The sequence below is a fragment of the Felis catus genome, chromosome E2, assembly GCF_018350175.1.
Source record: "Felis catus isolate Fca126 chromosome E2, F.catus_Fca126_mat1.0, whole genome shotgun sequence".
NCBI classification, from domain to species: Eukaryota; Metazoa; Chordata; class Mammalia; order Carnivora; family Felidae; genus Felis; species Felis catus.
The window spans coordinates 5,596,700-5,659,359 of record NC_058382.1 but is presented as its reverse complement, the minus strand read 5'-3'; the positions used below and the strand labels follow the sequence as shown (position 1 = coordinate 5,659,359).

Genomic DNA, 62,660 nt, shown 5'->3' with positions numbered 1-62,660 from the left:
TCTGGGCAAAGTGAACTGAAAACTTTCTGGAATGAATTCACCATTCTAGATGCCATTAAGAACATTTTTGACTCAGGTGCACCTGGGTGGCTCAGTAGGTTAAGCATCCAACTCTTGATTTTGGAAAAGATCATGATCTCACAGTTCACAAGATCGAGCCCCACATTGAGCTTGGGATTCTCTCTCTGTCCCTTCCTGACTCTCTCTCTCTCTCTCTCTGTCAAAATAAATAAAATATTTTTTTAAAAAGAACATTTCTGATTCATGAGAAGAGCTCAAAATATCAATATGAGCAGGAGTTTGGAAGAAGTTGATTCCAACCCTCATGGATGAAGTTGAAGGGTTCAAGACTTCAGGGAGGAACCTACTGCAGATGTGGTGGAAACAGCAAGAGAACCTGAATTAGAAGTTTGGGGGCACCTGGGTGGCTCAGTCGGTTAAGCGTCTGACTTCAGCTCAGGTCATGATCTTGTGGTTCATGAGTTTCAGCCCTGCGTCAGGGTCTGTTCTGACAGCTTGGAGCCTGTAGCCTGCTTTGGATTCTGTGTCTTCCTCTCTTTCTGCCCCTCCCCCGCTTGTGTGTGTGCGTGCATGCTCTCTCTCTGTCTCTCTCTTAAAAATAAATAAACGTTAAAAAAAAAGTGGAACTTGAAGACGGAACTGAATTGCTGCAATCACATGATAAAATTTTAATGGATGAAAAAGTTGCTTTTTATGGATGAGCAATAAAAGTAGTTTCTTGAGTTGGGATCTACTCCTGGTGATGATGCTGTGGAAGATTGTTGAAATGACCATAAAATCTTTAGAATATTACGTAGACTTAGGTGATAAAGCAGCAGCAGGGCTTGGGTGGATGGACTCCAATTTTGAAAGTAGTTCTGCTGGGTGAAATGCTATGGAACAGCACCACGTGCTACAGAGAAATTGTTAGTGAAAAGAAGGGTCAATCCATGTGGCAAACTTCACTGTTCTCTTATTTTAAGAAATTGTCACAGCCACCCCGTCTTCAGCAATCACCACTCTGACAAGTCAGCAGCCAAATCAACATGGAGGCAAGACCCTGTCCACCAGCAAAAAAATCACAACTCAATGAAAGCTCAGATGATGGTTAGCACGTTGTAGCAATAAAGTATTTTAAAATTAAGGTATATACACTTTTTTTAAGACACAATGCTATTGCATACTCAATAGACTACAGTGTCATGTAAACATTTATATGCACTAGGAAACCAAAACATTTACTTGACTTGCTTTATTGTGATACTCACTTTGTCAGGGTTGTCTAGAACCAAACCCACAATATTTCTGGTATGCCTGTACATGTGGAAATAAATGTAATTATAAAAGAGTTATAGAACGAAGTAAAAGAAATCCCACGTTAATTATCCCGCATCCAGTTTTAGCTGTTTGTCTTGTATCCTCCTTCCTTTTATTTTTTAAATATATGAAATTTATTGTCAAATTGGTTTTCATGCAACACCCAGTGCTCATTCCAAAATATGCCCTCTTCAATACCCATCACCCACCCTCCCCTCCCTCTCACCCCCCATCAGCCCTCAGTTTGTTCTCAGTTTTTAAGAGTCTCTTATGCTTTGGCTCTCTCCCACTCTAACCTCTCTCTTTTTTTTTCCTTCCCCTCCCCCATGGGTCCCTGTTAAGTTTCTCAGGATCCACATAAGAGTGAAAACCTATGGTATCTGTCTTTCTCTGTATGGCTTATTTCACTTAGCATCACACTCTCCAGTTCCATCCATGTTGCTACAAAGGGCCATATTTCATTCTTTCTCATTGCCACGTAGTACTCCATTGTATATATAAACCACAATTTCTTTATCCATTCATCAGTTGAGGGACATTTAGGCTCTTTCTAGAATTTGGCTATTGTTGAGAGTGCTGCTATAAACATTGGGGTACAAGTGCCCCTATGCATCAGTACTCCTGTATCCCTTGGGTAAATTCCTAGCAGTGCTATTGCTGGGTCATAGGGTAGGTCTATTTTTGATTTTTTGAGGAACCTCCACACTGTTTTCCAGAGTGGCTGCACCAGTTTGCATTCCCACCAACAGTGCAAGAGGGTTCCTGTTTCTCCACATCCTCTCCAGCATCTATAGTCTCCTGATTTGTTCATTTTGGCCACTCTGACTGGCATGAGATGATATCTCGGTGTGGTTTTGATTTGTGTTTCCCTGATGAGGAGTGACGTTGAGCATCTTTTCATGTGCCTGTTGGCCATCCAGATGTCTTCTTTAGAGAAGTGTCTATTCATGTTTTCTGCCCATTTCTTCACTGGGTTATTTGTTTTTCGGGTGTGGAGTTTGGTGAGCTCTTTATAGATTTTGGATACTAGGCCTTTGTCCGATGTGTCATTTGCAAATATATTTTCCATTCTATTGGTTGCCTTTTAGTTTTGTTGATTATTTCCTTTGTGCAGAAGCTTTTTATCTTCATGAAGTCCCAATAGTTCATTTTTGCTTTTAATTCCCTTGCCTTTGGGGATGTGTCAAGGAAGAAATTGCTGTGGCTGAGGTCAGAGAGGTCTTTTCCTGTTTTCTCCTCTAGGGTTTTGATGGTTTCCTGTCTCTCAGGTCCTTTATCCATTTTGAGTTTATTTTTGTGAATGGTGTGAGAAAGTAATCTAGTTTCAACCTTCTGCATGTTGCTGTCCAGTTCTCCCAGCACCATTTGTTAAAGAGACTGTCTTTTTTTCCATTGGATATTCTTTCCTGCTTTGTCAAAGATTAGTTGGTCATACTTTTGTGGGTCTAGTTCTGGGGTTTCTATTCTATTCCATTGGTCTATGTGTCTGTTTTTGTGCCAATTGTATCCTCCTTCTTATGGAATTTTAGACTATGTCCCAAATTGTATGAAAAATATACACACACAGCATTAACATTCTTTTTTTCTTGGTTCAATATTTCCATAAATATTATCATATTACACTTATTCAATAATTTTTCCTTCCTCAATCAGTGACCTAGGAAGGAGATATTCTTATACCAAATCCTCTGAAATGCTACATCATATTCCATGTTGATTACCAATGAACCATCTTTTTGAAACACCTCCTATTTATACATGTCCAGGGCTAAATATGTCTGTCACCTGCTGTCAGACACATTATGACAAATAGATCATTAATCATATTGATCTGTGCACATGTGGGTTATCCATATGGTTCTGAGACATGGGATTCCTTCACCATCATGAGCACACTTTCACTATTGATGGGGAATTGCTAATAGGTTCTTGCACTTGGATATAAAACATAATGTCCCACCAACTGTGACTTTACATGCCACACCATATATTTTTTTATTTCCTTTTCTGTTCTGGGGCTTCCTGTACCTCTTCCCCAGTGTGGCAGGGCCTCAGAAAGAGTGGAGGCTTCCCAGGAAAAAGGGACTGGAGAGAGGAATTCTTACATTGAAATGTGGGGATCTTCTACCCTGCAGACCCAGGTGTATATCCAGAGCAATGCTGTGACTCTGGCCCCTGGGTTCCCACTGAGTCCCAGGGACTTACTCCTCACATGCTAGTGCTCCAAGTAGTTCCCACCCAAATGCCACACATTAGATTATGTGTCCAAAAGACTCCCAGCACATCCCTGCTCCATACTTGCCACGAAGGCCAGTAGAGGAAGCTGGTCTCTCCAAAGACCTCAGCCTATGAACCACTTACCTAGAATGCATTTGGCCTCAAGAGCACAGGTCTGAGTCAGAGCCCAGGCACTCCTAAGACCAGAATCTGTAGCACAAAACTGTTCTTTCCACCAACTCGATACCATCCCCTCCATGTGTGCTTCATTGTTCCTCCCCTATTTTAATTCTCTTCCTTCCCATGGATGTATGGGGAGATAGGTAAGATAAATCCATTATTGGTGGGTGCCCAAGGACAGAGGTGCATACCTGAATCCAGTGCTTCCTGTAAATCACCTGCCTGAAATCTAACATCAAGGTCCTGGAACTGGACACCCAGAACCATCTTGCATGGTATAAATGAATAGGGCTCCCCGTAGACCCTATTCTAAATTGGCCCTTCACAGATGCCTCCAGATTACCTGGTACTTCTAGCATAACTGTTGGGTCACAAACTCATGAGCTTCTGGGTGAAATCTGAAACTGGCAGTCCACAGAGGGTAGACAGACACTGAAGAAAGAGGCAGGCCACTCAGTTTGGTAGGTGGCAGCTTTAATGAGCAAAAGAACTTAAGAGGCTTGTCTTGGGTGGCCACAAGATGAGTAGATCTTCATACCCATCTGCCAGAATCTTAGAAGTTTATGGAGTGGTTTTAGCAGGATTTAGTCACGTGCACTGCACAGATGGTCTCAACAACCTCTTACTCTCAAAGCTATGTCGTTGGAACAGCTCCCACTAGGCACAGTGGGCAGAGTGTACGTTCCAAGGGAAGGAAAGGGAATGAGGAGCCTGTTGCCTAGGGCAAGCTCTTAAGTCAAGCGGTGGTCACATCTTCTTGATGACCTCTTCCACCAATAACACAAAGTTCAGCCCTAAACTCAAATTCCCTCAAATCTTTACCCAAGAATGAATGCTTCTGGCTGTCTAGGATCTGCAGGACATAACAGAAGAAGCATTTTAACAACTTAAAAAAATTTTTTTTAATGTTTTTATTTATTTTTGAGACAGAGGGAGACAGACCGTGAGCGGGGGAGGGGCAGAGAGAGAGGGAGTCACAGAATCTGAAGCAGGCTCCAGGCTCTGAGCTGTCAGCACAGAGTGAGACGTAGGGCTTGAACTCACAGACTATGAGATCATGACCTGAGCTGAAGTCCAATGCTTAACTGACTGAGCCACCCAGAAGCACCTAGTTATTTTAAATGTTTGTTTATTTTTGAGAGAGAAAAAAGAGAGAGAGAGAGAGAGAGAGAGAGAGAGAGCAGGGGAGGGGCAGAGAGCCAGGGACAGAGGATCTGAAGCAGGCTCTGTGCTGACAGCAGATAGCCTGATGTGGGGCTTGAACTCACTAACTGTGAGATCATGACCTGAGCTGAAGTCAGATGCTCAACCAACTGAGCCACTCAGGTGTCCCAAGTTAGTTATTTTAAATACTTGATATGAAAAAATTAATTTAGAAAGAATAAGAAAATATAACAGGTATAATGAAGATTGGACACGAACTTGTTGAATCCATTCTTAAATATATGCACTTTTGTATTAGCCGTAAGGCTACTTCTAAATAAGTAAAAAAAAAAAAAAAAAAAAAAAATAGCATATTCATTTGGGTATTTTTCCAAGAGAGATACCTCAAATTTAAGGATTCATATAAAAAAAATGAAAAATGTGTTTCATGTAAATTTAAACAACTAATGTCTGGATACACATATCAAATAAAATAGAATTTAATGTTAAAGCAGTTTGCTATTATTTTTCATTAATTTACAATTTTCCAATGTTTTGGATGCAAAGCAAACATAATTTGATCTTAAATGTATACTTGTGCATTTATAAACACAACAATCATGAATACACATATGTATATACATTCAAATACAAATACACAGATGGAAATACACACAAGCATATCATTTAGTGTGTAATATGTTGTACATATCTTTAAGTGTACCGTGAGTTTAAGATATGTTTCTCATTTCTTTGATAGAATATCTATATCTATATCTATATCTATATCTATATCTATATCTATATATATATATCAGGCAAAACAAATTCTTTGTTTCTGATATTTAAAACTTCAGTCCCTCCTATTAGCTTTATGATATAAATATAGCGGAAACCAGTATTAAAATAATTTGTAAAATTGTAGAAATGTCCATTTTCTTCCTTTCAATAGCCACAGGACAAAAATTACACGTCAATAAAGTGGATTCATGGTTTATCCCTCCAAATGGCCATTCCCCCATCACTTCTTGAGTAATGGAAGACACTGCCCTAACCTTATTCTTTACCTCTGGGTCATAGGATTGCACCTTGGGAACATATTTCTGCCAACATGCCCAACTGGCATCTTCACATCATAGAAAGAAACTACCTTATGCAGATTCCCAAATCCATAAAATTTTATCCCAAGTGGAATGCATTTTTAATAAGCAACACTTTGCACAATATTTTTAAAAAATCTGCAAAATTATATCTCATTTGTCTGACTTCAGTTTAAATGGCTACTTCCCCATGAAAATGTTTTAAATATACTCCTCTCCTTTCATAACATCTTATTTCAAATGACTAGGGTCTCTGTGAAGATGTAATGTAAAATTCATTACTTATCCCTCAATGGCTGTACTATCTGAAATTGAATTTACCCACCAATTTCACTTACTGCTCTTCATTTTTCAGTTTCTTGAATGACAATCTATATGGGTGCTCCTGTTTTAGGGAACTTTTCCCACAATCTTATTAGCACTCAATGTCTGGAAAATTTATGTCAGGTTGAAAGCTGTATCCTTTTTGTTTTTTTAAAAGTCTTACTTATTTTGAGAGAGCACATGAGTGAGGGACAGGCAGAGAGAAAGAATCCCAAGTAGGCTCCCCATTGTCAGCACACAGCACAACACAGGGCTCGATCTCACAAACCATGAGATCATGATCTGAGCTGAAACCAAGAGTTGGATGCTTAACCAACTGAGTCATCCAGATGCCCTGAAAGTTGTATTCTTAATGACTTCTTTATAATCTCCAAATTGTTTCTGGAATAATCACTTTATAGAAGCTGAACTCCTCCACAGCAAACATTAATCAATTTCAATTACATAGGACCACCTGGGTTGCTCAGTCGTTTAAGTGTCCGACTTCGGCTTAGGTCATGAACTCACAGTTCATGAGTTCAAGCCCCACATCGGGCTCTGTGCTGACAGCTCAGAGCCTGGAGCCTGCTTCGGATTCTGTGTCTCCCTCTCTCTCTCTGTTCTGCCCCCACTGGAGCTCTGCCTGTCTCTCTCTCTCTCTCAAAAATAAATAAAGATTAACATTTCAAAAATAAATAAGTAAATAAATAAATAAATAAATTTCAATTACATAAATATTAACATGATTATATTTCATTTACAGTTGCCATCCACATTACTTACTTAGGAGCAGAAGGCTGGTCATTCTTGTTTGCTACTCTTGTGACTACTTCATAGCTGTGTTTCTACACTGAAGGGGATTATGAATAAACAAATAACCATTTGAATAAACATACAGTTTACATATTTGTGACAAATTTAAGTGATTTGTGTTCCTTTATAAGGAAAGCAGAGGGTAGACACTCTGGGGTCATAACTCATGAGCATGCAGGGGCTGACCGTAGGGAAACATGCAGCGATTAGTGTAGAAGTGTTCCTCAGCCACAGGCTGGGGTTGTTAAACACTACCACACAAATGTGCAAGAATGACAGTGCCCACAAGGACACAGAGGTGCTCACCAGGACAAGGATGCTTTGGGTGGCTCTCGTCTCAGGGGAGGATCTGGTGGAGAGATTGTTCCTAAGAATGTATTGGACCTGCTGCTTGTGCCTGCTTGCGCAGGATGAAGGCCATGGAGCCACTGGCCCAGATTGTGAGCCCCAAACAGAAACCATCATGGGATAATCCTGATGCTACATACAGTGACTGTACTATATAGCTACTACTTATGCAATAACAGTAGCCATAATCTCTTTTCCTTGTTATGTTTGTGTTGCTCCTTTTTCTGGTCATAAAGAAAAGAACCATAATATTTAGCATCGTGTTCAGGACCCAGCAGAGGATGTTGGAGGTGCCCAGGTGCTGCAGAGCTTTCACCTTAAGCCCTGCCCACCTGGAGTCCACAGGACTGATCATCATCACCTGGAAAACAGTCAAGAGGCAGATGGTTCCAATGGCCACATTCCTGCCCACTTTGTGAACATAGAAAACAAGTTTGCATTCAAGATCGCTAAGGGAATGTTCCACGTCCAAACCTACCATGTTTGGGGGATTCCTTTGGAAAAAAATAACTAAGAGACTGGCCACAATCAGGTGCTTGAGAATCAGATCTGTGGACATTGCCCTGCATTCTCTCAGGTGAAGGAAGAGATAATGGCAAAGAAGAGAGAAATTCCCCAGAACCCCAACTATCGTTTGTAATAGAAAGATCAATCTCACTGCCAAATCCCTGTTGGCCTTTCTCCCAGTTCCCAGGGAGCAATAGTCATCTTCTGAGCCAGAGATTCCTGTGTGGGGACGTGAGGCATGATTACATGTGTCATGTCAGCTTGAATTCAATATTTTCTTCTTACTTTAGCTCCCACTTAGAAATAATTGTTTACAATTAACACATTTTAACAGGTTTTCATGTATTGACTGTTAATGTTAGGTACTTTCTACAGAGTATGATTAATACTAGAAAAGGTGTGTACGTACATCCTGGATTCTTCACAACTTCATGAGAGTGTCAGTATGAGCATTTTCATGGACAAAATAAGGAGTGCTGAGATGGAGAAAGGTTAGTGATTTGTCAAATTCAAAGTTTTTACGGGAACGGGGACATTTGAACCTGACTGGGCTGGTATAATGGCAGTGCCTTTAAGCACAATGCTGTTCTAACAAAGCTATTTAGATGTATTCTTCAAAATACAGGTGTATATTTACATGTTTTTGTACATGTAATTTTATACTTGGCATTTTTATATTTTTGTAACACGTTTCCATTTATGTGTAAATTTTTGTTATATAGGCTAAGACCTATTATGAATAAGGTTATATCTTCATAAAATCTAGGTGCACTGATTGTAGTATAATTGTATACAGACCTGCTCCATGACAAGTTATATTGAAAGAATGCACTACTGGCTGTGTGGATTGGCCACAGAAACACTAATTTGCTTTTATATCAGCAATGAAATGACACCTATCACAAAAATCACTTAATGCTCTATTATGCTCTGAGATATGGAACTTGAAACACCAATATGTGATAAAGTACTATAGAGTAGAAACTCAGTATCACTAATTTCAAGTTCCAAACCAATGTGTTTAGTAACATAGCTTAAGAAAACACATTGACGGGGCATTTGGGTGGCTCAGTTGGTTAAGCATCCGACTCTTGATTTTGGCTCAGGTCATTTTCCCAGAGTTGTGAGATTGAGCCCCACATCAGGCTCTGTGCTGACAATGTGGATCCTGCTTGAGATTCTCTCTCTGCCTCCCTTCCTCTGCCCCTCCTCTACTTATACACTCTCTCTCTCTCAAATAAATTAATTTAAAAAAAAGAAAACATATTGGAAATAAGGCAAGCTTTGTTAAACATGTTTACCTATGACACATATATAAAATGAAATCTCTAAGATGTGAAAACTTGTACATTTTATAAATTGAAATTTCAGAGCTTGTGATTGATATGATAATATTTTTAAAAAATTTTTAAATGTTTTTATTTTATTTTTGAGACAGAGAGAGACAGAGCATGAGCAGGGGAGGGGCAGAGAGAGAGAGAGGGAGACACAGAATCCGAAGCAGACTTCAGGCTCTGAGCTGTCAGCACAGAACTCAACACGGGACTCGAACTCACAGTCCGTGAGATCATGACCTGAGATGACGTCGGACGCTTAACCGACTGAGCCACCCAGGTGCCCCGATATGATAAAATTTTAAAATGGAGAATTGCTCACAAGATAGTTTTGTGTCTAATGGCCATCTGAAATCCATTTTGTAATATTGTCATTTCTTTAAGTGCTCGTCCCCTAATTCAAAGATGAAAAAATGGTCTTACTAACATCAACAGATCATGGATGCTTTCGATAGGAAAAAATTAATGTCTCTACTAATCACGTCACACACCCTGAGTTAGAGAAACATTTCTCCTCCAGCCATTGTCATTCATATGCACCGCTTCTGCAAAGGATTTGATAATTCTGTAGATTTTTTCTAGCGTTTATTAACCATGGGGGTGTTATAGGCACCTGTAGTAATCCTGACCCACACTAGTAAGGTAGCCTGACTGCAGATCTATTTTAGAACTACAGCCATGATTCACATTAAAAGTCACATTTCATTATCACTTGGATTAAACACCAACTGTCACTGTCAGGGTTATACTAAATCACATCAGGAACCATCAGGGATTGGTGAAAGTCTAGGACCCTGTCTCTCTTTACCAATTCAACTCAAGCATCAGAATTATTCCTCCTTCCTGTGTGGCTTTGGCACTGGACCAGGCTGAAACCCAGAAGCGTCATTTTGTTTCCCCAATATGATCACTTACCTAGACTCCTGATAACCCTCTTTGCTTGCAGACTCTGCCCCCTTAGACTGAAATAGAAATATTCACTGGAGTCTCTCTGGCTGCCAGGACAGGGGGGTTAACACGATGGTCACCACAGCTAGTATCATGTGAGAGAGAGGTTAAGCTGCCAGACCACTAGATATGGGCTTGCGGTTCTGTGATGTCGCTTCCCTATGGAACTACAATTTTCTTTTCACCTGTATTCACAGTGAGAGTACAGGTTTGGGGGTGACAAACTTTTTCCCCCAATTATTAATTGCTGAAAACAACAGCAGGTTTCTAGTTATCATCTCCAAAGAGACCTTTGCAAGTATTTGGAGGGCTCTTGCTTCTCCTTGATCCCTGGAGGCAGACAGGGTCTCATAGGGAGGAAGGAGGAAATACTGAAGTCTGACACGTGTGGGACTAGCCATGAAACACGTGTGTCTTGTCGCGACCGGCGCGACAAACACCGAGATCAGGGTCCTAAGGGTAGGGGAATGTAAGAAAGAAAAGAGAAGCCAGTTTGGGAACAGGAGGGTCCCCTGGGCTGATGGCCCAAGTGACGACTTTATTGTTGCGGTACACAATCTTTTATATCAAGACTCTTATGGGTCAGGCCATTCTAAGAATAAACAGGTTTCACATGATTGCTGCCAACCAAAACATTTAGTTCCGTGTACATTGTGAACTTTCTAAACGGGTCACCGCAAGACCCTGTTGATAGATTGCTAGCGAAGCACAGTTCCCATGTTTGTTCCTATTTGACCCAGGGTAGAAAGGGGTAACGTTACTGCCAATACCCACAGACCACAGGCTTCAGGAATTAGATTTCTCAGCCTTGGCAAGGCTTTTGTATGCCTTTGTAAGTGGTGGAACGGGAAGGGGAACGACCAGGTTGGCTGAGTCAACAGGGAGCCGTTGCTCAACCTGGTCTTAGCCTGGCACCGGGGTCCGGCCTCCCACATTTCCCCCTATTGTTTGTAATTGCAACATGTGTATCCTGGCTTGGTATGTGGTAAAGGCAGTGAGACCCCATCTCCAGAAACAACACAGCAAGACAAGTATAACAGATATTACGGAAACAATTCCAATAAAGATCCAAAAGGAATGCTGAAGAATATTAAATGGATTAAACCCATTAAGTTGGTGCAGTATGGTTCCAGCGAGACTTCCAGGGTCAGGGAAACTGAGTGAACTACTTGCAATAGCATTTATCTCTTCTTGTAGCTGTAAGAGGTCTAAGCTAGTGTTAGCGTCATGCCAAATCCCTTGCAAATGACGACGTACGTGTCCCCATGTCATATTGGTATATTCTAAAGGGGTAACACAGATATGCTTATATGCATCATGACAAATTAAAGAAAGTCTGGTATGCAAAACAGCAAACTGATCACCAAGAGATATCAATGCTTCTTGTAGTGCCTCCAATTGGGCTTCCAATTTACGGTCTATTCGTTCTTGAGTGGCAAACACCTTGGATACATTATGAGCCAATTCATTTACATGGGATGCTGTTTGGGCACTTTCATGTAAGGATATTACAGATACAGTTGCAGAGGCAATTACAGTCACTGCTGCTATAAGTTCAGCAATCAAGAGTCCAAGAAACCGTCTGGTCCTGCGCAGCCGTTTACTGATTTCTAAGGCCAATTGCATCCCATAATTAGAATACCAAGGTCCTGTAACATTTACTGGCAACATCCAATAGGGAGGTTGTAAGACCAAATAAACCTCCATTTCACTTCTAGAGGGCCCATCTACTGGTAGACAATTGGTCAAAACACAAGCAGGACACGTCAGCCGGTATAACTGATGACCATCTTCTTTCACTGGAGTAATGGTCCCATCTCCAACAATCAAATAGTAGGGAGGAGGAACACAGGCACGCAATTGTAGAGCTGGAGAAAGATAATATTCTGGAAAACTAAAGCTGTCATTAGTATATATTTTATCAAAGGCAGCATATAACTTCCAAAGATCAGAATGAATTCTTCCTTCAGGGGATTGCAAAATGGTTTGTGGGATAACCTTGTGGTGTTCCTGTACCTCGTTAGGAGGTGGGCCCATATCTCTTAAAGGAGCCACTAAAGGTCTCCTTGTTTCCCTTTGTACTTCCAAAATAGCCATAGGTGTTTCTTGAAAGAATGAATGCCAGGCCTTTCAGGAATAATCTGTAATGGTATAGTTTATGCCTTTAGGAGTCATCCTTAATGAAGAGGATTGGGCACATTTACCCCAAGGTGAGTCCCCAGTAAGGCCTTGACCAACTGAGGGACATATAGGAAGATTCTGAGGGGGATCACGTGGTCCAAAAAACATCCATTCTCCTAACAATTCTCTCTTTTGCCAATAAGCGGCAACGGAGCGGGCCACCCATTCAGAATTATGCTCGCCATTTTGCCACATAGTATAAGTAATAGATCGCCCTACTGGTTTCGTACCCAAACACCCATAAGCAAGTTTGTACGGCGTAGACTCCCTTTGCAGGCAGATGGGTACTCCTGCAGAGAGTGCCGTCCAATTTATAGAGGCCGACACAGTGGGCAAAAACCCTGCATCTTCCCCTCCCATAAAGGTGAGATTGGTGTATACTTTGGGTGTGGGGTCTCTCCATGTTACAGGTTGTACTGTAGGAGGACCTACCATGTATGCCCAATAGAGGGCAGACTCCCCGGCTGTAGTGAGGATGCACAGGCATGCCAAGAAGACATGTGTGGCTGTTACCTCTCTACCTGAGGCCATCACTACATCAGTGGCCTGGGTCACCAGGTTCTTTATCTGTCTCCAGGTGGGTGTACCCGCCTTATGACTCCGCCGTCGTCGCTTTTGGGGGGGTTCCGTCACTGTCAATTTGGCCATTTTTCGGCGCAACTGTAATATCTCTGAGGAGCCGAAGTGGGACCCAGCGCGGCGCTTCCTCATCCTGTGGAAAAACACAAGCATACCCTCACCCTTTCCGAAGGACTGGGTCTGGGCCTCGCCAAATGCCTTCCAGCATATCTTTCCAACTTGCCATCAAGAGAGGTTCTTGATTCCTTCCCCAGCGACGCTCTGCGGCGGTCATTCCTGCCTCATTGACATTTAAAAAATTTTAAACATACAACACAAGAGTGAGGTGTACATGTGGGGAATACTTTATCTTTCCCTTTAATATTTCCCCCTCTTTAAGTTTTTGCAAATATTGTTTTAAGGTCAGGTGAGCTCGCTCAACAATGGCTTGTCCTGTGGAATTATAAGCAATGCCAGTTGTATGCTCAATTCGGAGTCGGTGGCAAAATTCTGTAAAAGATTTAGAAGTATAAGCACTACCATTGTCAGTTTTTATTTTATGAGGTTTGCCCATTGTTGCAAAGGCAGAAAATAGGTGATTTTGTACATCAACAAATGCTTCTCCCGAGTGGGCTGAAGCATGTATATAGCCTGAGCAAGTATCTACAGACACATGTATATATTGCAATTTCCCAAAAGGTAAATATTGGGTGACGTCCATTTGCCACAAATCATTGGGCCGAAGACCCCGAGGATTAATGGCATAGACCGGCTGTGGGAAGAATTGCGGACAGATGCCGCATTGTTTAACAATTTGGCCGCTTCACGAGATATTTTGAATTCTCGTCGAAGGGCTGCCGCATTCTGATGAAAATTATCATGACTCCTTTTGGCTGTTTCCAAAGGAGTGGTAATGGGCAGAACTTGCAATAAATGGGTTGCTACATCGGCTATCCGATTCCCAGCAACTAGGGGACCAGGCAGATCGGTGTGAGCTCGAATGTGGGAAATATAAATTGGATTGTGCCGTAGATTAAGAAGTTTTTGTATAGCATGAAATAGATAAAGTTCCTCATCCGCTGTCAATATAAAGGCAGTGGGAAGTTGCAACACGGCTTTGACAACGTATTGACTGTCAGAATAGACATTTATAGATTCCGGGTAAGTTTTTAGGGCTACCTGTACAGCATAAAGCTCGGCCCTTTGGACAGATTTAGTCGTATAATTTAAAGTGATCAAATTTTTATGTTGGGAAGTGACATAGTACACTGCAACTTTACCCTCTTTACTAGCATCCACAAAAATGTAGGCAGCATCTTCAATCGGCTGACAAACAATAGGATTATAGGGCAAAATATCTATAAGACTGAAACCTTGTATTAAAGAATCAGAAGGTAGATGAAATTTAATTTGGCCTGTAAAATTAGCCAAGGCAAGTTGCCATTCGATGGACTGGGCAAAAGCAGCGTCCACCAGCTTCTGTGTCAGAAAGGCACATGTAATAAATTCTGGATCTTGCCCAAAGAGCTGAACAGCTCGGGATCTTCCTCTAATGATAAGGAGACAAACCATAGATAGCAAAGGATTAATGACATGCAGGGAGTGTAAGGCTAAATGTAGCCATTCAAGTGGGCCATGAGATTGCTACAGAATTGCAAAGGGGATGACCTGAGGTTTTAATATTATTAGATATAAAGGCTGAGAAGGGTCAATTCTAGTGACTTGGGCCTGCTGAATGGCCTGTTCTATATGTCTTATAGCTTCTTTAGTTTCTTGAGTGAGACTTCGAGGGGACGCTGGAGAACTATCTCCTTTTAGAATATTAAACAAAGGCATAATTGTTCTGTGGTGACCCCTAATGTATTTCATTGACTACATTAGAGTAGTCAAATGTTCGGTTCTAATTGATACTTTCTGAGGTCGAACAGTTGATTTGGAGATGAGATACCCTAGGTATTCAAAAGGGGCTTCCCTTTGAATTTTCTCAGGGGCAACAGTCAAATTATATGCTTTAAGGCATCTTTGAAGAGAAATAAAAGCCTCCTGTAATAATTCCTCAGTTTCAGCAGCCAAAAGTAAGTCGTCCATATAATGGATGCAATATACATGGGGGAAGCTCTGTCTAAAAGGAGCAATTGCTCTGGCCACAAATTCTTGACATAAAGTTGGACTGTTAGCCATGCCTTGTGGTAAGACCTTCCATTGATACCACTTAGCAGGTTCCTGTAAGTTAGTGGAAGGCAGGGAGAATGCAAAATGTTCTCCGTCGCCAGGGGCCAACGGAATGGTAAAAAAACAATCTTTTAAGTCCAAAACTAGTAATTGATATTGTAAAGGAATGGCCGATGGGGAAGGGAGGCCGGGTTGCAAAGCCCCCATGGGCTTCATGACAGCATGAATTGCTCTCAAATCCTGCAGCAACCTCCATTTATTTGACTTTTTTCTAATCACAAAGATTGGGGTGTTCCAGGGACTGGTGGAGGGAACGAAATGACTTAATTGCAGTTGTTCCTCTATGAGGTGAGCAGCAGCCTCCCTCTTAATGGTAGGTAAGGGCCATTGGTCAACCCACACTGGAGTGGAAGTCATCCACTGGAGAGGCATAGCGTGGGGAGTTTCCAATGGCCCTAAGAAAAACCCAGGCCGAAATGGTCTCTCTTAGGTTTGGGGATATATGGCTCAGGGTTCCCTTGCAACTCTTTCCCCAAGCCTTTCCCTTCAACATAGCCCATTTCCTTCATAAGGTGCATAACGAGATTAGTCTGTTTTTGAATCGGGACTGCCTTAGTCTCCAGAGTCAAATCCATTGCAGTTAATATGTCCCTGCCCCAAAGATTAAGATCTATATTCAAAACAAAAGGCTGAAAAGTTCCAGTCATACCATCAGGCAGTCTCCAATGTAAGTAATCAGAGCTTTGCAACGGAGCGGAGGCATAACCAACACCTTTAATTGGAATATTAGTCACTTGAGTAGGCCATGTGACAGGCCAATTTTTTTGAGCGATAACTGAGACATCTGCACCTGTATCCACTAGTCCCTCAAAAGGGACTCCTTGGATATGCAATGTAAGCACGGGCTTTTCTACAGAGATCACTTTAGCCCAATAAAGATCTGTGGAGCCGAACCCCTGATTTCCCAATAAGGTTTAACAGCCTTATTATTGGAGGATATCCGGGGTATCAAGATCAATTGTGCTATGGGAGTCTTGGGCTCAAGCACCAAAGTTCCCATAGTTAAGCTGGCCAAAATTTTTATTTCTCCAGTGTAATCTTTATCAATAACTCCAGGATAGATCATCAATCCCTTAAGAGTCCAGCTGGATCTTCCCAATAATAACCCCCAAGTGTTCCTGGGCAGAGGTCCCCATATCCCTGTGGGGATGGCTTTAGGGGGCTGCTGTCCTTCGAGGTAAATGGACTGAGCTGGAGAAAGATCTAGTCCTGCACTGGCAGGGGTACCGCGGTGTAGCTGGCTGATACCTGGGAGGTCTCCAGTGTTGGACACAATGGGTGAGAAGGTGCCTGTGGGAACATTGCCGCAATTGTTTGAGGGGCCTGCGGCTGGCCCCGCTTCCAGTTTCCCTGAAGAGGATTGCCATTACAATCAGTTTTAGAGCGGCATTCATTGACCCAGTGATACCCCCGTCTACATCTGGGACAAATAGTTGCCGGCTTATTATTAATGTTAGGGCCACTGGGCAAACCGGGGGTAGTTGGAATTATTTTTTTACTATGACATTGGGCCTTCATATGGCCCTTTTGGCCACATTTGAAACACACTATTCCACCCAACTTCCCTGGATTAGTTTTTACGTTTTTACCCTGAAGCTGGGCATGCACCTGTAAGGGGTCCATTCCCTTTAAGGCGGCTGCCAAGGTAATGCCCTGAATATAAGATGGTCCAATCTCAGCACATAGTCTGATATAATCCTCCAAGGTACCCTGATTTTTCCAAGGACGAATGGCTGCCTGACATGCAGAATTAGCATTTTCATAAGCCAATTGTTTTACAATAATGGTACCTGCCTCCCCATCAGTAATGATACGACTGACTGCAGTCAAAAGACGCCCAACGAAATCCTGGTACTTCTCATCTGGCCCCTGCCTAATTTTAGATAATTCCTCAGTTCGGCCCCCTGTGGAGGGAAGTTTTTTCCAAGCTGTAATGGCACAGGTATTAATTTGATTATACGCGATTTCAGGGTAATCCAGTTGGAGGCCCACATCATAATATTGTCCTGTACCCGTGAGCATGTTGAAATCCACAGGTATATTAGTTCTTTTATTATACATGGCTTGTTTTTCAGCATTCTCTGCAAATTCCACTTTCCACAAAAGGTTATCACCCACACTCAAACAAGCCTGAACAATGACCTTCCAATCTCCTGGGCATAACGCCTCCCTGCTCAAATTATCAAGCATAGACAGGGTAAAGGTTGCTGTTGGACCATACTGAGCTGCAGAGGATTTCAAATCCTTCAGCAACTTAAAACTTAGGGTGGAGTACACTCTCTGTCCCCCCTGCTGAATAACAGGGTAAGCGTGAAAGGCAGAGGTGTCTTCCCCATGCTGTTGCGCTTGGTACAGAGCCCGCTGCAAAGGGGTAGCTCCCATAATGGGGTAAGGTTCAGTGGACTGTTGATTCTGAGTAATAGGGAAAGCCAGCCGAGGTAAACATCTATCTCGTGCCTGAAAGGAAGGTCGTTTTAAAGGTACCTTCTGGACCAGAGGGGCCAGGAAGGTAGGCCTCTTCTGGTCTTCCAAATAAGGCCCATCATCCCCCTGATCCCCAAAAGGGGAGTTGTCATCATTTTCTGGATCCTGTACAGATAACTGTTCTAGGAGGGGGAGAGGAGGTAAAGGTGAAGGAACCCTTGACTGTCCCGAAAGAGCACTGAAAGTAGTTTCTGGAGGGACAGGAGCATCTGAAGTCATTAGGGGTTGGGCTACTTCCGAGCTAAGAGAAGTTATTTCAATAGAATCCTGAGGATCAAGGACCTCTTTAATACAGGTCCAAGTAGACCACAAAGTCCCTGGAACAGCAGCCCCACAAATCTTCATTTGATTCTTAAGTTCCTGACCAACTCGCTGCCAATCCTTTAAATCAACTGTACCCCCGTCTGGAAACCATGGGCAATAATCGTGCACCATGTCAAAAAATTCCCTAAGGGCGGACTGAGAAACCTTAATTCCCTTCTCCTTCATAAGAGCCTGCAAGGCAGTTACAAAATATCCATGTTCCGCAGACTGTTTCTGTCCCATAGTTTTACTCCCGTCGTCTGTGCTGCTGGCACAGTTCCCCTACCTGAATTAGACGCCGGCGCGGTCCGCTTTCGCTTTCCTCCTTGTTGTCTCAGGTCCCTGTTCGGGCGCCACTTGTTGCCACCGGTGCAACAAACACCAAGATCAGGGTCCTGAGGGTAGGGGAATGTAAGAAAAAAAGAGAAGCCAGTGTGGGAACAGAAGGGTCCCCTGGGCTGATGGCCCAAGTGACGACTTTATTGTTGCGGTACACAATCTTTTATATCAAGACTCTTATGGGTCAGACCATTCTAAGAATAAACAGGTTTCGCATCATCGCTGCCAACCAAAACATTTAGTTCCGTGTACATTGTGAACTTTCTAAACGGGTCACCGCAAGACCCTGTTGATAGATTGCTAGCGAAGCACAGTTCCCATGTTTGTTCCTATTTGACCCAGGGTAGAAAGGGGTAACATTACTGCCAATACCCACAGACCACAGGCTTCAGGAATTAGATTTCTCAGCCTTGGCAAGGCTTTTGTATGCCTTTGTAAGTGGTGGAACGGGAAGGGAAACGACCGGGTTGGCTGAGTCAACAGGGAGCCGTTGCTCAACCCAGTCTTAGCATGGCACCGGGGTCCGGCCTCCCACAGTGTCTCACTGAATTCTCTGTTGCCTTGAAAAGTTTTTCTTCCCCAAATAAATTATTTCTAGTCTTCGGGCCAGATATATTGAAAAATATAGTGTACCAATATTCACCATTTCTCCCACCCATGTAATATAGGAAATCTAAACAGAGTAATAACTGTAGAGGGGCACCTGGGAGGCTCAGTTGGTTAAGCGTCCCACCCTTGATCTCAGGGTCCTGAGTTCAAGCCCTGCATTGAGCTCCATGATGGGTGTGAAGCCTACTTATTTTAATAATAATAATAATAATAATAACAATAATAATAATAATAATAACAACCATAGAAACACAAGTTCATGAGCCTTTCACCAATGAAAGCGTGCTTTTTTTTCAGACAGGATTAGATAATTAAAATTTGTTTAACATTTATTTATTTTTGAAAGACAGAGAGAGATAGAGCACTACTGGGGGAGGGGCAGAGAGAGAGACACACACAGAATCCGAAGCAGGCTCCAGGCTCCAAGGTGTCAGCACAGAGCCCGACGCAGGGCTCGAACTCATGAACCGTGAGATCATGACCTGAGATGAAGCTGGATGCTTAACCAACTGAACCACCCAGGCGCCCCTGGGATCAGATAATTTAAAGAGATAGTTTTACAATCCTTTAATTAGCATATAAGCAAATATTATTTCCTTAATCCAAGAGCATTGAATGGTTACGTTGGTCCTCAAGCTTTATTATCTTTTTAATTTTTTTAATATTTATTTATTTTTGAGAGACAGAAAGACAGAGCACGAGTGGGACTAGGACAGTGAGAATAAGACACAGAATCTGACGCAGGCTCCAGGCTCTCAGCTGTCAGCACAGAGCCAGACGCAGCGCTCAAATTCATGAACCGTGAGATCATGACCTGGGCTGAAGTCAGATGCAAAACTGAGCCACCCAGGCGCCCCTCAAGCCTTATTTATTTATTTTATTTACTTATTTTTTTAATGTTTAATTAATTCATTCATTTATTTATTTATTGAGAGACAGAGCATGAACGGGGGAGGGGAGAGAGATAGGGAGACGCAGAATCTGAAGCAGGCTCCAGGCTTTGAGCTGTCAGCACAGAGCCCAAGGTGGGGCTCAGACCCACAAACCGCGAGATCATGACCTGAGCTGAACCGACTGAGCCACCCAGGCGCCCCTATTTTTTTTTAATGTTTTTTGCTGAATGTTTAGTAATGAGCCTGATTGCTTTCATAATTGATTTTAAAAATATGAGTCCAAATTAATCCTTTTGTTTTTCCTTCAAACAAATCCACAATATGATCTAGCTCCTCTATCTAAAGCCCCTACTTTCCAAGTGTGGGATTAGAATCCTGATGGTGCTCAGTTTCTCGTCTACATGTGCTTTCCAGCCTTCCACACAGATGGAAACGCACACATGTGTTCACACACAGACAAATGCAGTCGCACGCGCTCACTTACTTGAACACATATACACTCACACTTTCTATAACAAACTCTCACTCGTCCCAAACTCACTATATATAAACACACACACTGTATATACACATATGCACAGTGTGTCATACACACTATGACACACACAAGCTCACACAGCTCACTCATATTCATAAAGTAACAGTAACACCATCAACACAGATATTCGTATCTCAGCAAGGTATTCACATGTGAAAGAATCATGATATGTTCCGACCTTCTGGAGGTACAGGAAGGGAGGCCGTGTTTTACTCTTTCCATCTCTGAACAACCTATAAAGATATTCAGAATGTGCAACATTAGAAATTGCTGTGAGCATTACTACTTCATGTCAAGGTGCATAGCAGGTAAGGTGAAATGTTGGGGGAGTGGCTGTGTGTGTGTGTGTGTGTGTGTGTGTGTGTGTGAGAGAGAGCACACACAGGTATTTTAATTTTTTTTAATGTTTATTCATTTTTGAGAGAGAGAAAGAGACAGAGCATGAGCAGGGGAGGGGCAGAGAGAGACACACACACAGAATTCGAAGCAGGCTCCAGGCTCCAAGCTGTCAGCACAGAGCCCCAAGTGGGGTTCGAACTCATGAACCATGAGATCATGACTGGAGCTGAAGTCAGATGCTTAACTGACTGAGCCACCCAGGCGCCCCAAGAGTGCATACAAGGTAAAATGAAGACTCAGGGAAAAGGCATACAGGTAGGGTGCAGACAGCATGGGGAGTGAAGAGAGGGAGAGCTCAGGGGTGCTGGGAAATATCATCAAAAACGTGAAATGTGATCACTGATTGCCCCATGAGCTGGCCCCCAGGCACTCAGAGGCTCCTCACCTGCTCCCCCATCCTTGGAATGTGGGTTCCACTTGCCTTTCCCACTCCCAGAGGCTGCTCCAAGGACACAGCCTTGAGATGGTGACATGGTGTGGAGAACACCTACATGGTGTGCATGAGCCCAGTTAAGTCTTCTCTCTCTATCAACTTTAAGACTGGACAGGCAGGTATAGGGATCTGCTCACTGTGCCACTGCCCAAGACAAGCCTCCTATGTAAGTTCCCTTTACTTATTAAACTGCCACCTACCAATGTGGAGTGGCCTGCCTCTTTCTTCCTCTCTCCCTGACCTCCATGTATAGAGGCCAGTTTCTGAGAACATCTGGGAAGCTGCAGAGAAGGGTACAAACCAACCATAGGGAGAGAGAGGAAAGAGGGCTAAAAGGAACAAGTGGGTTCAAGTAACTGAGAAGCTAAACAGAGGGATTTATTGGTACAAGGGGTAGAGTGAAAGGAAGTTAAGGGTACTAGAGAACTTGTGGACTTGGTGGATAGATGATGGAGAAGGTCATGGGGATGAAGGGGCTACTAAGGATGGAATAATAATGGCGGAAGGTGGTTAAAGTGCAGGAGCAGGTAAAAGGTACGTTATAGTTATTGTCTGTGAAAAGTCAAATAATATGACAAATGAAGGGGTGTATCCATTGGAGCCTTCAGTTCATAGGAGTAGTTGATGAAAGTAGAGATGCAGGGTGGAGGGAGAGATGGAACTTGAGGGTTGGGAGTGGGTACCAAGAGGCAAAATGGGAGCAGAGTGCTGCTGGAAGCTGGGAAGGATGGTGGGAATCTTGAGCTAAAGGGCCCAGGAGAAGTGGGTAGGGATTGTAGGGTAGGCACAATGCATGGAAGTCATGGGGAAAATGAGGCAATCCAGTGGTTAAGGGCTGAGGAGGCCTAGGGCCACAGGGGACATGGGAAATGGTCTGAGATCATTGGAACAGGAGGGTAAATTTAGGGACAGGAAGAAGGAGGGGATGGAGGCTGGTGCATTCAAGGGGGATGGAAAGTAAAGAGCATTTGTGTGTGGTCGTTGAAACGTGGGGATAGAACTTTTGAAGATTTTGAGGTTATAAAGTTCACAAGATGGAGATAGGGGTTAGTTGTAAACAATCTAGGAGTGTTGGAATGGTGGGGGTGTCTATGGAAGTTTTAGGGGAGGGCTGCGATTCATGAGGGTGGAGGTCACTGAGGAAGAGCTAGGTGCAAAATGCAGGCTGTTGTGATGAAAGTCACAAGGGCAATCTGGAAGTCAACAATTCAGTGCCATTCATTATTTCCCTCGTAGAGGACTGAGTCACAACTTAATCATAAATAGATTCTAATTTCAGCTCATTAGGCCAAAAAAGTGCCTATATAAAATACCCCTAAAATACTTTTTAAGATTTTATTTTTAGGCAATCTTTACACCCAGTGTGGGGCTCAAACTCACAACCCCGAGATCAAGAGTTGCATGCTCTACTGATAGAGCCAGCCAGGTGCCCCCTACCCCCAAACCACCAAAATACTTTAAATTGAACATAGAGTAGATGTCTGCATGTGGGACTTGGGGTGCACAATGGCCCAGCCATCTTGTTCTTCTTTCAGAATAACAAGTATATAGGATGTGAGCTAGGTGGCAGGAGGGGCTGTTAACTGGTACTGGGTGTTCAGTGAAAGAAAGAGATGCCTGGATATCCTCCACCCAACTTGGCCTAGGTCTTGAGGTTTTGTGCTGAAATAGGGCATAATGAAAACCTCTTTAATGTTTCCAAAGTATAATACATATCTTATTCACAAAGTCAGACATAGTGAGACAGATCTTAAATAAATTATTTCTTTCCAGTTTTATTGAGGTCTCACAAACCAAAATGTTTATATTTTAAGTGGACAACATAATGTTTTGGTAGATGTATACACTGTGAAGTGATTAATGAAATAAAATTAATTAACAAATCAATCACCACACACAGTTACCTTTTGTGTGTGTGTGTGTGTGTGTGTGTGTGTGTGTGTGTGTGTGTAGGGAGAACACTAAAGATCTACTCTCTTAGCAAAGTTTAAATATAAATATATATTTAAATATATTGAGTTTAACTCTTTAGGGTTCCACAAATAAGGGATATCATGCAGTGCTTCTCTTTATGTATCTGCCTTATTTTACTGAGCATAATGTTCTACAGGTTCATCCATGTTGTTTCTGGATTTAACATCAAAAGGAACAAAAGCAAAAATAAATACTTTTACTTCAAAGTAAAAAGCTCCTGCACAGCAGAGGAAACCATCAACAAAATGAAAAGGCGACCTACTGAATGGAAGAAAATATTTGCAAACTGTATATCTGGTAAGAGATTAGTATCAAAAAAATATAAGGAACACATATAACTCAATAGCAAAAAACAACAACTACTACAACAAACACCAACAAGAACAACAAAAAGAAACAAACAAGCAATCTGATTTAAAAAGGAACAGAGGATCTGAATAGATATTTTTCCAAAGAAAACATACAGATGGGCAACAGGTACACAAAAGGTGCTCAGGATTATAAATCATCAGGAAAATGCAAATTAAAACCACAATGAGGTATCACCTCCCACCCATTAGAATGGCTATTAGTAAAAAGATGAGAAATAATAAGTGTTGATGAGGATGCACAGAAAAGGAAACCCTTGTGCACTGTTGGTGGGAATGTAAACTGGTGCAGCCACTATGGAAAATGGTATGGCGGTTCCTCAAAAAATTAAAACTGAAGCTACCATATCCTGCAGTTCCACCTCTGGGTATTTATCCAAAGGAAACAAAAATACTAACTCAAGAAGATATATGCACTCCTGTGTTCACTGCAGCATTATTTACACTAGCAAAGACATGTAAACAACCTAAGGGTCCATCAATGAATGAATGGATAAAGAAGATGTAGTGTATTTGTGAATATTATTTGGCCATAAAAAAAGAAAGAAACCTTGCCATTTGTGACAAAATGGATGGACCTTGAGGGAATTATGCTAAGTGAAATAAGTCAGACAAAGACAAACACCATATAATCTCATTTATATCTGGAATCTAAAACAAACGTACTAACTAACTAACAAACAAAACCTGAACTCATAAATCCAGAGAATAGATCAGTGATTGCCAGAGACAAGGGTGAAATGGGAGAAGATGGTTGAAAGGTACAGACTTTCATCTATAAAATAAATAAGTCCCAAAGATATCATATAGAGCATATAAACAAAAACAAATTGAGTGAAAGTTAATCTACTAGTGTTGGATTGCCATCATATTGTCCAGGTAGAGACAGATGTATTAAATAACTATATTCTGACTAGTTTTTTAAAATGTTTATTTATTTTTGAGAGAGAGAGAGAGAGAGAGCACAAGTTGGGGAGGGGCAGAGAGAGAGAAAATGACAGAAGTTCTAAAGTAGGTTCTGACTAGTTTTTTAAAGTACACTATAATTTCTAGGTTAAAAACTAAGAAATACTGAATGTATGTCTTCCAAGATAAGAGAGGTACAATGTAGAATTATTTAAAATTAATGCAGAAGAAGTTAGAACTGGCAAACTAAGAATGGACTATAGGCATAATGAAGAACATAGTATAAATTGATAAATGCAATCTGAAATATATTTAATATGATACTGAACATAAGAGACTAATCTCATTCAAGTCAAACACATTTTACTATATACAGCTGAGTATTTTTCAAGAGATAAAGTTAAATATAAGGATTAAAATAGAAAAAAGAAAAACATACTCTATATAATTTTCCCAGTAATTACACATACTTCAAAAAAGTTATTAGAGTTATTTTAAAAAATGGATACAGGGGCACCTGGGTGGCTCAGTTGGTTGAGCATCTGACTCTAGTTTTTGGCTTAGGTCATGATCTCAGTTGTGGGATGGAGCCCCACCTCCAGCTCCACACCGAGCTTGGAGCCTGCTTAAGATTCTCTGTCTCCCTCTCCCTCCACCCCTCTCCCTCACTCACGCACTCACTCTCTCTCTCTAAAATAATGTTTAAAACATGATACAGAATAAGTTAATGGAGAAAGGATAAGAAAATAGAACAGGTGTAATGAGCATATAAAAAGTTGATAAATCCAATTCTGGATATATGCACTCTTATACTAACCATAAAAGGCTAATTACAACTAATAAAGTCAAACATTTTCTTACTATATTCAATTGGTTTCATTTTCCAGAGATATAGGTAAGACATAAGGATTAAAATAGAAAAATTAAAAATGTATTCTATATAACTTCTACCAATTAAACCACTAGGATGGAGAGATCAGATAATATACAATTTACAGTTAAAACATATTATAATGAGTATTATATTTATTCCTCAATTTAGTTTTCCAATATTACTGACAGAAAAAATGACTTATATGAGCATATATGTGCATATATACACATATACAAACTCATACACATATATATACACAAATATAAACATAGATATGTTGTATCTATCCATCTACATACTGCTTGTGGTTCTAATGTATGGTAAATATTTCTGTGTTTCACATGAGCTAAAAAAGTATGCATTTCTCTATTTTTTGTGGCAAAGAGGTCAATATATATCCATTAGATCAAACTAATTCTTCTGTTTTTCAAATTATGAATCATTAATATTTACATCAACTTTATAAGTACAGAGACAGCTACATTAAAATATTTCCTAAAGTTAAGGAAATGTCCATTTTCATCTTTTGACAACCTCACTCAAAAACCCCAAATAAACAAAATGGATCCATGACTTATTCTTCCAATGGCTACTCCCCCACTACTCAAGTTCAATGAAAGTCCCCTAAATAAAGTTATTTCCTTACCCAAGAAAGTGCACCATGGAGACTGTTTCTTGCCAATATGCCTTCATGGCATCTTTGCATAATAGATCAAGATCAAACCTCCACAGACCCCCAAATCTATGCATTTTTATCCCAGACAACATGTGTTTTTTTAAGAGTCAACACTCAGTTGAATATTTTTTTAAAAACCAGCAAAACTTATTTTGTGTTTTCCTTGTCCTACACCAGGTCAGTGTGGCCCTTCTATAAGAAAATGCTTAAGTCTCCCTTCTAAACATCAGACTTCCAATGATTAACACCTCTAGAAGAGTGTGACATACCAAACTCATACTTGGCCTGTGATGCCTCCATTCTCTGAAAACGAATTTACTCTTCAGCTTAACTCCGGGTTATCCATTATTCTGCGGAAGTTTTTGTTGTCTTCAGTATATTAAATGACCATGTCAAATGGTGTCCCTAGTTTAGGGAATTTGTCATAGAATCCCATGACTAGTTAATTTTGCAGAAAATTTATTATGTCACATTGAAAGTTACATGCTCAATGACTTCATAATCTCCAGATTGTTTCAGGAACTGCTGTTTTAATAGTACATGGGTTTCAAACTCCCTCACTTCAAATATTAAGACATTTATATTATATAGTATTTATATGATAATCATATAATATTTCATTTATAATTGCATTTCACTTATTCATTTCACAGCAGAAGCCTAGTCTGTGTTGTTTATCACCCTCTTGTAATATGATGGTTTCAGGATTGTGGTTAAACCATCAAATGAATTAATGAATAAAAAAACTAATTGTTGTGGATATGCATATTATTTACACATTTATGGTAAATTTAAGCAATTTTGTATTTCTTTTCTTGACAAAGCAGAACCGGGACAATCTAGAGTCATGACTCATGAGGATGTAGGGACTTACAGTTGGAAAACATGCGGTGATTAGTGTAGTGGTGTTCATCAGCCACCAACTGGGATTGTCAAAAATCACTGAACAATTGTGAAAGATGAAGGAGAGAATGCACAAAAATACAAAGGTGATGACGAGGATAAGGATGCTTTGGGTGGCTGTAGACTCAGGGGAGGATCTGGTGGAGAGATTGTTGCTGTGAATGTATTGGACTTGCTGTTTGTGCCTGTGCAGGATTAAGACCATGGAGCCGTTGGCCCAGATCATGAGCCCCAAACAGAAACCATCATGGAATAATACTGATGCTAAATGCAGTAACTGTGCTATGTAGTCAGGACCTCTAGAATAACAATAGTCATAACTCTTTGCCTTTGTGACATTTTGGTGGCTCCACTTGCCAGTTATATACATAGGAATGATAATACTAAACATAATGTTCAGGATCCAACAGAGGATGTTGGAGCTGCCCAGGTACTTGGAAGCTTTCACTTTTAGCCATCCCCACCTGGAATCCCTGGGACTGATGATGATCATCTGGAAGAGGCTCAAGAGGCAGACAGTGCCAATGGACACATTCCTGCACACTCTGTGAACATAGAAAACAAATTTGGATCTAATATCATTGAGGAATTCTTTTAGTCCCCAAACTGCCATCATGTGGGGGACTCCTTTAGAGAGAATGACCAAGGAGTTGGCTATAGTCAAGTGCTTGAGAATCAAATCTGTGGACCTGAACCCCCATCCCGTTAGATAAAGTAAGAGATAATGGTAAAGAAGATAAAAATTCCCCAGAAGTCCAACTATAATTTGTAATAAGAAGATCATTACCATTACCAAATCAATGGCGGTCATTCTTCAAAATCCCAAGGAGTGAAATTCTTCTTCTGAGCCAGGTTCCTGCATGGGAACAGGAGGTGTGAGGCACATGTCATGTTGGCTGGAATTCAATGTTCTCCACTAATTTTAGTTCATACTTAGAAATATCTGCTCAATGTTTCTTATTACACGTTTTTAAGAGTTGAATACATCACCTTTGCAAAGCTCTCACAAAATACAAGTCACTCCAATGAGGCCATAACTATAATAAATTCTGTGTTCTTCATAACTCCATGAGACAGGCAATAGCATTATTTCTATTGGAAAAATAGGACTTGGACAGATAAAGTTTAATGATTTCTCTAAATGTAAGCCATATTATGGACAAAGGGTGGACTTACTTGGCTTGGCTGGTAAAAAGACAATGCGTTAAAAGAATTTTTTAATGTTTATTTATTTTTGAGAGAGAGAGCGAGTGGGGGAGAGGCAGAGAGAGAGGGAGACACAGAATCTGAAACAGGCTCCAGGCTCCAAACCATCAGCACAGACCCCGACCCGGGGCTCAAACCCATGAGCCATGAGATCATAACCTGAGACCAAGTAGAACGCTTAACCAACTGAGCCACCCAGGCCCCCAAAAACAGTGCATTTAAACACTAAACTATTCTGGGGCACCTGGGTGCCTCAGTTGGTTGAGCGTCAGACTTCAGCTGAGTTCAGGACCTTCAGGTTCAGGAGTTCCAGCTCTGCATTGTTGGCTTCACTGCTGTCAGCACACAGCCTGCTTCTGATCCTCTGTCCCCCACTCTCTGACCCTCCCAACCACCCCCAGGTCTCTGTTTATCTCCAAAATAAACATTTAAAAAAACCCACTAGGGGCGCCTGGGTGGCTCAGTTGGTTAAGCGTCTGACTTAAGCTCAGGTCATGATCTCGCGGTCCGTGAGTTCGAGCCCCGCGTCGGGCTCTGTGCTGACAGCTCAGAGCCTGGAGCCTGCTTCAGATTCTGTGTTTCCCTCTCTCTCTGACTCTCCCCCATTCATGCTCTGTCTCTCTCTGTCTCAAAAATAAATAAACGTTAAAAAAATTAAAAAAAAACCCCACTAAACTATTCTAACATGACTACTTAACTGTGTTCCTGAAGAATACAGATGTATGTTTATTCATTTTCATACTTTGTCTTCTTATTTTAGATTGGTTTTACTTTGTTTTACAATTTTGTGTGACAAGTTTCCATTTATGTGTATAGGCCGTTACAAAATACAAATATAGATTTAGATTTCATAATAAAATATTGATACATTAATTATAGTATAATTCTGTCAGAGACTGCATTATGACAAATTATCTTTAAAGAAGGTACAATTGGCTCTATTCTGGGATGGCAACAGAAACACTAATATGCTTTTATGCTGGGTGCAATATGGCACCTATCACAGGAATCATTTAACACGATGTCAGTCCCTGAACTGTGGGACATGAACCACAGTATGTGATAAAATCATGTAAGGTAGAAACTAAACATTAGCATTTTCAAATCATAAACTAACATGTTTATTAATACATGGCTAAAGTAAAAAGTGCTAACAAGGCAAGATTTATGAACTATTAAAATATAGACTCATTTCAAAACAGAATCTCAAGAATGTGATGTATGTGTATTTTATAAATTGAAATAAAAAAGTTTAAAATTCATGAGATAACTTTTTTTTTTATTTGAGAGACAAAGTGTGTAAGCAGAGTAGGGACAGAGGGAGGAAGAGAATCTTAAGCGGGCTCCATGCTCAGCTCGGGAAGCTCAATCCCACAACCCTGGGATCATGACCTGATCTGAAATCAAGAGTCAGACACTCAAACTACTGAGACACCCAGGTGCCATGCAATTTTAAATCAGATAGTACATCAACAGATACATTGGGCCTAAAGCCACTATCTGAAACCAATTGTTATTCTGTTACCATTTCATTTACTGCTGTTTCTCACTAAAATGAACATATCCTGGATTTTCTCAATAGGAAACTATCACTGTCTCCATTAAACACTTAACACAGTCAGAGAAAGCCTTTCTACTCTTGCATTTATCATTTGGAAATACCCTTTTTGCACAAGGTTAGAGGATTCCTGTGGTTTCATCCCACTTTTTTTTTTTTTTTTAACAACACAGAAGTGTTACAGGCACCTCTGGCAATCCCGAGAATTTAGTCTATGATTCCTGTAACATAGCGGGAACAACAGATTGATTTTGGTAGTTCAGTCCTAAACACTAGGAACCAGGTTTCCTTATCACTTGATTAAATACCAATAGTCACTTTCAGTGAGGATTACACTAAACACATCAGGAGCCATCAGAGATTGGTAAATGTCTACAACCCCTTCTCTCTTTACTAGTTCAATTCAAGCCTCAGAGTTATGCTTCCTTCCCTTGTGTCTTTGGCTCTGGACCAGGTTGAAACACAGAAGAATCTTTTTTTCCCAAGATGATCGCTTACCCAGACTCCTGATACCATTCCTTGGTTGCAGACTCTACCTCTCAGACCAAAATAGAAAATACTCACCTGACTTCCTCTGGCTGTCAACATGGAGGTCAGAGTGACAGTTGCAACAGCCAGCATATGGAATAGGGAGGCAGCCAGACCACGAGATACGTGTTTGTGGTTCTGTGACATCGCCTCCCTGTGGAACTGCATTGTCTCTTCACCTGTAGCTGCAGTGAGAAAACAGCCTTGGCGAACTGAGAATATTTGTGACAAACTTTTCTTTCATCAGTTGCCAATTACCAAAAAGGCAATTACAAGTTTGTAGGTATTATCTCCAAAGAGATCATTACGGAGTTTGGAAGAAGCTCTTCCTTTTATCCCTGGAGACAGACAGGGTATCGGATGGAAGGAGCAAGAAATTCTGAGGTCTGACATGTGAGAAGCTGGCAGGGGAAGCTCATGTGTCTCACTGGATTCTCTGCTCTCCAGAAAAGTCTCCCCCCCGACCCCTTACCGCCCAAAGTGAGTTCTGTCTTAATCTTCAAACCGCTAAGCCACACCATCATTTAATTAACGGGAGAGTAGTGGAAACAGATGACATACCTGAGAAGGATTTTGAAACTGATAGATGTCAAGGAAGCACAGATGACAATTTTCCCTGGAAATCTCTGGACGAGAAACCCACAGCCCAATGGCAATTGATTTGGAAGTCTAGGTGATGTGGAAAACTTATAACAATATGTACTCTCCCCATATTCACTCTTCCCTATCACCCCCAGTAGGGATATGAATTATAAATAGAACAAAATCCATTGAAAGATAGAGGTTTATGAACTTGCTAATAAAGCATGGCTTTATTGTGGGGGGCCGGGCCCCGGTGCCAGGCTGAGACCGGGTTGAGCAATGTTCCCCGTTGACTCAAGCCAACCCGGTGGTTCCCCCTCCCATTCCCCACTTTCAAGGGCATACGAAAGCCTTGTCAAGGCTGAGAAAGTTAATTCTGAAGCCTGTGGCCTGCAGGTGTTGGCAGTAATGCTACCTCCCTTTTTCTACCCCGAGTCAGATAGAAACAAACATGGGAACTGTGTTTTGCTAGCAATCTATCAACAAGGTCTTGTGACCCGTTCAGAAAGTTCGCAAGGTACACAGAACTAAATGTTTTGGCTGGCAGTGATCATGTGAAACCTGTTTATTCTTAGAATGACCTGATCCATAAGAGTCTTATATTATAAAAGATTGTGTACAGCAACAATAAAGCCGTCACTTGGGCCATCAGCCCAGGGGACCCTCCTGTTCCCAAACTTTCTCTTCTTTTTTTCTTGCATTCCCCTACCCTCAGGACCCTGACCTCGGTGTTTGTCGCGCCAGTCGCGACACTTTATAGGCAGGATCAGATGATTTGTACAGATAATTCTTACAATTCCTTCAGCTATGAGATAAGCCAATGTCACTTCCTCAATTCTAGAACACTGAATGATTACCAGTCTCATGCCCTTATTTATTTATTTTTTTCCTGAATTTTCACAAGGAGCCTTGTTTTCTTCTGTGATTAACAACAACAACAACAACAAACCTATGAGTTCTAATTAGTCCATTGCTTTTTCCTACAAACAAATGCCCACTATGATCCACATTCAGTATTTAATGCACCCCCAATTTCAAAGTCAGGGATTAATACCATAATGGTGGACAAGCTCTAGTACACACACGCATACACACACTCTAATTTATACCCTTACACACATATGCAAACACACATGTGCATGTACACCCACACAAATACAGTCACACACCCTCACATACTTAACCACACACACACTTACATAGACTTTGCTTTATAAACTCAGACTCCTCCATGGTTCAACACATATCAACACATATTTGCATTTGTACACCCTATGACACGCAGTTGCACAAAGTCACACACCATCATCGCATGTGTATCTGGATAAGATGTTCAAAAATGGAAAATAGTTTCATCACACCACTAGATGCCCCAAAAAGGGCGTTTTTCACCTTTGTTACTCCTTCCATCCCTCCAATAACCTGTAAAGAGGGTATTTACGAAGCACAACATTTCAATTGTGCTGTGAGCACTGTCATTTCCATTCAAGGCACATAGCTGCAGAGCTGTGATATCAGGAGAGTGACCATGCATGTGTGCATGTGAGGGGATGGGAAGGGGAAGTGGAGAGAGAGGGGTAAAGTGAGAGCAAGGGAAGGGGTGTATAGGTAATGGTGCAGACAGCCCAGGACATGGAAGGAGAGGAAAGAGGTTACAAGACACAAGAAGGCTAAAGTCACAGAGTGTTGAAGGGCAGGATTTAAGAGCACAAGGGGCAAAGTGTGCCAGAAAGTTCAGGGAGCTGGAGATGCATGCTGGGTGGATGGCTTACAAATATGATGGAAATAAGTGGGTTAAGAGGGAAAAGATCATGAGAAAAAAGTGGTTATGATTCCAAACCAAAGACTCACCCAAAAGGGAGAACTACAGACCAATTTCCCTGAATAAACATGGATGCAAAATCTTCCAGATACTAGCCAACCGGATCCAACAATACATTAAAAGAATTATTCAACACAACCAAGTGGGATTTATACCTCGGAAACAGGGCTGGTTCAATATCCACAAAACAATCAATGTGATACCTCACATCAATAAAATAAAGGACAAGAACCACATGATCTTCTCAATAGATGCAGAGAAAGCATTTGCCAAAGTACAGTATCCTTTCTTGATAAAAACCCTCAAGAAAGTAGGGATAGAAGGATCATACCTCAAGATCCTAAAAGCTATATATGAAAGCCCCACCACTAATATTATCCTCAATGGGGCAAAACTGAGAGCTTTCCCTGTAAGGTCAGGAACACAACGGGGATGTCCACTCATGCCACTGTTAATTCAACATAGTATTGGAAGTCCTAGCCTCAGCAATCAGATAACACGTAGGAATAAAAGGCATCCAAATCAGCAAAGAGGAACTCGAGCTTTCACTCTTTGCAGACATGATACTCTATATGGAAAACCCAAAAGATTCCACCAAAAAACTGCTAGAACTGATCCTGAATTCAGCAAAGTCGCAAGATATAAAATCAAATGCACAGAAATTGGTTGCATTTGTACACACCAATAATGAAGCAACAGAAAAAGAAATCAAGGAATCAATCCCATTTGTAATTACACCAAAACCCACAAAATACCTAGGAGTAAACCTAACCAAAGAGGTAAAAAAAATCTATACACTGGAAACTATAGAAAGCTTATGAAATAAATTAAATAAGACACAAAAATATGAAAAAATATTCCATGCTCATGGATTGGCAGAACAAATATCACTGAATGTCAATACTACCCAAAGCAGTCTACATATTCAATGCAATCCCTATCAAAATAACACCAGCATTCTTCACAGAGCTAGAACAAACAATCCTAAAATTTGTATGGAACCACAAAAGACCCTGAATAGCCAAAGCAATCTTGAAAAAGAATACCAAAGAAGGAGGCATCACAATCCTGGACTTCAAGCTATACTACAAAGCTGTAATCATCAAGACAGTATGGTACTGGCACAAGAACAGACACTTAGATCAATGGAACAGAATAGAGAACCCAGAAATGGACCCATAAAAAACATATGGCCAACGAATCTTTGACAAAGCAGGAAAGAATATCCAACGTAATAAAGACAGTCTCTTCAGCAAATTGTGTTGGGAAAACTGGACAGTGACATGCAGAGGAATGAACCTGGACCACTTTCTTACACCATACACAAAAAGAAACTCAAAATAGATGAAAGACCTAAACATAAGACAGGAAACCATCAAAATCTTAGAGGAGAAAGCAGGCAAAAACCTCTTTGACCTTGGTCGCAGCAACATCTTACTCAACACAGCTCTGGAGGCATAAAAGCAAAAATGAACTATTGAGACCTCATCAAGATAAAAAGCTCCTGCACAGCGAAGGAAACAATCAGCAAAACTAAAAGGCAACCAATGGAGTGGGAGAAGATATTTGCAAATGACATATCAGATAAAGGGTTAGTATCCAAAATCTATAAAGAACTTATCAAACTCAACACCCAAAAGACAAATAATCCAGTGATAAAATGGGCAAAAGACATGACTAGACACTTCTCCAAGGAAGACATCCAGATGGCCAACCGACACATGAAAAAATGCTCAACATCACTCATCATCAGGGAAATACAAATCAAAACCACAATGAGACACCACCTTACACCTGTCAGTATGGCTGACATTAACAACTCAGGCAACAACAGATGTTGTCAAGGATGCGGAGAAAGAAGATCTCTTTGGCATTGCTGGCGGGAATGCAAACTGGTGCAGCCACTCTGGAAAACAGTATGGAGGTTCCTCAAAAAATTAAACTACCATAGAACTACCCTATGGCCCAGCAATTGCACTACTAGGTATTTATCCACGGGACACAGGTGTGCTGTTTCAAAGGGGCACATGCACCCCCATGATCATAGCAGCTCTATTGACAATAGCCAAAATATGGAAAGAGCCCAAATGTCCACTGACAGATGAATGGATAAAGAAGATGTAGTGTGTGTGTGTGTGTGTGTGTGTGTGTGTGTGTGGAGTGGAGTATTACCTGGCAATCAAAAAGAATGAAATCTTGTCATTTGCAACAACATGGTTGGAACTAGACGGTATTATGCTAAGGGAAATTACAGAAAGATGTATCATATGACTTCACTCATATGTCGAATTTTAGATACAAAACAGATGAACATAATGGAAGGGAAGCAAAAATAATATAAAAAGAGGGAGAGGACAAAAACATAAGACACTCTTAAATACAGAGAACAAACTGAAAGTTGCTGGAGGGATTGTGGGTGAGGGGATGGGCTAAATTGGCAAGGGGCATTAAGGAAGACACTTGTTGGGATGAGCACTGGGTGTTATACATAGGGGATGAATCACTGGAATCTACTCTTGAAATCATTATTGCACTATATGCTAACTAACTTGGATGTAGGTAGGTAGGTAGATAGATAGATAGAAAAAAGTGGTCAAAGACCAATAACGAGTAAAAGGCACCTAAGACTTAATGTCTGTGAGCAGTAGAAGAATGTGAGGGACAGTTTGTTCTCTGTGCTTAAGAGTGTGGGTTTTGTTTTTGTTTTTGTCTGTCTTTTTTCTTCATTTGTTTCTTAAATTTCAAAAATGAGTGAAATCATATGGTATTTGTCTCTAATTTATTTCTCTTCACATTATACCCACTACGTCCATCAATATTGTTGCAAATGGCACAAATTCACTTTTTTTCAAAAATTTATAATGTTTTTATTTATTTTTGAGAGAGAGAGTGTGTGTGTGCGGGGGGAGAGCAGCAGAGAAAGAGGGAGACACAGAATCCAAAACAGGCTCTAGGCTCTGAGCTGTCAGCGCAGAGCCCGATGTGGGGCTCGAACCCATGAACCATGAGATCATGACCTGAGCCAAAGTCGGACATTTAACTGACGGAGCCACCCAGGCGCCCCTAAACTCATTCTTTTTTATGGCTGCTTAATATTCTATTGTACATGTGTACAATATCTTCTTTATCCATTCATTTATTGATGGATACTTGGGTTGCTTCAATATCGTGGCTACTGTAAACACGGTGCAATAAATATAGAGGGTACATATATCATTTCAAATTAGTGTTTTCGTTTTGGGGGGATAAATACTCAGTAGTAGAATTACTGGATCACAGGGTAATTCTATTTGTAATTTTTTTAGAGACCTCCATACTGTTTTCCACAATAGATGCACCAATTTACAGTCCCACCAACAGTGCTTGAGAGTGCCCTTTTCCCCACATCATTGACACACTTGTTATTTTTTATCTTTTTTATTTTAGCCACTCTGACAGTCGTGAGGCAGTATCTCATGGTTAAACTGTCTGCACAGAGGCCTCCAGAGTTGGGCCGATGTGGAGAGTTGCTCCCAGGTGAGAGGGAAAGGTACTCTCAGAGAATCTAGTGAGCCACACATGTTTTGTTGCCAGTCCCTCACATGTGTGACCTTGGTATTTCCTGCTCTCCTTCACGTGAGACCTGGTTTGAATCTAGGGTTGATGGAAAAGGAAGAGCCTCATCCAAACACTCCGGCAGTCTTTCACGAGATGCTAAGTAGGTACTTGTAATTGTTTTCAGTAAGTAGGAACTGGGACAAATTTTTAAGAAATATTCTCATCTCCCCAAGGTGGCATTCCCATTGCTGCTACAAGGTGAGATGATAATTATGTTCCATGGGGAGGAGAGGCAGCAAATGACCATCACACTGAGACTAGAGTTCTGGTAACAGGAAGGAGGCAGGTGAGCGTGTCCTATTTCACTGTCAGAGGCAGAGTCTATAAGGGAAGAAGGTGTATCAGGAATCTGGGCAAATATTTAAATTGGAAAAAGAGACTCTTCTGAGTTTGAAACTGGTCCAGTTTCAAAGAAGGGAAGAGTAATTGCTGAGACATGAACTGACGTGTAAAGAGAGATGGGAGTTCAAGATTCTATACCAACCTCTGATGACTTCTTTATAATTTAGTGTAATCCACAATGACATTGGTTGTTGAAGTTTAATCCAGGTGGTAATGAAATCTGGTTTTCTGCTTATAGACTTTATGCTTGAGGACTATAGTTTTGAAATCAGTCTGTTGTTCAGTCTACCTTATAAGAATCATAGACTATCTTTTCAGGAATTGCTAGAAGTGTGCCTATAACGCTTCCATGCTTGTTATAAATAGTGGGACGAATCTATAGACATCATCTAATTCTGTGCAGAAACAATAAGTCTGAAGGAAATTGCTAAACTAGAAAATGTTTCTCTAACTCTGGGTGTATGAAGGGTTTAGTGGAGACAGTGAATGGTTCTCTACTGAAAACACCTGTGTCTGTTGATTATGGTGAGACTGTTTCCCTCTTGTAGTTAGGGAAGCAGCATTCATGAAAAGATAACTTCATAATGATTGGTTTCCAGGAACCTCTGTTAGGATCAAATGTATCTTGTGACACACTCTCTGACTAAAAAGTATTCTTATGTCAATTCCAAACTCTGTTAATTATAGGTATATAATGCACAAGATCTCTCACCGATATATTCTATTTTTTATATATGCCTTATATTTAAAAATCTTTCACAAAAAGGGGGTGCCTGGGTGGTTCAGTAGGTTAAGAATCTGACTTTGGCTCAGATCATGATCTCGCAGATCATGGGTTCAAGCCCTGCATCGGTCTCTGTGCTGACAGCTCAGAGCCTGGAACCTACTTCTCTTTTTTTTTTTTTTTAACGTTTTATTTATTTTTGAGACAGAGAGAGACAGAGCATGAACAGGGGAGGGGCAGAGAGAGAGGGAGACACAGAATCGGAAACAGGCTCCAGGCTCTGAGCTGTCAGCACAGAGCCCGACGTGGGGCTCGAACTCACGGACCGTGAGATCATGACCTGAGCTGAAGTCGGACGCTTAACCAACCAAGCCACCCAGGCGCTCCTGGAACCTACTCCTGATACTGTGTCTCCCTCTCTCTCTCTCTCTCTGCCCTCCCCCACTCATTTTTTCTCTCTCCCTCTCTGTGGGCATCTCAGTTTTGGGTGGGATTTTTTTTTTCATGTCTTGTGTCAGCTCTGTTCCAGGTTCTCTTGCCACAGATGGTTGTAAGATGGTGATAGTGTCTTTCTCTAGACCAACGGATGGATGGATTTCCTGACCAGTATAACAACAATTATGCCTCCTTCTGAGACAAAAGTTGAATGGTTGTGTGTGATAAATGGCAAAAGATCTGGACTGAATTTCATCATCTGTGACAAAGATCTATTGTTTGTGTAGCATCTACCTGAGCCTCTTTGCCTCGCCTTGTGGGATGTGGGGTGAGGAAGGGGCACGTGAACTGAAGTTTGTGCTTCCAATTGTACTGGGAATAATAAGCCCCTTTGTGGCCAATCCAGGAGTCTCATGCCTTCTGCTGGCAGCTATGAAACTGGAAAGCTAATTGTTTTGGCTTGCAAATAAGTTATAAAATCTAACAGTCTTGCCAGCCGTCTTGGCAGTCTTGGTGACAAGGATGGGGTGGTGAGAGAGGCATGACTCTTTGTAAAGAAAAGGACAGGGTCCCTTTGTGGGTCTGGTTAGGGAATAAGAGAAGGTTCTCTGGGACCAATAGCAAATTCTCTCACCCAGGTGTTGCACAAGGTGTGAGTAGGGCCTTCCACTGTCTTACTTGTTGAGGAGGCTGCTGTGTGAGAGGTAGAATTGAAGCAAGCAACCTGAATGTGCTTTGTTTGTTGTTCAGTCACTCCCTGGAGGAAGGAGGAAGGGTCTAGAAGTACTGCTCTTTCTTCTTCTGATGCAGGGGAGGGAGGAACAAGGAGTCCCCAGAGCTAATAAAGAGGTTCGGGTGAATCAACATTATAAGTTAATGTGATTGAGCTGCACGCAGCCTGTAGCCCACTAGAAACCAAAAGGCAATGTGCCTTGCTAGCGCCTTGCTTATAGCACGGGGTCACTCTCTCCCTCTGGACCTCCTGATGTGTCTCTCAGCCTACCACCTCAGTCTCTCTCAGACTTCAACAGCTTGAGCAGCAAGCTGAATATGCTTGAGGGAGGGAAGGAACTCAAACTTGTATAGCGGTGTTAGATCAGGTGCCACGCCTCATCTTACTAGATGGGAGGGAAGGCTAAGTGACAAGGACTATAGGGTCAACTATGGTTGCAAATAGGCAGGAATAAAGAAACCTCTAAACCAGGCCACCCTTCAGTTTCTGGGATGTGCAAGGAGGAAGCCAGATCAGACCTTAAGGTGAAAAGCATTAAAGAATGAAAAGTAGGGGTACCCTCCCCACTGCCCTGGCCATCCCTACCCTCCATGTTAGCTTTTTCTTGCCCCTTGCATTTCCAAGCTCCTGTTCAGGGAATAACAGAATCTTATTGCAGCCTCTGACTCACACAGGTGTTAAATGTCCTCATCCGTGTTCACACAGGGAAAAAAAAGGACCCAAACTCAACTGATAAGGTGTGGGCAAGGTCCACAGTGACAGAATGAAGCTACAATGATGATGCGGGTGCTAATTCCACATCCTCTTGCTGTGTCTACATCAGAATCTATAATAGGGATTGAGGCAGTATGTCCTTGTACTTTCTGGTCCCGTAGTGTGAGAGGCGATTATTGCCATCTGCTGAGAAGTTGAAACCGTGCCCCATAGGGTTAATGAGGTTGAAACGGGCAAAAAATTTTAAATCTTGTTTTTCAGGAAACAAGATTGTGCCTTTTCAGACCCAACTAACAAACCCACTAGCTGTCTCTACAGAAGCCTGGGCTCAAGGTCAACTGATATGGTTCCAGCCCATGAACAAGCAAGGTCCTGCATTGCTTACCTGAGATAATGAGCCCAAGACCCCATTCAGTTTGTACCAGCTCTCAGAGCATACCCATAGCCCTTCTCCTTGTCCTAAGATAACCTCCTGATGTCAGGGACTGAATTTTGCCCTATTCTGATGTTAAGTCTCCACCCCAAAGTGAACACAGAATGCATATGTTACATATATTTGTTCAGTGTGCACGCTCCATCTTTCCTAATGAATAGTCATACCTTTTCTGGCCCTTCTCATCAATATGTATGTAATCTCAACCCCTATGATTATATACACATTAAAAAAAAAAAAAAACACCTCATTTTTTCCACCTTGGAGGAAGGGTATTTGAGGCTTGCCCTCCTGTCTCCTTGTCTGGCTGCCTCTCAAACCCTTTCCTTGCTGAAAGCCTGATGTCTCAGTGATTGGCTTTGCTGTGCATTGGGCAGATGGACTTGGGTTTGGTCTCAAAGTATTCAGGAGCTAAGCATGGAGCCTGCTGAACATTTTCATTCTCTCTCTCTCTCTCTCTCTCTCTCTCTAGCTTGGTGCCTAGTTAAGCGTCCAACTCTTGGTTTTGGCTCAGGTCATGATCTCACAGTTCATGAGTTCGAGCCCTGTGTGGAGCCTGCTTGGGATTCCCTGTCTCTGCGCCCCTCCCCCCGCCCCCCACTAAATAAATAAATAAATAAATAAATAATCTCCCCCTCCCTCTGCCTCTCTCCCCTGTTCACATTGTCTCTCTCTCAAATAATTTTTAGGGACGCCTTGGTGGCTCAGTCGGTTAAGCGTCCAACTTCGGCTCAGGTCATGATCTCACAGCTTGTGAGTTCGAGCCCCATATGGGACTCTGTGCTGACAGCTCAGAGCCTGGAGCCTGCTTTGGATTCTGTGTCTCCCTCTCTCTCTGCCCCTTCCCTGCTCACGCTCTCTCTCTCTTTTTCTCTCAAAAACAAATAAACATTAAAAAAATATTTAAAAATAATAAAAAATAAAATAATTTTTAAAAGTAAACAAAAACAAAGTGTTCAAGAGACACACTCCATGGGGCGCCTGGGTGGCGCAGTCGGTTAAGCGTCCGACTTCAGCCAGGTCACGATCTCGCGGTCCGTGAGTTCGAGCCCCGCGTCAGGCTCTGGGCTGATGGCTCAGAGCCTGGAGCCTGTTTCCGATTCTGTGTCTCCCTCTCTCTCTGCCCCTCCCCCGTTCATGCTCTGTCTCTCTCTGTCCCAAAAATAAATAAACGTTGAAAAAAAAATTAAAAAAAAAAAAAAAAGAGACACACTCCACTGTCATTTGCCCCCTGTGGGTAGGTCAGAATCTAGCATGATGTCTCTATCATCTGGTATCCAAATGCTCACCCTATAGATGGTCTTTTTGTTGGAAAGTAATAAGTCTCAGTATCAATAGCACTTAGTTGTCTGTATTACATCTCTGACACTAGGGAAGGCTGATAAAACCTGAAAATAATCAGAGTCCTGTCATCCAGTTAAAGTTTGTTGGAACTATATGGGCAGACTTATGACACTCGATTCTTCCAGTGACCAAAGAAAACTTGGTAATTTCGTCATTTGAAGCCTCTGGCAAAGGGAGACAGCCTCCATCTGAGGGCACCCCTTGGGGTCTTGGGCTCAGAGCTGCCCTGTCACAACTAATAGTGATGTGGATTCTAAAAGAGGCTATTTGGTTGCTACAGAGCTCTGATTAAAACTGAAGCCTGACCCGTAGAGAATGGACCTTCCTAGCCCAATATTTTCATTTTGGGGTTGATGAACTTAGTAGGTAGAGAATACCCAAGACTTTGCTTGCCAAATAGATATAGGGTGTGTGTGTGTGTGTGTGTGTGTGTATTTTTGGTGTGGTTTACAATTATAATTTACTCACACAATGGGATAATTCTCTAGTAATAAAAATGAATAAAATTCATTTGTACTCAACAACATGGATGAATCCCATAAACTTAACATTGAGTGAAAGAAGCCAGACACATGGAAATACATACTATTTAGGTATGGATCCTTAAGAAGGGGTCTGAGCACCAAATTCCACCATGGGGTATGGCAGTGGCGGGGGTGTGTTTGTGTGTGTGTGTGGGGGGGGAGGATGTTCCCAACACCAACAAGTACTTCTCTGAGACACCAGCAGGGTGTCCTACAACTCAGCTTAATTCTGACACCCAAGCTGGCATCAGATTCCTCAGGTTAAGGGCTCAGTCCCACAAGACCACCCTCCTCCCTCACCCTTCAGATGCCACTTGCAAGTACAGGTTGTCAACCTGTGCTTCTGACTGACCAGCTATAGACCGGAGGTTCCAATGACCCCCACCTCCTTGGGTTCAGTTAATTTGCTAGAGCGGCTCACAGAACTCAGAAGTTTACTTACATGTATTGGTTTACTTGGATATGGTATATTTAAAAGCAAACCTGACTTGCCCAAGGAAGTTCTCGGCTATCCAGGAAAATTTTGGAGCTGTGTTCGATGGACATTTTATGCCCCCCTCCAGTGCCTGAAGCAAAGCTTGCTGGCTGTATAGGGTGCCTGGTTCACCAAGGGTCTTCTAAATATCTGTCCCTTGTTCACTGATGGGTCACAGGAGCTGATGTCCTCTGGGCTCTGTGGCTGTTTAGCTTCAGAGCCAGCCATGCAGAACTGAAAGCAGTGTAATCACTCCACTCAGGGGTCGGAACTCAGGGGTTTGGGTTGTTGCCCATGTTTTAGCGATTTGGTCTTCCGTGTGGGAAACTATAGACTGTCTGATTAATGACACCTTCTTCGGGGCTGTGAATCAGAAATAAATCTCAGCTGTTGCCCTGTTGTCTGAGCCACTCATTTGGAAGCCCATGGTAAGGACCTATTGTCTGAGCAGACTGACCACTGTCAAGATGCTGATCAAACCCAGCTCTCTGTTGATGCATCGGCTACCATTGCTTGCCAGAGTTGTGGCTGCAGGAAAAAGTTGACCCGTTTGTTTCGTGGTTTGGAAGGCTCCCAGGCACTCCTGGTGGAATGACTTCACTGGACCTTTGACCCGCCTGGCCAGTTTATTGGTCATGCCTCACTACTGCTCACACATTCCTATAGATTGACTCCAGCCACACCACTGTGCCCCTTGAAACTAATCTGTGTCGCCTTTTAGACTTTCCTGTCCGTTTGCACCCTTGACCATGTTATGCTTTTTATCACAAAAACCACTAAAAAAAGGGCTGATCCATTTTACTTCCTTTCTTCCAGCTGGTCCAATGTCTTGGTTACAAGGTAATTTGGTGATTAGATGTTAGTGTCAAAAAGGGATAATCAAAAAGGGATTATCAGTTTCTCTCAGCTCCTTCCAGGAAAAGGAGGGAAGGAGCAGTGGGGATTATATGGATCTGTTTTCCAAATTTGAATTCCACACTGACCATTCCTGGGCATAATGTGGCTTTCCTTCCTTCAGTGGCCACCCCAGGCCAGATGGGTTTGTATACCTCAAAGTGGTAACCCAGCCTGAAGGGAGTTATGGGACCCAAATGTAAGTCTGGTTACATTTTATACAGAAGAATGTGTCCCTCTTATAACCTGGCTCTTTGGGATGAAATGTCTGGGTAGAAATAAGAGATGATTGTGAAGAATAAAACTGTAGATCTTGAAATGGGATACATTGATTTCTGTAGGAAAAGGAAAAGCAAAAAACTGGCACCTGTTTTTACTTTTGTCTTGGTTTGTGTTTTAAGGAACATCTTAGCCCCAGGAGATACAAGGAGGGAGGGGGTTGATGATATTTTGTCTTTCTGAATCTCTGCCCCTAGGGCTTCCCTCCAGAAGCAAATAACCTCCATCCTGGTACAGCACTCTAAACCATTGCAAGTGTCTTAAATTTAATTTATAGCTGGTTCTGCCATCACACTTAAACTGAATATCTCCTGTGAGTAATCCTGGCAGAGGTGTCCATATCATCAGGAAAGAATCAGGTGAGTACAGTAAAACCTTGGTTTTCGAGCATAATTCTCTCTAGAAATAGGCTTGTAATCCAAAGCACTTGTATATGAAAACAAATTTAGGTAACATTGGCTCAGTTGTGATCATGTCACATTCGGCATCACGTACTACTTGTATTGCAAGAATCATGCATTTATCAAGTTAAAATTTGTTAGAAATGTTTGCTTATCTTGTAGAACACTCGAAGACCAAGTTACATGCAATCCAAGGTTTTACTGTACTTTCTATTTCAGTCTGAGTGATGTTCTGTGTGGGAAGGAGGCTTATCAAGAATCCAGGTAATTAAGTGTTCACATGTGGAAAAGGGGTTCTCCTTGAGTAAGATGTACAAACCTAGACAATCTTACAAGGACAGGAGATATATCTTGGAAAAAAATTGTAGGTGGAGAACATAGGATTTCAGTTGCCATGATAATAATAACCCAAACCTCTTGGTTCCATGAAGGACTCTGAATATGAATATTATTTAGTGGGAAATGATAGAATGGCCACCAGGAATTTGGCAATAGAGATGATCTTCTTATCACAGACTTTAGTTGGAACCCTGGAGAATTTCTTTCTTATTTACCACTACCTTTGCTTCCTTGGATGTATGTTAAGGTCTAGAGATCTGATTCTCAAGCACCTGATTTTAGCCAACTCCTTGTTTATTGTCTCTAAATGAGTCCTTCATACACTGGAAGCTTTTGGATTAAAGCTTTTTTTTTTTTTTTTTTTTTTTTTTTTTTTTTTTTTAGTAATTTTGAATGTAAACTCTCTCAGTATTCACGGTTGCCAGAGGTGTGTCCATTGGCACCATTGGCCTATTGAGTGTCTTCCAGGCCATCACAATCAGCCCCAGGAACTCAGAGCAAACAGAGCTTAAAGTGTAAGGTCCCAAGTGCATTGGCTCTTTGGTTACCCTATTCTGGACTATACAAATGCTTGTAAGTATCATAATTCCTATGTATGTTTCTGGCAAATGGGGCAGCAAAAAATATCCCAAAAGCAAAAGGATCTGGCATATTGTTCTGGAATGGTTGGTAAGAAAATCACAGTTATTCCATGCAGAATTGTTATCTCTCTGGATGTTGCACATTTGTGACTTTACAAACTTCTCCAGAAGCTCCATGATGTTCAACCTATACAGACGCATATTCACAGGACCAACTTCTCTGCCAGGTCCTCCCCTGAGACCAGGGCCACCTGATATGTCCTTGTCTTAGTGAGCACCTTAGTATCCTATTACATCATCTCTTTCCTCTATTCAATTTATATGGTGGTTTTGGAGAATTCCAGTTGCTGGTTCCTGAACACCTCTGCTCTAATGCCTTCATGTTTCGCAACTGTTAGCCCCTTCAATAGTTGGCACACCCATTTATCCTGGTTCTGTTGTGTCTCCTTTACCTCTAGAAGTTATATAAAATCTCTCAATCTTGGAGTATCTGAGTGGCTCAGCGGGTTAAGCATCCGACTCCTGATCTCAGCTCAGGTCTTGATCTCAGGGTCATGAGTTCAGGCCCTCCACATTGGGCTCCATGCTGTGAAGATGTGAAGTGTACCTTAAAAAATAAAAAGAATAAAATCCCTCAATCTTGTTTGACAGATATAATTTTATGTTTTCTCCTCACAATTATAGTCACTTATTCAGTCATCCATCTCAGAGTTTTAAGTTCCAATAAGCTATCACATAACTGTGAGAATGTGAACAGTGAGAGTCTCTGCCCATATAAGAGCTATAATTTAGTAGGAGCAGCAGGCATTGAAAGAAATACTGTGCTCAATTCTTTAAAGAACCATATATATATATATATATATATATATATATATATATATATATAATATTTTTTTCCACGTTATTAATTAATGTAATAGAGAAGCTTAGAACCTATAGTATAAAGAATAATGCCCCCCCCAAAGATCTCTGCATTCTAATTCCTGGAACCTTTGACTATGTTCCCTTACAAAGCAAATGAGACTTTGCAGATGCGATTAAATTAAGGATCTTGAGATGCAGAGAATATCTTGGATTATCTGCATGGGACAAATCTCAAGGAGAGTTAGCCTCAGAGTGCTGGGATTTGAGAAAGACTTGAATAATGAGCATCTTCGTCAGTGGGAGCATCTTCATTCACAGCATGAATATATCAATTCTTAATGCTAATAATCTGCAAACCCAATGCAATACTAATAAAGGCTCACCAACGTATGTATATGTATGTGAGGGTGATACATGTTTTGTATCCGAAAATGTTGAGTCCCCCAAACTAGAGTTAAATGCATAGTAGTTACACCTAGACAAAATTTAGTTTGAGTATGTCATTGGATTTCCCACTGCCTTCCTAGGTTCAGGGTGGGGGAGTTTTCCAGGGGAATTCAGACCCACTGTAAGATGCCTACTGGTCATCAGAAGCCCATAGTTTTCTCCTATTCTGTTTAATAGCTTTCCCTCCAGAAAAACAAGTGTCAGTAGGCTCTGGCAGTAATTCGGGTGTTGCTAGGTGTTGCTAAAGTTGTTCTTAGGAGAAAAGAGGCTACCGGTCATGGATATGATGGCTGCCTACTTGCACTCCCCCTGTAGCACGCTCCTGTGAAAATGGTTTCCTTTTTATTATGGAACACTTATAGGCACTTCATCCCTTAGCAGAGTGTTTCTCCAGTATGGGCCGAAACAGCATAAGAATTTCGTGTTTCAATATTATTTTATGTCCTTTACGGCCATCTCAATTAACACCTAGTAGCAAGGTAGTAACTTTATCTCAGATAGTGTATGTAATGCCCAGGCATCTAAACATCCTCTGGTCCCATATCTTAGTGGCTGCCACTAGGTGGCACTCAAAGGCTTTTACCCTTAATTACAGTCTGCACTACTCTGCATTGCAGTCCCTTCCAAAATCGTTTCTTAAAGCATCACAGGGGTCCAAAGATAGACATTGAGAGACACTACTTTTGCAAATCAGACATGACTTGTCTTTGTTAGGTCCTAATTTAAATACGGCCTTCTTTGAGATAGTTTCATGGATAGGAACTAGCAATATTCCTGGATGTAGAATATGCAATCTCCAAAATCCAAATAGACCACTCAAACATAGGGCTTCTTGTTTAGTTCTAGGGGTAGGTAAGGATACTAGTTTCTGTTTAGTCACCTGTGGAACGTCATGGATGGCTTCTGCCCAGAATATTCCTAAGAATTTCACCATTTGGGCAAGTCCCTAGATCTTTGCTAGATTTAACAACCAGTCTTTTTTGGTGCCATTAATGCAGTTATATCAGTCCTACCTATCTTATTTTTAAGTTTCTGATATTCTTATGATATCATCAATATAGCATATTATTACACTCAGGACCTATATCAAATCCAAATCCTTTCTAACTAATTTGTAGAAGCAAACTGGTAAATTCAACTCACTGTGGCAATAGAATAAATGTAAACGATGGTCCTTCTTACTCGTTGTCAGGTCTCAGCTCCCGATGATACTTCTTAGTTCTTTCCTGAGATGTCATTGCAGTGTCCATCGCTCTCAAGGCACATCTCCACCAGCTGGCACCAAGAGCTTTTGAATTTAGTCACTCTCAACTCGAGAAAAACATCTCAGCTTATAATATAATTGGCCTTATAACTACTCTCTTACCTTAAATTGTTAGAAACGTTAATTTAGAACACGCAGGAAGCAGCTCTGTTCCACAGCGATCAAAAAGCAGAGAAACAAGCACAGCCGGGGCAGAGGCGGAGCAGGGGCCAGTAGAGTCGAGGCTCCGCCCCCACACTGGCCCGCCCCCACCGCGCGCTTTCTGCCCAGTCCCTACTCTCCACGTCCCGCCCTTCGCTGGACGCGGCCCCGCCCAGGCCCCGCCCAGGCCCCGCCTCCTAAACTACTTCTCCAGGTCGCCGTGCGGAGTTTCCTTCAGACCCGGAAGTGAATCGAGCTGACGGGCAGAAGCTCTCCGGTGAGTGAATTTGGGATACCCAGTATCAAACCCGTGTTTCGAGGCAGCACAGCCTGCTGTCCTCCACTCCGAGGTTCTCTGGTGGCTACAACTACCGTTCTCTCCCTCCCGCTCACGGTGAGTCCCGGCGTGGCTGTGAGACGTTCCGAGTCCCGGTAGCCCCGTGTCCCGGCGTCCGGCTCCGCTTACAGCCCCTCCGCCGCGTCACGTGCTTCACTGTCCTGTTCCTCCGTCCCTGGTCCAAGAATGGGTTGGGGGAGGGGAGGGGCTCTTTTCTATGCGGTGTTTGGTCAGGGCCGGGTCTGTGGCTTGGAGGGGAGCGTCAGTCCAGCCCAGGTCCCACTGCAGCAGCAGCAGCAGAGCGCGTGGGCCACTCCGCAGGCCAACGAGTTCTGCAGAAAAGGGGAAGAACCCGCTCCTTTGCTCGCCTCTGCGTTCACGAGCCCCTCCTCGGGCTCCTCCTGGGGCGGCAGAGCCCTGTCCCTTCCCGTGTTGAGGTTCTACCTCTGTGTGTGGTTGTGTCACCGGAAGACGGTTTGTTCATTCTAAGCATGAAACAGCCTATTTTCAGCACTCAGGGTTCACTTCTCAAGACTGATCTTATCCGAGAAAGAAGCCCCGAGGAACAGGAAAGAAAGAGGAGGTCGAAATGAGTCGTTCCCAGGTAACGGTCACATTCTTGGTTGTTTCTTCTGTGTCTCTTAACTGAAATTGGTAATGTTCTCTCGAGGGACTTGCCTCACACGTGTGCTGGAACTCCCCCAGACCTTGTCTCAGTACCTCTCATCGTCACTTAGATTCCATTCCTCCCGCATGGTGACTCGGAGACGTGGAATGTGTGAAGAGGCCGTGTTGGGGATCATCTAGGAGGAAGGTTTCATGCTTAGGTTTGGATCAGAAGCTGGGAGTGGGCCTTTGGTGTCAGTGAGGTTGGCAAAGGGGATTGTCTTAGGGGTTGCATAGGAACGCGCCGTCAGTTCCTTGTGGACAGCTTTAAGAAGAACTGCACATTTGTGCGCCCAGTTAACCTGCAGGAACAGCTGGAAAAGAAGACAAGAGGGGAAACCTGTTGTCCCTGCTTTTACAAGGCGTTTGAAACTAACCAAGTGAATGGGCGTGTTTCTGGCTCGGAGATAGTAATGATTTGGATTGGAATGGAAAGTTCTGAAACATAACAATGATAAAGGGTGTTTTATTGTGTAATTTGTTTTAACAGTAAGTTCTTTAAAATCACTCAAAGCATATCCATCCCGTGAAGATCTTGTTCACCCTGGGGCTTTTGCGCAGGTGTTTGACCTAAAAATGTTTCAGCAATTCCAGTGAAGCAAAAAACTTGGTCTTTGTCGTCAGAGTGCCTGGAGGCAAATTCTGGCCCCACCAGTTGTTACTGAACACCAATTTGGTTTAACCATCACATGCTATATATCTTTGTTTTCAGGTGAAACTCCAAACAGTGTTGCACATTCTGGACTAAGAAGTAAAACATCTACTTCCCTGTCACGCCCTCCATCATCACTCACTGACTTTTGTTAGTTCTGTGCAAGATTAAGTGCAAGTCTTTTTTTTTTTTTTAATTTTTTTTTTTCAACGTTTATTTATTTTTGGGACAGAGAGAGACAGAGCATGAACGGGGGAGGGGCAGAGAGAGAGGGAGACACAGAATCGGAAACAGGCTCCAGGCTCTGAGCCATCAGCACAGAGCCCGACGCGGGGCTCGAACTCACGGACTGTGAGATCGTGACCTGGCTGAAGTCGGATGCTCAACCCAGGCGCCCCAGTGCAAGTCTTATAAAAATGCATTTACCAGCATTAGTTGATGTTAGTTAAAATTATTCAGTGAATGTTATATTGTGCTATTTTATTCCATACACAGATCTTGGAGTTGTTTTCGTGCCAGTATACATAGAGACAGCTTGTTCTTTTTAGATCCTCATTAAAGCATTCTCTAGGGGCGCCTGCGTGGCTCGGTTGGTTGGGCATCTGACTTCGGCTCAGGTCACGATCTCACGGTTCATGGGTTCGAGCCCCACTTCGGGCTCTGTGCTGACAGCTCGGAGCCTGGAGCCTGCTTCAGATTCTGTGTCTCCCTCTCTCTCTGCCCCTTTCCTGCTTGCACTCTCCTTCTCTCTCTCAAAAATAAATAAACATTAAAAAAAAAAAAGCATTCTCTGAATGAAGATGCATGGATCCCACATGGTTCCCAATGAACAGGCACTGTGTGCAGTGGTGAATGGCAGGAGCCATAATGTCCCTGTGTCAGCCTCAGTTTTAGTGGAAATGCTTCTCTTTACTGCCGATCATGATGTTTACTAGAATTTTCTTGCTTCTTGCTTTCTGATTTTTTATTCAGCATGACTTAATTATCCAATAATATCTTCAAAGATCTAATGCTTTCAAAACATTTTTCTATCTTAATCTATTAAATTGATGTAGAACATTAATGCATTTTATAATCTTCAATCATTGTTTTATTATTGGATATACTATGCTTGGCTTATATTTAAATGGACAAAATTTTGATATTTACATATATATGTATTTAGTGGAAAAGGTAAAGTTTTCTATTTTTTTATGACTAGGTTAATACAAGAATAATGTTAACAACCTCATTAAAATTAAGTACAATTTCTGAATGTTATTTTATCCAAAATACTGAAATACAGATGAGTAAAAAAAATGATAGATTAAAAAAATTCATCCCCCAAATCTGTCTGAGACAACTGCTTTTAATGAAAGTGTGTTTAAGTGTGTGTGCTTGTATGCAAGCAGAAACCTATGATGTGAGGGGCGCCTGGGTGGTTCAGTCGGTTAAGCATCCGACTTCGGCTCAGGTCATGATCCTCATGGTTCATGAGTTTGAGCCTCATGTTGGGCTCTGTGCTCATAGCATAGAGCCTGGAGCCTGCTTTAGAATCTGTGTCTCCCTCTCGCTCTCCCCCTCCCCTGCTCTAACTCTGTCTCTCTCTCTCTCTCTCTCTCTCTCTCTCTCTCAAAAATAAATAAACATTAAAAAACATTAAAAAAAAACTTGTGTGTATTAAAGACACATTGTTTCATAAATAACTTTTTAAAAATGTTTATTTTTGAGAGAGAGAGAGAGAGAGAGCATGAACAGGGAGGGGTGAAGAGAGGGAATCCCAAGCAGGCTTTGAGTTGCCAATGCAGAGCCTGACATGGGGCTTGAACCCATGAAACTGAGATCATGACCTGAGCCGAGATCAAGAGTCAGATGCTTAACTGACTGAGCCAGTCAGGAGCCCCCATAGATAACTTTTATATTTATTTTAGCCTTTGAAAATTGTTCTTACATACTTTTCATGGCCTTAAGTTTTTTTCTGCACTAACTCATTAGTAAATTAATAGTGGTAAGAATAGTAATGTACTATGTGTGTGCATATATAACAACATTATATGCAGGTCCATGTTTTCAGCTTTGAATTCTTCATGCTTTCTCACTTAGAAAACCTGCTAGCAATGTACTTTTTAAAAAATGTTTATTTTGGGGCGCCTGGGTGGCTCAGTCGGTTGAGTGGCCGACTTCGGCTCAGGTCCTGATCTCGCGGTCTGTGAGTTCGAGCCCTGCATTGGGCTCTGTGCTGACGGCTCAGAGCCTGGAGCCTGTTTCAGATTCTGTGTCTCCCTCTCTCTGACCCTCCCCTGTTCATGCTCTGTCTCTCCCTGTCTCAAAAATAAATAAAAACGTTAAAAAAAATTTTTTTTAATGTTTATTTTTGAGAGAGAGAGAGAGAGAGAGAGAATGTGGGCAGGGGAGGGGCAGAGAGAGAGAGAGACAGAGACAGAGGATCTGAAGCAGGCTCTGCACTGGCAGCACAGAGCCCAATGTGGGGCTCCAACCCATGAACTGTGAGATCATGACCTGAGCTGAAGTTGGACGCTTAATGGACTGAGCCACCTAGGCACCCCTCAGTGTAATTTTAATGCTGCTTCTGTTACTTAACTGTGGACTCTAGGTTCAAGTCTAAATTCCGAACACCTGGTTTTGGTTCCAGCTCTGCCATTTCTTAGCTCTTTGACCCAAGGCAAATTTCTTAGAGTCTCTGTGACAGTTGCCTCCTCTATAAGGCAGGAACAGATATTTCTCTAATGTTATTACCCAAATTAAGGGGTGCCTGGGTGGCTCAGTCAGTTAAACATCTGACTTTGGCTCAAGTCCTAATCTCATGGTTTGTGAGTTCAAGACGCGGATCAGGCTTTGTGCTGACAGCTCAGAACCTGGAGCCCGCTTCGGATTCTGTGTGTCTCTCTCTCTCTGCCCTTCCCCAACTCGCACTCTGTCTCTCAGAAATAAATAAACATTAAAAAAAAATTTTAATGTTATTACCCAAAATAATACCCATTTGAATAATACGTAGCACGTTATAAATGTTCAAAAACTTTTTGTCTCTGTTCTTATAATCATCCTCACATTCTTAGATCTCAGACTTTCTTAAAAGTCTCTGAATTTTGTAGTCTCTAAAGACACTACTCATAGCGTCAGAGACACTACTCATACTCATCAGAGAAATCATTAATGTGTAAAATATACTACCTAACACTTCTGTGTAGTCCACCTTGTGATGAACTTTTTAATTTGTGTATTTTGTTCACAAAATTGCAGAATGCACAGTGACTTTGTGGATGTATGTCCTCTCTTTGAGAAGTATAATAACACAAAATTAGGGCTATATGACTGGCTCAAAAATATCTTCTACTGATTTGTCAAAAAACTCACTACCACCAAATCAATCCTTACATCTCTCTCTTATAATTTGTGTGAAGATAATAACTCTCCTCATGGTCTCTTAGTCAAATGTGTTTCTCGTTACAGGTGCTGTTGACCTTCAGGGATGTGGCCATAGAATTCTCTCAGGAGGAGTGGGAGTGCCTGGACCCTGCTCAGAGGGCCTTGTACCGGGAAGTGATGCTGGAGAACTACAGGAACCTGGTCTCCCTGGGTGTGGATAAAGTGCGTCCAGATGTTGGGATCTGCCCTAGTGAGTTTCTTGGGATCCTCTGCCCTGCCTGACTGTGATCAAAGCTGTTTTGACTCTGAAATGAAAGCTTTATGAAGTGGCATTCAGAAGAGAGCTAGATGGCTATATATGTAAAATGTTCCTTAAGCAGAAGAAGGCAGTCAGTGGATGAAATTAGTGTAGACCCATCTGTAACATCTTCCGTCTTCAGATGAACTAAGGGCTGGGATTATATTCTGGAAAAGCCCCAGCACATAACTTTCATTTCTTATAAGCAGGAATCTCTCTGACCTGAATATTATCTCTGTTTTGGAGCCAGGGGCAGAGCCCAGGGGTCTGGAGGGCAAGATGAAAATAGTGAGAAAACCAAGTGGATTTTCCACATCTGTGTCAAAGCTGTGAACGCTGGTAACAGCTGAGACAGTCAGAGATGAAGCTGCTTCGTCAAATATTGTCTGAGAAACCCTCCCCAACAAGGAGAGGTCTGGGAAAAGAAAAGTACTTGTGAGCACGGAAAGGAAATCTCCCCCATTACTCTGTCGTACAGTTGGAGTATCCTCCAACCCTCTGACGGTGTCTCAGCTGATGCAGAGACAGAGGCAAAGTCTTTATCATGACCTACAACACTCTATTATCTGGTTGCTGTGACCTTTTTGGGCCCTAGGTTTTGAGAGGGATGAGGAGGGCTGTGTCACGGGGACCCTCGTTCCTGTGGTCTCTCCTCCCGTACTTGATTCCATCTGATTCCAACCGATCCATCAGTTCCTCTGTAGTCCTGGCTCCAGGACCTGTCCAGGGTTTGTCCTCAGTTCCTGTGTTTGGGAGAACTGTTTATGAGATAGGAAAACACTGAGTCTCCTCCATTGCATTTGGGCCCCAAGGCTTTGTGGGACTGCCTCAAGGCCTCATAGCCATTTTGTCAGACCTGCTGTTGCCACACATCAAGAGTATAATCAGGCAGTGGGGTGGCTCTTCTGAGATTGTTGGTCATCAGTACCGTAAAGACAGTGGACAGAGAGATCGTCTCTTTGAAACCCAGTCCTATGTGGGGAGCGTGCCTTAGTCTTCTCAAAGACCCTATAAAATCTAACTCCTTTACTTCTGTTATCTTGCCTTGTTGTCCTTCCAGCGCTCTGCCTAGGCTAGGGATGCAGATGAAACTTGGCTCTTCAAGATTTCGTATTTTCCTAAGTGCAATTTTGCCCGTGAAACTTGTTTTCCTAGGGTCTGAAATAGCTTCTTTATCTGCTCTGATAACCCACTTTTAGATGATGGGCAACCTCTGGTGGACTTACCTATGGAGGGGGCTTAGCGGCTAACAAAATTTTTGAAGAACGCTTTGATTAATGTATTACAGTGCTGTCCTGCTACTTACGGGAAGTGCCCATTTATGCCACTGAGTGGAGTGATCAGCAAGTTCTAGGGATGCTGACATGGAAAGTATCAGGATAGCCCGACTGATCGGTGATAATAGTTATCTTTCTGCTGTTGGTGGGGTGTCACCCTGTCTCTCAAGGGCAGTGTGGCGATATTGATCAAATATCTAATGATCATTCCCTTTGAGCCAGCAATCAAAGGTGTACAAACTTATCCAAAGGAAAATGTCACAACTGTGTGTCTATGAGGCTTTGGCCAAACTGTGGTTCATGTCACATTTTTCCCCTGGCATGCACCATTGTTTACTCTCCTTCAAACAAATAATGATTTTTTTTTAAGTTTATTTATTTTGAGAGAGAGGGAGCATGAGCAGGGGAGGGGCTGAGAGAGAGAGAATCCCAAGCAGCTTCTGCAGAGTAAGCGCAGAGCCCGACGTGGGGCTCGAACTCATGAAACTATGAGATCATGACCTGAGCCATAATCAAGAGTCAGACACTTAACTGAGCCACCCAGGCGTCCCTGATTGTGATCCATCTTGAGGGAACTTCTGAAGTTAAATGATGCCTCCATTTTTTTTTTTTTAATTCTAGTGTAGTTAACATAGTGTTGTATTAGTTTTAGGTGTACAATATTATGCCTCCATTTAACTTCTAATCTGTTATGTTTAAACCACAGCAGTTTTCATTATCTACGTTTCCATGTACATATTAAAAATGAACTTTAGGGGCGCCTGGGTGGCTCAGTTGGTTGAACGTTTGACTTTGGCCCAGGTCATGATCTCGCGGTCCATGAGTTCCAGCCCCTTGTTGGGCTTTATGCTAACAGCTCAGAGCCTGGAGCCTGCTTCAGATTCTGTCTCCCTCTCTCTCTGCCTCCTCACCCGCCTGTACTCTGTCTGTCTGTCTGTCTCTCTCTCTCTCTCTCTCTCAATAATAAACATTTTTAAAAAATGAACTTCAAAAATTTAATCATCGATTATATGTTTTTGATGACACTCAGAATTCCGTTTTATATCTGTGATTTGTGGGCTGCTGGATCAAGTAATAAATATTTTAAAATGTGTTTTATAAGATTTGCTTCTTGAATGTTGAGAGTTATGGCTCAGCAGCAGTTTCCCCAAAATCTATTCAAACTCCTAATTTTGTGAAAAATTTATCTTAGTCCCTTTATTTCTCTTTCACCTGATTTACCTGTTTTTAAAGTACCCTTTTCTCAAATTGATGGGACTTCTAAAGTGGGACTATTGGATATCTTGAGAAAATACTTTTTTATTAAGTTACTGTTCATCCCAGAAACCATTAAATTGATTTGCCACAATTTGTTATATAGGATACCTTGCTTTTTTTTTTTTTTTTTTTATAGTATATTTAAGTTTTCTAAATACAACTTCTTGGAGGCACCTGGGTGGCTCAGTTGGCTAAGCATCAGACTCTTGATTTTGGCTCAGGTCATGATTGATTTAACAGTCATGAGATTGAGCCCCACATCGGGCTTCACACCAGGCATTGAGCCTGCTTGGGATTCTCTCTCTCCCTCTCTCTGCCCCTACCCCACTCGTGTTCTTGCTTTCTCAAAATAAATAAATACATGCATACATACAACTTCTTGGATTTTATTTGAATTTTACTGACTCTTTCTATTTTGGTACAAATGCTTTATTTTTTAAATTTTTTTAGTGTTTATTTATTTTTGAGAGAGAGAGAGAGAGGAGGGACAGAGAGGGAGGGAGACACAGAATCTGAAGCACGCCCCAGGCTCTGAGCTGTCAGCACAGAGCCTGATGTGGGGCTCAAACCCATGAACAGTGAGATCATGATCTGAGTTAAAGTCAGTCACCTAACCAACTGAGCCACCCAGTCACCCCCAAATGCTTTACTCTGATAATTAATTTCCCTCTCTAGATTTATCATGTACATCTTGGTATACTAAACTAATGTTTGAATGTCTCATTTAGCTTATTGGGAATTTAGCCAACCTCTTCCACTCCATGTACATCCTCACCACTATTGCTTCTATAACTCCTGGAATTTTCCACCAAATTTTTCATGTTCTGGAAACTACATTCTTTGCTTAATACCTGAAGGCTGTTTTGATCTTCATCTTTTAAACTGCATTCCACAAAAAGTTCACCTGGTCCTCATTGACTTTCACCTGTCAGTACTCTGCAGTTCCCTGGCTACAGTCAACTGCTTACATTGCTAACCACCTCTCTGCACATCTGCCTCCTGCGTGGCACTGCCACAAGTTGTTTCTGTAGAGTCACCTGGTACTAACATTGCCCTTCGGTAGAATCCATTCCACACTGTGAGTCATTATTTTCCCCTTGAGGTTGCCTAGGCTGTGATAATTGTTAATGAAATCAGAATTTATTAATTTTGGCTAAGTACACATAATTTCCACTGATTCATAATAACTATATATCCACCAATACCTATAGTAAGAGCATCCTTTACCTCATGTCTCTTTATGCCAGCAGTTGTGTAAAGAGATCCAAATACATGATTTCAGATAACTAGAGGAGAGTGCAAAAGAAGCACTCTTATTTTTATATAACAAACAAGGATACTTAGCCTCAAAAAGGCTAACATGCCAAAATTGGTAAATTTCTATTTATAAAATATGTAAATAATTTGGTTGGTATATATATATATATATATATATATTTTCAATTTTTATTAAAAAAATTTTTTTTAAACCTTTATTTATTTTTGAGACAGAGAGAGACAGAGCATGAACAGGGGAGCGTCAGAGAGAGAGGGGAGACACAGAATTGGAAATAGGCTCCAGGCTCCAAGATGTCAGCACAGAGCCCGACACGGGGCTCGAACTCACAGACCATGAGATCATGACCTGAGCCGAAGTCGGATGCTTAACCGAACGAGCCACCCAGGCTCCCCTTATTTTTATTTTTTTAGCTTAATCTAACCACATCCCCCCAAGTTCAGAACTTGACAAAAATCTGCTGCTAAATTTGTTTCCTCCTAACAAACCCTTTGTCTTCCCTACCAGGGATTCATCATCTTGCCATGTGTCACCCTCCATTGCTGAATTCTTGACAGACTTTCTTTGCATCTGCATGTATACCTGGAATGAATTCATCCATTCTCTCCTTGATGGCCATGTCCAGAATTTAGCTTTTTTTTTTTTTAATGTTTATTTATTTATTTGGAGAGAGAGAGAGAGAGCTCACACACACAGTGGGGAGAGGCAGAGAACCTCTCTCTCTGGGAGAAAGAATCCCAAGCAGGCTCCATGCTGTCAATACAGAGCCCCACATAGGGCTCATTCCCATGAACCATGAGATCATGACTTGAGCCTAAACCAAGAGTCAGATGCTCAACTGACTGAGCCACCCAGGTGCCCTAAGAATTTTGCTTTTGATACCTGTTGAGAACATTTTTTGTACATGTCTGATGTAATATGTATGTAGGACTCTTTTGAGTATATGCTTATAAACAGAAAGCCAAGGATATTCAATTTGATAAATTTTAAGGCAAATGTTGGAAGGTAAACCTATATTCCTCCCACTCTATCGTACTGACTGCCTTTCTAATCTCTTCATTCTTCCCTGCCCCACCCCTGCCACACCCATAGTGCATTTCCTGAAGAATGGGTCAGTATTGTGCCACTTGATATAAATCAGTTCATGTCTTTTTGTAAGATAAAGATTTGTACTGTCCCAGCACAATTGTATTCTCATAAATTTGCAAGCATAGGCTCTGTTCTTCTACCTTTTCTCAGATTGTTCATTGATCTGGATGGAGCACACTGTTCCTTTATTAGCGTATTATTGTTGAGCCCCTGGACACCCAAGTCTCCTCAGAGAACCCTATCCTTACCCCTTCTCCCACACTGTATAAAGATCTATACTCTTCCCAGAGGACATCTTGCTCAGGATAGCACCACTCCTGGTCACTCTCTAAATCAACACTTTCAGGGAGTGATGATTCAGATGCCGTTATCCAGGAGGGAGGAGTCAGAAACAATATTAGTGACACAATTCAATTCCGTAGTTTTCCTGAAGCATTTCTCTGCAGGTTGATGGGATTTATTATGCCCTTTTGCTTACTTCCTGGGGTGGGCAGCGGTGTCTAGTGCTCAAGGACCTGTGCTCTGAGCTTGCAGGCCCAGGTTCAAGTTTTGGCTTTCACATTTACTTTCTGGGTGAATTAGTATTGGATACATAAACACCATGGGACCATTGTTTTTACCTGAAGTAATATGATGGTTTACCTCAAGAATATTAAATATGTTAATGCTGTGAGAACATTTTGATTTTTGTACAGCATATAGCAAGGACTGAAAATTTACTTTTGTTTTTCTAATATTTTTTAATCCCTCTTACGTGATTGACCTTTGCCTGCAGTGTATTGTGTTTGTATTCATTTTGTAATTTGTCTCATCTCAATGTTGTCTCTGCCTTAGTAAATTTTCGAGGCACATACTCTAGTACATGTATTTCTTTAAAAAAAAATTTTTTTTGTTTTACATTTATTTATTTTTGAGAGAGAGAGTGAGACAGAGCATAAGCGGAGGAGGGGCAGAAAGAAAAGGAGACACAGAATCTGAAGCAGCCTCCAGGCTTCGAGCAAGCGTTCCGCACAGAGCCCAACGCGGGGCTCGAACCCATGAACCATGAGATCATGACCTGAGCCGAAGTTGGTCACTTAACCAACTGAGCCACCCAGGCGCCCCTCTAATACATGTATTTTGTAATTGCAGAATTGCATAATTAAGTGTTGTTTCATAGTTAGGAAATAGCTCTATTGGTTGTTAGTTAACTGCAAGTATGAAATCATAATTCTGATTTCTGATTGCCTTCCCAAATTCTTTATCTTAAAATATGTATATACCTGAACCAGATATTTAAAACATCAGTGGTTCTTAACATATGTTTCAATTCTCATATGGTGGGGGTATAGCTCAGTGGTAGAACATTTGACTGCAATGCTCATAGTACGTACTCCTTCCGAAATAGGAGCCTTTTTCTTTGTTCTGACGGAAGAAGTCTTTAGAATGCCACAGATTGAAATGGTTTGTAATTGTGTTTGCTTATTATTTATCTTCTAGATTTACTGTGGGTTTCTAAAAATGTTAGATTTATTTTATTATGATTTACAGATAATGGTTTTCAGTATCCATTATGTATTATGACTGTCATGCACCAGTGGTTAATGTCTGCAAGAATATAGATAGTTTTATTATAGAAATTCAGAACAATATTTGTTATTCTTACAATGGTGTTTTATCAAGTTTGCCTCATTTTCTTAGAGCTGTTTTTATTTTGTAATTGTGAATTGCGATTTATTTATTAGAGAAGTTTGTTAAGATATTATTTATCATTGGGGTGCCTGGGTGGCTCAGTCGGTTAAGTGTCCAACTTTGGCTCAGGTCATGATTTTGTGGTTTGTGAGTTCGAGCCCAGCGTCAGGCTCTGTGCTAACAGCTCAGAGCCTGGAGCCTGCTTTGGATTCTGTGTCTCCCTCTCTGTCTGCCCCTCACCTGCTCGTGTTCTGTCTGTCTCTCAAAAATAAACATACATTTAAAAAAATTAAGATATTATTTATCATTATATTATCAATGCTCTGTTTTAGCCTTTATTGTTGTACCTAAATAGTTAGGTACCTTTACAGTGTATGTGCATTAATATAATATTGCTTTTCTTCAAATATGAGACACCCAAATATCTACTGCCAAATGGTGAGTACTTTGGGGTGGCAACAGAAAGATACTACTTGTTTCAGGGCCTATGTAAATACTCTGAGTGGTTTGAACATAGGGTGTTGGAAGTAGGCTTTCCTGAAAATAATTTTATCTATGTGTAAACACCCTTTCTTAATTGAGGAATCCAATTCCCTTTGTATTCCTAAATATTTGCATACGTTGGTTGAGAAGTTTTAGAACTATCTAAGAATAACTTTTGGCATAATGTTATGTTTTCAAGGTAAAATATTCATTTTACAACTCTAGTTAATAGTAAACCTATGGTTCTTTATATCTTTCAGATATTTCTGTTAGAAGTGTGATTAAGGAATTATCAACAAAAGAGGATATTAACAAAGAAGAACTGTTCCAAACACTGATGTTGGAAAGACACAAAAGAAATGACATCAAGGGTTTGGGTTTCAGAGAGGTCCAGCAAAATACACATGAGTTTGAGAGTCACTATGGATATAATGAAACAAATTACAAAGGAGTAACTGCAGCCCATAACCACAGTTTCACTGGTAGAAGAGATCAACAGCATAACATCTCCTGGAATGTTTTCCCTCTAAAACAGGATGTTTCTGTAAGGAAAAGTACTTCTCAATCTTACAAATGTGAGAAGTCATATAAAAGTTATTTGTTAAAACTAGAAAATAACATAACTTGTGCAGGAAACAAGTATATAAAATGTTTTGAAAATGGGATTGGATTAAGGTTTCAGTCACATCTGACTGACCTTCAGAAGTTTCAAACTGAAGAGAAAATTCATGCATGTTATCAAGTTGAGAGGTTGATCAACAGTAGTTCTGCTTCGCCACTTCAAAGAATTCCTTCTAATATCAACATTAGCATTTGTAGTAAATCCAGGAAATTTCTTATTCATCCTCCATTACTTACACATCAAAAACCACATAATAATGAAGAGCCTTACAAATGTAATGATTGTGGGAAGGCTTTTAGAGGAAGCTCAAACCTCACCAATCATCAAAGAATTCATTCTGGGCAGAAACCTTACAAATGTAATGACTGTGACAAATCCTTTAACCGGATCTCACACCTCACTAGACACCAGAGGATCCATACTGGAGAGAAACCATATAAATGTAATGTGTGTGGCAAGGTCTATAGTCAACATTCAAATCTTACAATTCATCAGAGAGTTCATACAGGAGAGAAGCCTTACAAATGTGAAGAATGTGGCAAAGCCTTTACCGAATTTGCAAAACTTACTAGACATCAGAGAATCCATACCAGAGAGAAACCATATAAATGTAATATATGTGGCAAGGGCTATAGTCAAAATTCAAATCTTTCACGGCATCAGAAAGTTCATACAGGAGAGAAACCTTACAAATGTAATGAATGTGGCAAAGCTTTTTCTGAGTATTCAAGCCTTACTCGACATAAGCGAATTCATTCTGGAGAGAAACCTTATAAATGTAATGAATGTGGGAAAACCTTCAGAGGAAGCTCAAATCTCACCCTTCATCAAAGAATTCATTCTGGGCAGAGACCTTACAAATGTAATGAGTGTGACAAATCCTTTAACTGCATCTCACACCTCACTAGACACCAGAGAATCCATACTGGGGAGAAACCATATAAATGTGATGTGTGTGGCAAGGTCTGTAGTCAATATTCAAATCTTGTAATTCATCAGAGAGTTCATACAGGAGAGAAGCCTTACAAATGTAATGAGTGTGGTAAAGCCTTTATGGAGCATTCAAGCCTTACTCAACATAAGAGAATCCATAGTGGAGAAAAGCCTTACAAATGTGAAGAATGTGGCAAAGCCTTTACCCAATTTGCAAAACTTACTAGACATCAGAGAATCCATACCAGAGAGAAACCATATAAATGTAATATATGTGGCAAGGGCTGTAGTCAAAATTTAAATCTTGCACAGCATCAGAAAATTCATATGGGAGAGAAACCTTATAAATGTAATGAATGTGGCAAAGCCTTTTCTGAGTATTCAAGCCTTACTAGACATAAACAAATCCATTCTGGAGAGAAGCCTTATAAATGTAATGATTGTGGGAAAACTTTTAGAGGCAGCTCAAACCTCACCAATCATCAGAGAACTCATTCTGGGCGGAGACCTTACAAATGTAATGAGTGTGACAAATCCTTTAACTGCATCTCACACCTCACTAGACACCAGAGAATCCATACTGGAGAGAAGCCATATAAATGTGATGTGTGTGGCAAGGTCTGTAGTCAATATTCAAATCTTATAATTCATCAGAGAGTTCATACAGGAGAGAAACCTTACAAATGTAATGAGTGTGGCAAAGCCTTTATGGAGGGTTCAAGCCTTACTCAACATAAGAGAATCCATAGTGGAGAAAAGCCTTACAAATGTAAAGAATGTGGCAAAGCCTTTAGCCAGTCCTCTAACCTTGTCATACATCAGATGATTCATACTGGAGAGAAGCCTTACAAATGTAATGAGTGTGGCAAAGCCTTTAATGTGTGTTCAAGCCTTGTCCGGCATCGAAGAATCCATACTGGAGAGAAGCCCTACAAATGCAATGAATGTGGCAAGTCCTTTACTCAATTTGCAAACCTTACTAGACATGAGAAGATGCATACTGAATAGGAACACTGTGAATTCAATACGTGTAGAAATGCTATTGTCCAAAAATCAAGTACTGGGGATCATCAGAGAATCTGTAGTGAAGAGAAACCTCACAAATACGTTTATAGTAAAACCTTTAATGTGTGTTCAAGACTTACTCAACATCAAAGAATCCATGCTGAATAGAAACCATATAAAAGTCATGTATTTGCAAAGCTTGTAACCAGGGTTCACGTTTAATTAGACCCCAGAATATGCATCTTTGAAAGAAACCACAAAAAGGTAAAGGGTATGGCAAGGCTTTTATCTAAAGATCAAGCATATGTAATGTCTCCTACTGGAAAGAAACCATGTAAGTATAATGAATGTGTTAAACTTTTGTCAGATGTTAAAATGTTTACCTTAGGGGCCATGAGAGAAAACATACAAATGTATTGAAAATGGCAAGGCCTTTAGACAATGGTCTGACTTTTAAGATTCATCAGAGAGTTGATACTGTAGAGAAACCTTAAAAATGAAATGATGTGATAATTTCTTTAACCATTTCTCACAATCAGCTACACATCAGATAATTCATAGTGGAGAAGATAATGTCTGAGTTCTCCTGAAGGATTATTTAATTCCAAATAACGTTGGGGT

The 62,660-nt window shown here is 41.4% G+C and overlaps 2 protein-coding genes and 3 pseudogenes across 14 annotated transcripts; 2 read left to right on the top strand and 3 right to left on the bottom strand.

The window, feature by feature from the left end:
- FELCATV1R-PS54 (vomeronasal 1 receptor felCatV1R-ps54 pseudogene) lies at nt 7,179-8,088 on the bottom strand (annotated as a pseudogene).
- Nucleotides 10,171-47,168, bottom strand: LOC109494586 (endogenous retrovirus group K member 8 Env polyprotein-like). 12 transcript variants are annotated; one of them, XM_045046256.1, is made up of 8 exons: nt 47,069-47,164; nt 46,846-46,977; nt 44,844-44,998; nt 27,674-27,736; nt 27,345-27,425; nt 20,526-20,580; nt 18,255-18,363; nt 10,171-13,103 (listed from the first exon to the last, which is right to left on the bottom strand). In XM_045046256.1, exon 8 carries the CDS (start codon nt 12,305-12,307, stop codon nt 11,114-11,116), a length of 1,194 nt encoding a protein of 397 aa, XP_044902191.1. In that variant the 5' UTR covers nt 12,308-13,103; nt 18,255-18,363; nt 20,526-20,580; nt 27,345-27,425; nt 27,674-27,736; nt 44,844-44,998; nt 46,846-46,977; nt 47,069-47,164; the 3' UTR covers nt 10,171-11,113. The 12 variants fall into 12 exon arrangements, with proteins under 12 accessions (XP_044902191.1, XP_044902199.1, XP_044902192.1 ...); XM_045046264.1 differs by having other exon boundaries at nt 10,171-12,078; nt 12,824-13,103; nt 46,846-47,158; XM_045046257.1 differs by lacking the exon at nt 46,846-46,977 and having other exon boundaries at nt 47,069-47,168.
- On the bottom strand, nt 26,750-27,271 carry FELCATV1R-PS13 (vomeronasal 1 receptor felCatV1R-ps13 pseudogene; annotated as a pseudogene).
- On the top strand, nt 43,945-44,952 carry FELCATV1R-PS29 (vomeronasal 1 receptor felCatV1R-ps29 pseudogene; annotated as a pseudogene).
- Nucleotides 47,169-47,325: 157 nt separating the features above from the next.
- Nucleotides 47,326-62,400, top strand: LOC101083469 (zinc finger protein 665). Of its 2 annotated transcripts, none has more exons than XM_045046191.1 (4): nt 47,326-47,501; nt 47,956-48,048; nt 52,213-52,350; nt 59,740-59,826. In XM_045046191.1, exons 2-4 carry the CDS (start codon nt 48,034-48,036, stop codon nt 59,758-59,760), a joined length of 174 nt encoding a protein of 57 aa, XP_044902126.1. In that variant the 5' UTR covers nt 47,326-47,501; nt 47,956-48,033; the 3' UTR covers nt 59,761-59,826. The 2 variants fall into 2 exon arrangements, with proteins under 2 accessions (XP_044902126.1, XP_019674053.3); XM_019818494.3 differs by having other exon boundaries at nt 47,335-47,501; nt 52,213-52,378; nt 59,740-62,400.
- The last annotated feature ends 260 nt before the right edge of the window (nt 62,401-62,660 follow it).

Coding starts and splice junctions, on each gene's coding strand:
- LOC101083469 (XM_019818494.3), top strand. Junction 52,379..59,739: donor AGATGTTGGGATCTGCCCTA/GTGAGTTTCTTG, acceptor TATATCTTTCAG/ATATTTCTGTTAGAAGTGTG.
- LOC109494586 (XM_045046257.1), bottom strand. CDS start 12,307: ATGGCTATTTTGGAAGTACAAAGGGAAACAAGGAGACCTTTAGTGGCT.